The sequence below is a fragment of the Trifolium pratense genome, linkage group LG5, assembly GCF_020283565.1.
Source record: "Trifolium pratense cultivar HEN17-A07 linkage group LG5, ARS_RC_1.1, whole genome shotgun sequence".
Lineage (NCBI taxonomy): Eukaryota > Viridiplantae > Streptophyta > Magnoliopsida > Fabales > Fabaceae > Trifolium > Trifolium pratense.
The window spans coordinates 8,867,985-8,940,073 of record NC_060063.1 but is presented as its reverse complement, the minus strand read 5'-3'; the positions used below and the strand labels follow the sequence as shown (position 1 = coordinate 8,940,073).

General features: G+C 35.9%; 4 protein-coding genes, 1 long non-coding RNA gene and 1 pseudogene across 12 annotated transcripts; 4 read left to right on the top strand and 2 right to left on the bottom strand.

Moving 5' to 3' along the window:
• Positions 1-17,002: 17,002 nt before the first annotated feature.
• Positions 17,003-18,907, top strand: LOC123884812 (annotated as a pseudogene).
• Positions 18,908-20,972: 2,065 nt separating this feature from the next.
• On the bottom strand, positions 20,973-23,967 carry LOC123884390. Of its 8 annotated transcripts, XR_006800753.1 has the most exons (7): positions 23,699-23,950; positions 23,518-23,605; positions 22,743-22,788; positions 22,512-22,615; positions 22,046-22,325; positions 21,877-21,938; positions 20,973-21,698 (listed from the first exon to the last, which is right to left on the bottom strand). It is a non-coding gene; the product is annotated as an uncharacterized LOC123884390 (long non-coding RNA). The 8 variants fall into 8 exon arrangements; XR_006800749.1 differs by having other exon boundaries at positions 21,877-22,325; XR_006800748.1 differs by lacking the exon at positions 21,877-21,938 and having other exon boundaries at positions 22,241-22,325.
• Positions 23,968-24,535: 568 nt separating this feature from the next.
• LOC123884388 (cationic amino acid transporter 5-like) lies at positions 24,536-26,592 on the top strand. The gene has a single exon (XM_045933474.1). It carries the CDS (start codon positions 24,711-24,713, stop codon positions 26,484-26,486), a length of 1,776 nt encoding a protein of 591 aa, XP_045789430.1. The 5' UTR covers positions 24,536-24,710; the 3' UTR covers positions 26,487-26,592.
• A 1,608-nt stretch (positions 26,593-28,200) lies between these two features.
• LOC123887522 (pentatricopeptide repeat-containing protein At4g20090) lies at positions 28,201-31,213 on the top strand. Its single transcript, XM_045936848.1, has one exon. It carries the CDS (start codon positions 28,340-28,342, stop codon positions 30,281-30,283), a length of 1,944 nt encoding a protein of 647 aa, XP_045792804.1. The 5' UTR covers positions 28,201-28,339; the 3' UTR covers positions 30,284-31,213.
• Positions 31,214-41,009: 9,796 nt separating this feature from the next.
• Positions 41,010-45,076, top strand: LOC123885995 (probable flavin-containing monooxygenase 1). The gene is made up of 5 exons (XM_045935337.1): positions 41,010-41,574; positions 41,647-41,677; positions 42,021-42,196; positions 42,894-43,258; positions 44,447-45,076. Exons 1-5 carry the CDS (start codon positions 41,134-41,136, stop codon positions 44,802-44,804), a joined length of 1,371 nt encoding a protein of 456 aa, XP_045791293.1. The 5' UTR covers positions 41,010-41,133; the 3' UTR covers positions 44,805-45,076.
• A 300-nt stretch (positions 45,077-45,376) lies between these two features.
• On the bottom strand, positions 45,377-57,836 carry LOC123885147 (mitochondrial amidoxime-reducing component 1-like). The gene is made up of 8 exons (XM_045934414.1): positions 57,636-57,836; positions 57,240-57,389; positions 54,995-55,171; positions 54,671-54,762; positions 54,525-54,589; positions 54,329-54,431; positions 45,801-45,911; positions 45,377-45,722 (listed from the first exon to the last, which is right to left on the bottom strand). The coding sequence occupies exons 1-8, from the start codon at positions 57,775-57,777 to the stop codon at positions 45,591-45,593; spliced, it is 972 nt and encodes a 323-aa protein (XP_045790370.1). The 5' UTR covers positions 57,778-57,836; the 3' UTR covers positions 45,377-45,590.
• Between the last annotated feature and the right edge of the window lie 14,253 nt (positions 57,837-72,089).

Here is a 72,089-nt window from a genome sequence, read left to right as displayed (position 1 = left end):
ATAAATGATTATGGATATTTTCGTCGTGAACGGTGGGATGATAGTGAGTCGACGAGTGACTTAAGGTAATATTTTGGATAAGAATATTTCGACGGGAAATGATATCGGGAAGGTCATGTTAAGGAAGTCAGAAATTGGATAAGAGATTATTTGGAAAATAAAACAGTTATGTTGAATGTTCGACGCAATGATTTGGGGAATTGCAAGGAAAAGAATTTGACGGTTGGATAGTATATTTTTGGCATGTGTTAAGAAATTTGAGAAGTTAGACAGCAGATGAGCGTAGGAGTTGTGCTACCGAATGAATGGTTGGAGTGAGATTCGACGCAGTTAAGAACTTATGGAATTTGAAAAGTTGTGAAGTGTGCAACGGAAGGGTCTTTCGGAGTATTTTGGGTTAAGTGGTTTTGTTTTGGAGTGGTGCTGCGAGTACCGTAAGATGTTAAGAGAAAGTTTTAAGTAGTTTGATGAGAATGGTTTATGCCATCATCACGATTGTTGACTATCTATCGACAAATCAAGGGATTAGCTGTCCTTGATCTATTGTTGATGAGTAGATGAGATTGTGTCGATTGGGATTGACTGATTTTGTCAAACTTGGTTTGGTTTGGAGTTTGTATGTTTTGTTGGTACGAATCCGGAAGAAGTGTGAATTTGAATCGGAGTTTGTGTAAGAGACCGTATCGGTTAAGGTATTATGACTAGAAAACCCGTTGGTTTGAATGCAAGTTGGGAATTAGAAAGTCGGATGAGGGAGTTTATCCGGAGTTGTGTTTTGGTCGGGTAATTTTCGAGGGCGAAAATCTTTTAAGGGGGGTAGAGTTGTAACGACCCAAAATTTAGTATTCGTTATTTAATTATTTTATTACGCGAGGGCGTGATTTATAATTAAATTATTAAGCGGTGAATAATCATTTAGCGAGAACGTAAGTTAATGAGCGAGAAGTTATGTTGTTTGGGCCTTTGGGCGTGGAATAGGCATTGGGCCTAAGCCAAGTGGGCTTTGATCCATGAGAATAGAGAGAGAGCTATAAGTAGCCAAGTCAACCATGAATAGTCTCATAAGTTGCAATTCTTGAGAAGTTGAAGAGCTTAGCTAGGGCAAGGAGCTCATGGGGGAGAAAGAGAAGAGCAAGCTTGTGGATTCGTCGAGCTAAGGTACGAGAGTTAGATTACATATTCGTGAGTGATTCGGAAGAGGGGAGGATGTCGATTCCTCCATTCCCAAACTCTTTCCACTCTATTTTCTTGTGGGTTTTGTGGGTGATTTTCTTAATGGAAAATGGATTCTTTTGATCCTAACATGTGTAGTGAACTCATGGTAGATGAGGTAAACAACTTTGGGGAGTTGAAAATGGGAATATGTAGATGTTTGATCAATGATTTGCATGTTTATGCAACTTTGCTTATTTTGCAAGAAATTGGCATGATTTTGATTATTTGAGGTATTTGGATGTTTGGAAGGGATGATTAATGTTCCTTGATACCATATATGTTTGGAATGGCTGTTTATATGAATTTATAACATGTTTGGATGAATTTTTGAGTGGATTTCATGTTAAACCGCCTTAGAAACTCAAGAACAGATATTTTCTGGTGTGATTCGCTACCTGTTCGCTACAGCGAACATATTCGCTACGGATTCGCTATCTGTTCGCTATGTACCTGTAACCCTCTGATGTAGTTCGCTACCTGTTCGCTACAGCGAACGTGTTCGCTACGTGTTCGCTACGTGTTCGCTACGTGTTCGCTACCTGTTCGCTACAGCGAACAGCTCTGTGACAGCAACTTTTTGATAATTGTTTTAAGTGCAATTAGGCACTTGTAACATGGTTTAAGGGTATCCTTACATGTTTGTTGATACATGTTGATGTTGTTAATGCTTATTGTTAATCGTTATATGATTCGCACGCGTATGCAATGACTTGTAGTTCAAGTGACTATGTTTATGTTTTAACATTAATTTGCAATGATAAGAGAATGATGTATGTTTTATGACATAAGTGTAAATGAAACCTTGTGTGTATAGAAATGGTTATGCAGATAATTATCATGTGAATAATTATGATTTGAGTGATAGGATATTGTGTTATCCTAATGTGTTAGATGTTGGAATTGTGTTTCCGCATCAGTGAATGAATAGCTTCGAGCTAGATAGCGTCATGTATTTGATGTGTTTAAAAGTAATCATGCATTCATGAATAAATTGTGATATTGGAATCATGTGTATTCCAATAGAGTAAATGGACTATGTTTTCCAAAAGTGGCCGAAGATGGGATTATGTCATCCGAGATCTGGAGCCCATATCCAAACATGATATAAAACTGTGTGACTCCTCTTTATGGGAGAGATGGTTGATGATAACCGAGATCCGACATGATTTTAAACTGTATTGATGATGATCCTGCATGATCTAAAACTGACACCATCCGGCAACGATGTAAAACTGAATGAGATGGTCTAAGTTGGCCAGTATCCAGCATGATGTAAAACTGTTCTTGGTCCACCGTTGGTGAGACGCTTATCCAGCATGATGTAAAACTGTTCTTGGTCCACCGTTGGTGAGACGCTTATCCAGCATGATGTAAAACTGTTCTTGGTCCACCGTTGGTGAGACACCTTGGTACCACATGCATTAGTCGTGTCTAGGGATGACATGACATTGGATAATTGGCATTAGATGCATTAGGGTAAATGCACATGTATTTGATAATTGTTATGTGACAATATCTGATTGGATTGTAATGTGTTTTCCGTATGTGTTAAGCTTTGGAATTTACTAATTGTTTAATACTGTGATTGTTGCCATGACTTGGTATGTGAGTAGAGTCCGTCATGACTATAAAATGAACAAGTGTAGAGTCCGTCATGACTATAAAATGAACACTTTAGTAGTGTCCGAGAAGACGTGAAACTATATGATTGGTGTGTTTGTAAATGAATGATTGATTGGTAGTCGTATTTGACGATGTATGTGCGTGAGTTAGAAATGTATGATAGCGTGTGAAGTGTGTAGTATACTACTCACACTTATATTTATGTTTATGTTTTCTAACTCTCTGCTTTGTGTTAATTGCTGGACCTTTGGGGGTCCAGGTTGACAGGTTATGTGTTAGCCTCGTCCGAGTGCAATGGTGAAGCTCTGCTCTGATTGAGACACGGGAAAAAGGGGTTTTTATATGTATATGCATGTAGTCCTCTTAGTATACTCTGTTGGTCTTAAGCTTTCATTTGAAAAGTATCCGTTTTGTATAACTAATAACGCATCGTTCGATGCGAGGTTTTGTTTTTAGTTCATTCGAATATTTTACTAGATAAATGTATTAGTATTATCTTTGAATGAAGTTTGTGATATTCAAACCAGCGCTTTATAAATCAGATTTTCAATTTTTCCGCGGCGTATTTTCGAAAAAGATTTTATAAAGGCAGAGTTAATTAAATAACGGGTTTGGGTGTTACAAAAACCATAGCGGGGGAACCAACCACAAGGGGAAAGGAACCCATGCTCGACGAGGAAATCTCTTCATCGTCTCTGTGTCATAGCCTAACACCCAGCTCACGATGGGAGGTTTAGGCTACGAAGGCGGGCACGACAACGTACTCGCAATCGTGTTAGCTTAGTTACAACTCTAAGCGCGCTTATACAGTTCCCCAAACTGTCTAAGTCAAAATTGAGAAAACACGCTCGATAGAAAACTAGCGAGATGAGATAATACCGAGCAGGTACACAAAAATCAGTACAACCATAAATTCTGCTAAGTTAAAAACGAGGAGAGAAGCTCCCCGACACGAATTTTTACAACAAAATTAGCTTGGAAAAATTTCTAAGTTAAAAACGGGGAGAAGCTCCCCGTCATGTTTTATCGAGCAGGCATTCATACATGAATAAAAATCAAGCATACAAACGTGCAAACAGGAAAAACTTAGCACACCAACGTGCTCGGACGAGCTCACCAACTTCCTTCGAACGAGCACATCAACGTGCTCGGACGAGCACATCAACGTGCTCACACCAACGTGCTCAGACGAGCACACCAAGGTGTCCGCATCCGAGGACATCCTCTTCGAATAAAACCTGTCCGAGCAAGCATACATACAAGCAAATTGACAAGCAGGAATAAAAATACGAGCACAGATAATAAACGGGCACATGCCTGGAATTGTCAGAGAAAATAAATTGGGACAAAAGCCCACTTGTTCAAATATTACATAACATGGCACATAGGTCACAAAATTATCTAAGGTAAAAATAAATCACATAAAGCCCAAACCGAGGACATCCAATAAATCACAGCTCTACTCATCCTCATGATCTTGGTCGAGCCCAGCTGGAATTATAATTCGCCAATCTTGGATCCTTCCATTCACATGCATACCCTCGGTAACAAGATCCAAACCAGGGTTAAGATGCATCAGCTGCTCTTTAGCATTTTCAAACGAATAAACTGCTCCACCAACACAATTAGAGGACTACTGAGCAATCAGTTAGACAAGCTCTGCCCGACTAGTCAAACCCTCAGCTGCTTTGTGCTCATCCTCGGCTGGAGCCATAGCAGCAGTCAGTTGCTCGACCTGATTGGTCTAGGAAACCACCTTTTCCTTTTCCAGTCGAAGCTCAGTTGTCTGCTCCCCAAAACGTTTTTTCTTCTCCTCGAAGTCAGCCCGGTTGTTTTCCTAATGGGTAATGCGGGCTCTGAGCTTACCAACCCGACCTTGAAGAGCACCCCTCTCCTCGACCAAGTTATCCCGCTCATCGCCAAACACAAGTGCACTCTCCATCATCCTTATCATTCCCGCCATGTCACGGGCATGCTGCTTCCTCGTCACGTCGGGATCCTGCTCAAGAATGATAGTCCTTTCAGCAACCGGCACTTGAGGCGGGTACATGTCAAAAAACCCTGGTGCAGAAAAACACCGAGGAACAGGGAAATGATCCAAAACACCCATGGTTGGCTCAACAAAGACTGGATCCTCCTCCCTCGTTCTCTTTTGAGGAGGCTCCCAGACAGAGGAGGATCCTCCTCCCCGAGTAGAAGAGCCTTGCCCGACAGGAGTCTAAGGCCGAGCTTGCGAAACATTCCCGGTCGCAACAGATTTCATCTTTTTCGTCCCCTTGCCCGACGCTTTTTCATTAGCAGTAGCCTTCAACATGCGGTCAACAATAGATTACAATTTACCTGCCAACAACAAAATGAAGAAAAGTCAAAAACAAAGCAAAGATTGAGGAAATATTACAAGCAAAATCAAATAAAAACTACAAGTAAAACACGAGCGCATTATACCCAAGCAGATCCTCACTTCCTCGGCATTCCTACATTCGAGGAGTTCCCTGGTGTTGATAAATCTCTTTGAAGTCATTGGGTTCCCATTCCCGTCTAGAATAATTTCACCCCCCTGTTCACCCACACAGCTGGGGTGAAACCATCAACATAGCTTTTCAAATTTTCAAAGTTAGCTCTGTCCTCGGCTGACAAATCAGCATCCCTAGTCAGGTACTCTCGAGGACCCTTATGAAAATGAACATATGTCCAGCATAAAGGGAATTTGGGTTGCATCCTAGTCAAAAACCTTCCAGCAGCATCCCTACGAACAACCCCGTTATCATCCAGGGCGGGTCTACGCTCTAGCAAATTATCCCGAGCAGCAGGAGACTCTGGTCGGACAATATAGTATCTTTCCTTGAAGTGCCGAACAGAATCAGCAAACATCTTAAAAAGCCTCACATCATCTTGTTGCTTCAGCGAAACCCAGTTTTGTCGAGGAACCGCTCGGTCTTCACCCCTCGTGGTCTTTCGCTGGATCTTAAAAATTCTAAAGAAAAGAGGGAGAGTGGGTCAAACAGCTCTATTTGCGCACAGATGCTCGAAGGCCAGAATAAACTCCCACGAATTTGGATGAAGCTGAGACGGGGCTACCCTTAAAGTCCTAAGTACTCCTATCATAAGGGGGGTGAACGGTAAGCTAAACATCAACTCCTTAAAGACAAACTCGTACATGGCAAAGCCATGCCCGTCAAAGGAGGAGCACACCTCTGATCCTCGTCGGGCAGGTAGGTTGACCAATTCGCCTGATCATTCCTCCTCCTTCGCTCGACCGCTGTGTGCAATTTTGGATCATCAGGAGTAAGCACCGAGGCTATTCCCCGGGGTTTCGGCCCGACCCAATCCAGCTCAGGATCTGTAATCGTGTCAAATAATCCATACTTCTCTGCCCCCTGACTTTCCACTACCTCCTCGTTGTCCGACATGTTAAACCTGAAAGGCAGTGAAAACAAAGTGAATTCGACAATCAATCAAATCCACCTTTTCACCGCAATTCAAGTGAAAGGGCGCAGAATAGGGCGAGAACGCTGTCCCCGATCAAAACGCTTATCAAATAGCAACACACGAACCAGGGACAAAGCTCCCCGTCACAATTTTTTATTTTTTTTTCATCAGAGGGTGGTTGAAAAAATTTCTAAGTTAAAAACGGGGAGACAGGCTCCCCGTCACAAATTTTGCAACAAAATTTGTCCTAAAAATTTTCTAAGTAAAAAACGAGGAGGGAAGCTCCCCGGCACGAATTTTTCACAACAAAATTCACTTGCAAATTTTCTAAGTTAAAAACGAGGAGATAGGCTCCCCGTCACAAATTTTTCAACAAAATTTGTCCTAAAAATTTTTCTAAGTTAAAAACGGGGAGAGAGGCTCCCCGTCACAAAGTTTAACCGGGGACGAGGCTCCCCGTCAAAAATCTTCAACAAAATTTGTCCTAAATGGGGACGAGGCTCCTCGTCACAAAATTTTAACAAGTTTGTTTGAAACGGGGAGGAGGCTCCCCGTCACAAATTTTGCACAACAAAATTCGCTTGGAAATTTTCTAAGTTAAAAACGGGGAACAAAATGACGAGCACGTGCTCGTAGACATAAATCGAGGGCTTGTTACGAGCAAAGGTTTGAACGAGCACCTCATCGTGAACAAAATCAACAGAGGTGCCGAGGACATACCTCCTCGACATTGGGCTTGGTCTAAAAGTCATTACTCCTATGTCTAGGAGAAACGACTTGGGGGGCTCCTGTTCTGGACTAGACTAAAACTAGTACACTTCATACCCCCTAAGTCCATGACAGCTTGCCCCACACATCCATGTCAGCAGAACACGGAGGAACCTCTCCACCAAGATAGGAGCAGATCCCTGCTTCACCCACTATCTAAGGGTAATATTTTGGCAGTCCATCTTATTAGGCCTGGCTTGATCCAACCCAATAAGAGGACCTTTGGCCCAGAGCTGGGGGCTATACTTATATAGCTAGGAAACACTATTCATTCACTCAATTACTTTCTCTCTCTTGCTCTCATTCCCTCTCTAACTTTGGCATCGGGGAACCTGCAGGTACAACCCCCCCCCCCTCCGTGGATCAGCTGCTCGACACGCCGTCAACCACCTGCTAGCTGGCCATCCACCTGTTCTGATCAACAGTTAAGATCACCCATTAAACTTAACATTACTGCAACATAAAAAAGGGTTGTTCCTGAGTCACAAAATCACCAAATGAAAGAAGATGCGAGTAGAGGAGACTGGCAATCTGGGTAAAGCAGTTGCAGCCTAAGGTGAGGTATGGTGTGGCATCATGCTAGTTGGAGAGGAAAAATAATGTCTGTCATGAGCCAAAACTGTGATCAGAACAACCAAACTCACAGTGGATGAATCACGAAGAACACAAACTAACACCACAACCGAAATAATTATGAGGGAGACAAACATAAGGAACCTGTTCAGAACAGATGCTGAGATTGGTTCACATATAGAAATGAGCACAGTCAAATTGCAGCCTACCAGTCTCTAAGAAGGTTAGAAAAACGGTGGACCCAAAACCAAACAGTGGAAAAACCAAACCAGCAGATGCTAATAGACACTGGCAGAAAAGGCAGCGCCTGATACCCATGCACTGACAACTGCAGAAATCAGTTTTGGTGCATGAGAGTGGCTCCCGTGGCGGTGCTTGGTTGAACTACAGATTAGTGTCATCTTAGGTGAATGGTGGCGCTTGTGGTGGCAGTCCCAAACTTTCAGTAACCCGACAGTAGGATAATGATAGAACATGTCACCAAATATCATGTTGAGTTATGGGTTTTAGATAAAGAAAGAAAGGAGAGAAAGAAGAAAGACTAAAATATGATTTTGATTAATGATTGATTATAACTTGATACAAAAAGACTAACCACCAACCCATATTTATAGGGATAAAAGCCTCCTAATCTTAATTGTATAGGGGGGATGGGGAAATTATGACAATAATTGAGTAATTTAAAAATCACTTTTAAGAGAAACTCTAAGATATGAAACTAATCCTATGAGATAAATTAAGATACCCTAACATAATATCAAAATATTATAAGATATTTCATATATTCTAACAACACCTATTGTTTTTGGAGATTTAAATATATATTACTTAATGGCTTTATGTTGATCTAGTTGGCCACTAGAGCTGAAATGCTCGGTGTATTGCAGTTTCATTATTTCATAATGATTGTCTACTAGTCTGACAGTTACATGTTGGTTTGCAGGTGTTGAAATTCTTTGCAGGAACTCTACTGGAGAAACAGATAGTAGTTGTCTGTTCTAATTTGGTATGTCTTCTTCAAATCAAGTTAGTAATGGTCCTGTGTTGATGATGAACCAAGCTATTCAATTTGTATATCAATGCAAATGTATCAGAGGCCATTTTTTGTACACATTTATATGCTTTTGTACTTCAGATTCGTTGTTATTCATATATTAATAGGCTGCTGTTAGGAACAGTAGCACTTGAATTTGTAGTGTTCAATTCATTTAAATTGATGATATTTCATCCTAGGATGTTAATAGCGGCGCTATAGCGCGCTATAGCGCTATAGCGTAGCGTTTTACCACCTCTCTGCTATGCTATAAGACTGCTTTCCGCTATTTAGAGAAGCGGAAATAGCGGCCGCTATTTGTAGGAAAATAGCGTTTTGTTAGCGGTGGCGTAGCGTTTTGTTAGCGGTGGCGTAGCGTTTTGGTAGCGCTATTTGGCCGCTTTAGCGTTTTGGAGGGAAAAAAATTGATGAAAATCTTTATTTTGGAAATAAATCATAAGTGAGGGGTATTTTGCACTTTTCTACACATCAAAAAGCTACCAACACATCACAACACGTGATTTACTTTTCTACTTGAGTTGTTTCTTCTTTCTTTTCTCACATCACGCTCTTCTCCTCTTCTCCTTCAACGGACTCCTTCACCAAATCACCTCTTCTCCTTCAACATCTCCTTCACCAAATCGACTCCTCTGTTTCCTTTCTCCAAATCAACTGCTCTTCTCCTCTTCTTACAAGGTTTGTTCCTTTCTCAAACCTTAATGTGGTGGAGCTTAGAAGTGAAGATGAGGCAGAAGCAGATGTGGTCTCAAGGGCTTCAAAAGATTAATGGCTTGTCATTATTTTGTCTACTTTTAGAACTTGCTTATGCTTTATTTTAATGGGATGTCATTTTGAGTACTTCTAGAATTTTAATGGGATGTCATTTTGAGTACTTCTAGAACTTCATGGAATGTTATTAGTCTTTATTTAGAACCTATTTTGATGGTAAATGACAATATTTAGTATAATTATTAAGTGAGAAAGTCCTTTTAATTTTGTGTATTTTCCTATTTATGTATGTTGTTGGAATTTATGTTTAATTTGTACATGACCGCTATACCACTATAGCGCTACCCGCTATACCGCAATAGCATTTTTGAGGTTCGGCGCTACGCGCCGCTATCCGAGATTAACAACATAGATTTCATCTATGTTCTTGATGGAAACCTTGTTCTTCTTTCATGATTAGGGAATTCTATCTGCATCAGTTTTATCAGTTATTTCACTAATCCTACCCTACCAATGGCAAAGCCTGCAAATGCTGGTATGATTTCTCTCTCTTCACATTTACTATGAATATTACTCACTTCATATTATTTGATGAGAATATACTTTCCAGGTTTTACCAAATGGCATGCTTGACTTTCTGGATGCTCCTGTCCCTTACATAGTGAGTATTCAGTTCATACTTAAAGAATGATATCTGCTTCAAGTCTGGCAATAATTATTTTTTATTATTTATTAAATCCATGTTTTGTTGCTGAATGTGTGCTCCTTGTACACGGACAATCTGTTACTTAAGATAATGATATTGAATATATTTCTTTGTTCTTGTAAAACCCATTTTGATGTAGGAGGATTTCTTCTGTATTTTATTATTTTAGTTAGATTTAGTTTTATTATATTTTAGGTTGATTCCTTATTTTTATATTTCACCTAGGTTAGTTATTTTTATATTTTAGGTAGATTTGTAATTTTTATTTAGCTAGGTTTGTTATTTTTATTTTTACAATCTTTTAGGAGATTTATTAATTTTATTTTTCACTCCTATTTAAGCTAAATTATTGTAGCCTTGAAGGCAGTTTTTTGATTCAATAAAATTATTCGAGTTTTATCTCAACTTTCGGTGGACTCCGAAACCCTATTTTGACAAGTTTGTGTTTGCGGCTTGTCTTTATCCATTAGGTTTAGCGTTTTGCTAACCTAGCGCTTCCGTACTGCGTCACATTTATTATTATATTTCTTAAATTTCATAAATTGGAACAGAAAATTAGAATTGTTAATATAATGTGTAGTTTTAAATTTGGTTTCAACTGTAATTATTTTGCTCTTCTGACATCTAACTGGTAAATAAATTAATTCCGTAGGTTGGTGTGAGGAACAAGACAAGTGAAGTTCAGTCAAAGTTAAGCAATGTTATTCTGGTTGATACCAACAAAAACCAGGTGAGTTGTTTTTCTGCAGTTTTCCGGTGCCAATAAAATCAAGTCATTCCTCCCCCCAACTATATAGTATTTATTTACTCACCAATATACACAACCTTTTCTTTCCTATTATCTTTAAAATTGGTGGATGCAAATTGACGGAGGCATAACTACATACGCTGTCATATTCATATGACTGGGTTAATCCAATTTGCTTGTGATACACATTCTGTGTTCCTTCCACATTACACACATTTCAAATGAAATGGTTAATCTGAAGAGATCTCCTTGTTTCTTATTGCAAAAAAGTAAAATAGTAAAAAGTTGTTTTTTTTGGAATTTTGAGTGGGTACTTAGATTTTCCGGTAAGGAATTGGGATTTATCTCATGAAATTATTTGCTTTCAATATTTTTATATTTTAATGCCATTTTTATGTCTATTTTCTGAATTACAGAGAGATAAATACATGGTTTCTTGTACTCTTGTTTTGCAATAGGTGAAATCACCATCACTACCTCAACCGCCAAGACAGAAAGAGCTAATGTCTTCTTTACGTCCTTATCATACAACTCTTGTCGGAGAAAGTTACTTGGGTAGGAAAAGGCCGGTGTACGAATGCACTGCAATGCAGGTATGCCCTTCTTAATCATCTACTCAGTTTACCTTACTATCTTATTTCCTCTTTACTGCTGTATCACTCTCCGGTTTGATATCTTGAATATCACACATGCTAGCTATTCTTCTTGGAGGTTATATAGGATAAGTGATATAACAGTGATTTTTGAAAGCCTAGTTATTTGTTCACCAAATAGGTCAACTTCATTAAAAAACCCAACTAGTTGATAATAAGTTTGTAGAATATTTTTATGTGAAATTATTAACAATTTTGTCAACATATTGCTTTGTATTCCCATGTTTTATTTCCCACACATAGAAGCTGCCAAGGAATTCTTATCAATATTAAGGTCTTATTTAGATTCCCTTTGCCAAAACATCCGTTCACATACAATAACCAATGTACAATCCAATGACGATAAATCAGTGAATCTTAATTTTTCATGCCTAAGAAGGTTAATTTGCGCACTAAGAAATTGCGTAGTTGCTTAAAGAATTCTTAAGACAAGTCTTGGGATGCTGTGTTTGGATGACCCAATAAGATGAATTTTTTTTTTACCAAATACGCGGCTCACAATATGAATTCTATATTCATATGGAATCAGGATGGTATACATTAAAATTTTGATGGTCTAAATGTAAGCTGAGACTTGATAATGATTTTCTTATTACGGTATATTGTGAAGAAGGTTGTGTGCCTTGGTACCTTTGATGTGAACTTGAGTATATGTCCCATGTCCCTAAATTGAGTATATGTCCCTAAATTGATGGTCTGAATGGAACTTGAATGTGAATGGTTATAACTTCAAATGTAAGTGGAGATAACTTGGTGCTATAGATGTGAAATAGTATATATGTCCATCCATGTCCCAAAATTGAATATATGTCCCCCGATGTCCTAAATTGTTTGTCTGAATGCGATTTCAATATGGATGCTTATTCATAAATGCAAGGTGAGATGACCGTTGATGCAATGACTAAATTGGGATGATGGTTTTGTGTCTTAGTGACCATAGATGTCAAAATTGAATTTATCTCCCTTGATGATCCTTGATATATGATATTTTTTGCATAATGATAAATTGGGAAGATGGTAGTATGCCTTCGGTGACCAAATATGCAAAATTGAGTATATGTCCCTTGATGGATGAATGCGAAATTTGATATTTGAGCCTAGATGACCCTAAATTGTTGGCCTAAATGCATTTTAATTATGAATTCTTATTCTTAACTTGAAATGCATGTTGAGATGACCCTTGATACAATGACTCTGATGCTTTTTTAATAATGATAAATTGGCACGATGGTAGTGTGCTTTGATTACCTTTTATTCAAAATTGATTATATGTCCCTTGATAACTTGAATTCAAAATTATATATTTGAGCTTGGATAACCAATTGTTGGCCTAAATCCAATTTTATTATTGATGTTTATTCATAATAATTTGAAATGCATTCTGAAATGACCCTTTATTCAATATACCATTGTAGTGTACTAGTGTGTGCCTTGGTAACGTAATAGTGTGTGCCTTGGTAATATTATGCATTTTGAGTACGTAGGGTTTCTGCATACTCTAATTTGTGTAAGAAAGCACTGGATTATGTTGTTCAAAAGGCATAATGTTAGGAGCCTTTTCTGCACATCTTATATTACAATGAAGTGACAAATGTTACTGTACCAACTCTTCTAAGAATTTGAGAAAGATGATTATGTCTATTACTTATAGAGTCTTATTTGTTGTTCAAATATAGTAGAAATCAGTTGGCTATTTGCTTGACGGAGGTCGTAACATATAAAAAATAGTAAGAAATATTGCTCATACTATTGTTAATACCACCGGATGTGTTCCTATTTAGTCGACAAAAAACTATTATAGATGGTCACTTTAATAGTTGCCGACTTGTTTTCTTTTGTTGGTGGTGAGCTGACTTGTTTTCTGAATGTGCATAACATCTTTCTATTCAGAGCTTGCCTAACCTATGTGGGTTCCGAAGTAGTAAACATAATTGTTTGATTGAGACATGGTTTAACTATTCCATATTTAGACATGGCTTCTCCTTGCTATCTCCTGTGTGCAGCTTGTTCCATCGTTGGATTAATATTTGGTGTTCATCGTGCTAAATCTACTATATAAGAAAAGAACATACATAATCAATTCAGGGTTATTTTGTGTCTTTATTATAAAAGTTAGTAGAAAAATGCTAAAAAGTTTCTTAGTAGGATTCGAACCATTAACCTTTTAATTACACTTCTTATTACATTAACCACAAAGCTATATGAATTAATTTGTTATATTTTTGGAACCAACATATAATCAATATGAGTTAAGATAAAAGAAGAAAGGGGAAGTGTTTATTTTTTTTCTTTTTTATAATAAGAGAGTAAAATTCATGTACAAATAAAAGGAGAGATTCAATGAAATTCTTTATTTCAACGTCATAAGTGCATTATACCAAATAAGACAACAAATGTATGTTTTTTTTTTTTACAATATAGAGGTATATGGTGTTGTTTCCATTTATTTATGATATTTTATTTGAGTCCAACCCTTTCTTTGGTGTAATTTTATCATTTATTATTTATGTTTTGTTATTTTAGATTCACTCAACTTGATTTATGGACTTCAATCTAATATTTAATTAAGTTAATTTTCAATTTGTAGTTCAACTCAATAAATTTAATTAATTTAATACAAGAATATGGTGGGAGAAAAACTGAAAAAGTCCCGTAAAAAAATGGTGAGACAAAAACAATAAAAATTGTCAGTTACCTCAAGAGGATTATTCTCTACAGTTGTGCGCGAATGATATATTTAGTTAAAAAAAACAATAAAAATTAAATACAAAGTTGAAAATAGTTGAAAAATAAATGACATTTTTTAGAAGTTTTTTTTTTAAAGATTTTTTGTTGTTGATATAAGGACTAATATTTTTTTTAACAAACCAAAATGAGATATATTAACATAGACAACCTCCCCAACACAAGACGTACCGAGGTAGACTACAAAAGTTTACAAAGAGTCAGAGAAACAAAACCATAAACAAATCACACAAGAAAGATATAACAAAAAAGATATGACTTTCGTTCTTATGAGATTTTTCTATGCGGAAGAAAATTATTGGATAAAAAAAAGGACTAAAATATTATGTTGCCTATTTTTTTTAATAATTTTACGGGTTATATTCATATTAATACGGGAACCTAATTTTTTTTGGATAAAAAAATTGTTTATTTTTTTTTTTATAATTTTACGAGTTATAGTCATATATTAATATGGGGACATAATCTTTCATGTGAATTCTACGGGACCTATGTATTTCCTTTTTTTTTAGACTAACAACAAACAATATTCATTTATTCAAGTAAGTAGAGTACGTGTGAATCTGCACTGAATCTATATCGGAGCAAATCTGCAAATCTGAACAAAACAAACATCGTACTACAACAGAATTAAACCGAACACCGTACCAAGACGCGAACTCAAGACAAAAAACTCTGCATAAGACGGGATTAAAACAACATCAGACAAGAACAACAAAAGAAAACTCAAATGAAACATAAGAATGTGTGAAAATCACTTATTTAAATAAAAAAATATAAAACAATCAAAAGGGGGTGATTTTAGATAAAAATTGATCCAAAATCACCCCTCTTTGGAAGATGAACAAGAATAAAAAGCAAAAAGTAGGGTTTACTATGTTGTTGTTGTGGGGCGGCTATGAAAAAGCAAAAAGTGGCATATGTTTTTTCTCTTATTAATAATTTCATGTTCTTTAATAATTTATGTAGGACCTATATATATTTATACTCATGAATTAATAAGATAAACTTTTTTTTTGTGATTTCTACGAGACTTATAATTTTAATCATATATTAATAAAGTTGTTTATTTTTTTATAATTTTGCGGGTTATACTAGATCAAATATTAATACAAGGACCTAATTATTTTGTTCATTTTTACGAGACATATATTTTTATTAATATATTAATAAGATTGCTCATTCTTGACATATATTTATACTCATGCATTAACAGAAGGATATAATCTTTTGTGTGATTTCTGCGGTGCCTGTGTTTTTTTTTTTTGAACAAACTAAAATGAATTTTATTATTAATAATGAGTCCTCATTGGCACAAGGTGTGCCAAACAAAACAACAACGGTTTATATCATACACATACGCAAGGCCTATGTTTTTACACTTATTAATAAAATTTCCAATTTTTAACTATTTTTTGTGAACTTATATTAATATACAATAACCTGATCTTTTGTGTGGTTTATGCGGGACCTATGTTTTTTACTCATATTAATACGTTTGTCCGTTCTTTTATAACATCTACGGAACCTATAAAATACTCATATATTAATATGAAAACTTTTTTTTTGTGATTTCTACGGGGCTTATTCTTTTATTTATATAGTAATTAAGTTGTCTATTTTGTTTTACAATTTTACGGGTTATACTCATATTTAATACGGTGACCTAATTATTTTGATAATTTTTGTGAGACCTATATTTTCACTAACATATTAACAAGATTACCTATTTTTTAATAATTTTAAAAGGATATATTTATACTCATATATTTAATACAGTACCTAATTTTTTGGTGGTTTTTACAAGGCCTATGTTTTTACTAATATATTAATAAGGTAGCCTATTTTTCCATAATTTCTACATTATCATTTATATTCAAATATTAATACGGAGACATAAGGTTTTTTTGTGATAGTTTTACCATTGTTCTTTTTCTATTTTTTTACCAAATATTATATCTTTCTATTTTTTTAATCTTTTAATCTACTTCTCAATAAATTACTATTTTTTATACAATTCAACATATATGATCTATACGATATAAGCTTTCAATCCAACGGTGGATTTTGTAAAATTTGAATTCGTTAAAGCGTTATTGAGCGGTGTAACATTACTCAAATGTTTTTTTTTTTTGAACAAACATTACTCAAATGTTACACCGGTGTAATTTGATCCCTCCCCTATATATATATATATATATATATATATATAAAAGTGAAGAGAGAGAATTTTATGAGAATAACTAAAAAAATATTTTAGCAAAAAGAAATTTTAGTTTTCTTCTATTATAATTTAGGACAAAGAAATTGAATATTTTCCCTTTATAATATTTTTTTTTTTGGATTTTACCACTAGTTTAATTTAGTTCGGAGGTCAGTTCTAACATAAAGTGGTTCTAGCCCCTCCTGATCGCAGTTGTGGGGATCGAGCCATAGTCATCCCTAACTTTCCCTTCATAATTTAGAAGGGAAGAAGTATAAGGATATAGACATAAATGCAAAAGTCATTTATTAAATAAATGATGTATTTAATCTATAATCAGGTCAGATACATTAATCAGTGTTGAATTTCACACCAAGTGACAAAATAGAATACTAAATGCACATAGAATTGTGTATCCTAAGAAGTATTGAATTGAACACTAACTGACAAAATGGTTTGACACTTGTTTGACTTTGTGGTCTTATCTATTTATATATTTCAAACCTATGACTTTATTTTTCTTCATTAACACATTCTAATCCATTCAACATCATCACTAAACACACAATTTTTATGCATGGCATCCACAAAAGACAATGAAAATCATGAACCACAAAGAAGCTATTGGAGATGGAGCAAACAAGATTTCTTACCAGAGGAATCATTTCAAAGCTGGAACAACTATGTTTCTGCTCTTTCACAAACATGGTTAAGGTTCAAGGATCGTGTTCAGACAAGATCAGATGATGCAACTGAGACACAAGAGCTTCAGAAACAAAGTGAGAATGAAATGAAAAAATGTCTCAATTGGTGAGATCTAATCTGGTTTGGCTTTGGTGCATTGATTGGTGCAGGAATCTATGTCTTAACAGGACAAGAAGCTCATAACCATGCAGGACCAGCAATTGTTTTATCTTATGTTGTTTCAGGAATTTCAGCAATGCTTGCTGTTTTCTGTTACACAGAATTCGCCGTTGAAGTTCCGGCTGCAGGCGGTTCATTTGCTTACCTAAGAATTGAGTTAGGTGATTTTGTTGCTTTCATGGCAGCAGGTAATATACTTCTTGAATCTGTACTTGGAAGTGCAGCAGTATCAAGATCATGGACTTCATACTTCACAAGTCTTTTGAATCTTCCGAAAGATTCGCTTCGAATCAAAGCACATAATCTAAAAGAAGGTTACAATTCACTAGACCCTATAGCAGTTAGTGTTCTGGTAATAGCCGGAATAATCGCGATGATCAGCACAAGGAAAACTTCATATCTGAATTGGATAGCATCAGCAGTTAATACAACTGTTGTTATATTTGTAATAATTGCAGGGTTTTGTCATGCGAATACATCGAATCTGACGCCTTTTTTCCCTTATGGAGCTAAAGGTGTATTTCAAGCTTCTGCAATTCTTTATTTTGCATATGGAGGTTTTGAAAGTGTTGCAACAATGGCTGAAGAAACTAAAAATCCACAAAGGGATATACCAATAGGTTTGGTTGGTTCAATGTCAATTGTGATAGTGATTTATTCTTTGATGGCACTTTCACTAAGCATGATGCAGAAATACACTGATATAGATACAGGTGCAGCTTATTCAATTGCATTTCAAAAAGTTGGAATGAATTGGGCCAAATACGTAGTAGCTTTCGGTGCATTGAAAGGTATGACAACAGTTCTTTTAGTAGGACGATTAGGAACTGCGCGTTATATCGTTCACATTGCGCGTTCGCACATGATCCCTCCTTGGTTTGCTCTTGTACATCCGAAAACAGGAACACCAATAAACGCTACACTCTTGATTACAATTTCAAGTGCTTTAATAGCCTTTTTCACTAGCTTGGATGTTCTGTCAAGTTTGTTATCAGTAAGTGTACTTTTCATTTTCGTGATGATATCGATCGCACTTTTGGTTAGAAGGTACTATGTTAGAGGTGTTACAACAAGAGAGAATCTATTAAAGCTTGTTATGTTTTTGTTTCTCATTGTTGGTTCTTCAATGGGAATTTCAGCTTATTGGGGATTAAGGCCTAATGGTTGGATTGGATATACAATAACTGTTCCTATTTGGTTCTTTTCAACTCTTGGGATGTCAATCTTTTTGACTCAACAAAGGAAACCAAGATTTTGGGGTGTTCCACTTGTTCCATGGTTACCATCTATGTCAATTGCAACAACTATTTTTCTCATGGGATCTTTGGAATCTGAAGCTTTTATAAGATTTGGAATATGTACTTTGGTAATGTTGTTTTACTATGTTTTCTTTGGTCTCCATGCAACTTATGATCTTGCTTATAAAAAAGAGGTGGAAACTGTCAAAGTGAATGCAGAAACTACTAAGATTGAAGGGCCTTAAGATGAAGATTGTAATGTTTATCATGCAAATTACTTGTTAATCCTTGTATTAATATTTACTAAATAATGATCTAATTACTTGTTGGAAACAAAAAAACTTCAATGTTTCATATTCCTAGACCTCTTTAATGTTTCATTTTCCCAAGAGTTTAGATTCATTGCATGGCAAGTAGAACAATTTCAATGTATCTTAGGAAGTAGTGCTAGTTTAATTGCTCCCTTGTAAATTGTATCTTTCATTTACTATCATAAGTAACAATTCACTTTTTAGATTCATCGATAAATTTATAAAAATGAAGTTTTTCGTATAATAAGGACCGGAGGGAGTACTATTGAAAATAAATTTATGGTTTGATGAAAATCGTTATTCGTTATTTTCAGCTTCATGAATTATTGCACATGTACATATTGCCTTTGCTTTTTCCTCTCATAGCCAGTGCATGTGTGCAATATGTGCATTTTAAAATTACTTTGTTTATATAATCCACTTTTCTGTTTTCTACATGCATGTACCCATGAGTTATGACATATCATATTTAGAATTGTGATAGCAGGACATTTTCTACCACATTAAATTCGTGTAGGTCCCATTAAATCGTGTGGAAGTTACTACTTTTGGTTGCTTTAACATGTGCAATATTGCACATGTTAGACAAACCCTTCTTTATTTAGTGTAATTCATTCTCAGAGTGGTATGGTTTACATGAATTTCATCCAATAACAGTGTTACGATGGAAAAACCGTGTTAGAAAGTTTGTTTCTGTCATATTTAATATCAAACTGGTTTTATCTCGTAGATCACATGTAAGTATTTATTTGAAAGGTTTTATTTTGTACTATGTAATATAGAATGTAGCATCTCCGTAAGTAGAAGCTTATAGTATTATGTGTCCTTATGATTGAGATAGTGAGTCAACTGATGTCTATTCGATAAGAAAAAATAAATAGTAGTGTTCAAAACTCAACTTATGATTCTTTTACTTTGTTTTGGTCGAATCAATATCGACCATGTCACTGTTTTAGCTGTAAGGACATAAAGGACTCTGAACTTCTACTTAAAGGTGACAACGTCAGTCTTTGCCAAAGTTTTGAGTGACTTGCAAGTAACGGTTTGCGGTTGACCACATGAGACACTTCTCCATCCTAGCAATGGTCCCAAAATTATCGCACGCCATTATTCTCTACTCTACTGAGTATTTTTCGACGCTGATACCACAACCTTGAGTAAGAAATTTGATTGGTACTTAAAGGAACCTATTTAAAAGTTTTAAATTTATTTAATGATATACATATTTGTTGTAATTTTGGTTAAAATTTGAAATTTCCTGTTGATAATTATATGCCACATTTCTATTATAATCTCTTACTGAGGTTGATGGTTCTTTTTCAGTTTCAATCAACTCCAAATTTCATTTTTACATAGAAGCCAAATATTTATTGAGGATGCATATTCAATTCTAATAGCCTGTTGAATTTAAGTTTTTGCATGATAAACATAATTAAACTCTTTAGCTAAACACAATCTAACCAAGACATACATTGGACCCAAGTGGTTAATGAGTTCCCCCTAGGATGAATCGTTCGGGAGAACCTAAGTTCGATTCCTGGTAGAAACAATTCTTGGTTATGCCGGGGCGCATTCCCCTGAAAACCAAAGAGTTAATACAAAAAAAATTAAACACAATCTTATCATATTCCAGCTTGATGTATGTAAACATAGGTATGGACAATAATTATGAAAATGATTTGATGTGGACCCCAAATAACTGATAAGGTCCACAGTAGGAAAAGATTGATTCCATCCAGACATAATACAAAGACACACCAGACAAGGATTCATGGCCTATAGTGGTGTTGACTTAAGTAAGTCTACAAGTAAATTACAAGTTGCACAGAAAGGAACTAAATGATAAATATGATCGGTGACTTTTAGGATGAAGAAGTGTCACATATGGTCCACGGTGGACTGATGTTTGAAAATCGTTCAAAACTCTAACAACAATTGTGTCACTCGTTGTCAAAGTTTCGAGTGATTTTTAAATATCAATCAACCGTTGACCATACAAGACACTTCAGTATTCTAGCAATCACCAATAATATTCCATAGAATTTTAAAATTTTAAGGGCGCATATGGACAACACTGACAGCAGCAAAAATCTCCATTCTAGTACACTGATTGGTCTACACTCTACAGACTAGTGCAAAAAACACTTATTAAATCGGTTCTGGAAGGCTTTTTAAATCGGTTCTGGGACCGATTTAAATTCCGTCGATTTAGTAAGTTTTTCGTTTTTAAATCGGGTTTCGAACCGATTTAAAAGATTTTATTAAATCGGGTTGCCCGATTTCAAAGAGTTTATTAAATCAGTTTGCCTGATTTAAAAAATGTTTAAAAAGTCATTGGAAGTTTTTAAATATATTTGATCCGATTTAAAATCCAAAATTAAATCGGTTCAACCGATTTAAAAAACGTTATTTTAAATCTGTTCATATCTCACCCGATTTAAATTCTATTAATTTTTTTCTTTTACTATTGTTTCTCGAGTAACATACACCAAAATTTATTTAATTCAAAAATCCAAAATCATCCATTAATAACATAAAGTTACAAAATTATACTTCTACACTAAAATTATCATACTATAATAATAGAGTACCATACACCTAATAGCATAAATTATACTTATATATACTAAAATCATTCCATAATAGTAGAGTTAATATCATATACCTAGAATAATCAATTATAAATCGTAAAGTTACAAATTTATACTTGTAACCTCGATTCCTTCTATTTGTATGCTTAACTTTGTCTCCTCCTTTAACATTTAACTTATAAGTTGGTTTCGGGAGACCATTCTTAAAATCGCTGGGTTGAATCAATCATCTCCATATTTCCACAGGGTTGTCCTCAGACCTTTTAATTCTGAAAAGGAAAAAAGAAGAAGATAAACTCAGCTCAACATAGAAGCCTAATAAAATTAACAACTTAGAGAAAATAAAGCCTAGAAATGACAACAACCAATATCACAAAAATCAATTAGCAGCAGTACTCAAGTATGATAATTGAATAAATCTCTTTAAAATACTATGATAATGATTACCAACACATAGTTAACTAGCAATCAGCCAAGATGGGAAATTGAAACTTAAACATCAGCCCTCTCTACAATGAAACAGAGATGGTGGCATTTAAGAGTTAGATATGATCGTTTTTTCACCTATAAAGATATAATTAATTTAAAAAATGAGTCTTTATTCCAATCTACATACTTTTCGGTTGATGATGGCATCATAAACCTTACTAGTATTCTTCTATCTAGCCTCTCTATACTGCACAATCTTTTCAAATGATGAAATAATATTCTGACAAACTCATCACCATCACCTCCGTGGTGAAACTTCTAAAGTCTTAATATACAGAAAGATTCAATCAAGAAAGATCTTAATATAAGATATAGATATTACCTTTAACTCTTAATTTTTTCAACTCCTTGCAAAAACTAAGTCATGCCAATTGCCAATTATTCCATAAAAACATAACAGGAAATGCCTACAAGATAAGAAAGAATCACAATAGAAAAGAACAAATTAATAGATCAGTGTCAAAGAATAGTATCAGTTTTACTTATGATATATACTAAGCATTAGACACATTTTCTAATTCTACCAAATGCTAACTAAAGACAAACAAAAGGGTATGCTCTAAGCTAAAGACAAACAAAACTTATATACTCACAATGGTGTCTGACTATTGATAGTGTCATTGAAGCAAACAAAACTTATGAAAATTCCTTTGATTAAAGCAACCAATCCTTAGTGCCATTGAGTTTGTAATATATCCTGAAAGTTATGATAATAATCAATGTATGTCTATTGATAGAACTTGAGAATAGTATATCATTTCAATCAGTTGGTCAATGAAGAGAACTAAAAATGAAGATTCCAAACAAGCTTCAACTAATGATACCTCTCTATTGGTTCTTCAAGTATAACCATATCAATAAATGTATAACCTACATAGAATACAAAATTCTGATCACAATATTGCTAAAAAGTACAATCGTCCATAAGAATTATCACTGCTTCTAAACTACCAAATTAAAAGAGAAAAAGCACAACCAAAAATTCTACAAGCAATCAGTACATGTGAATTGGTAAAAAGTCTTAAATCACAAGGGAACTAAGAAACCATCCAACAACTTATAGTTAGCAACAAGCACAACAACTTTTAAGAACTATCAAATAAAGAGTATGCAATCCAACAAAAATATATTATAAACTTACATAACCATCAAAAGTGGTAATTCAGATTTAGAATGCTTTCCTTCATGTTCCTAATCTCTATATCCAAAACATGTACATACACTGGAGAGTTTCCAACAATCAAAATGGTAAAGATAAAATTAGGGATTTCAGTTGTTTCAAAGACAAATTTCCACAAAAGTATGACTCTATTTGACAAAAAAATTAGCGGATATTGAACAGTAGATTAAAGTACCTTACCAAAAGCACCTTTATACCTTATTTCATCTATTTAACTAGAATAAATTATCACTGATGTTAAATAAGTTACTGATAACTAAATGTGTGGAGAAATCTACAAGCATCAAGAACGTGGGAAACAATTGTCTAATCGCAAATTCTGGACAGAACTACCAGATTCCAAATCGAAGCTTAGAAACCATAGTATCACACATCATAGAAAATTGAGATTGAGATAAACATAGTTCAGATCTACTTACTGAAGAAATAGGGATACATATTGATTAAGACTTGAACGTGATGATGGCGGCAACAACGAAGAGAACTGTTGAAAAACCCTTGAAAACTCTGAAAGCAAAATGAAGCAAAACAAAAGGAAAATTAGAATCATAATCTATTGAAGAATGAGAAGACTGGAATCGAAAGGAAAACCGATTTAACCTTGAAAACTCTGAACAACGAGGCGGAAGAACAAAGTCACCGGTGGTAGTAGAAAGGATTTCGTCGCAGAGGAAGGAAGGTTCGCCGAGAGGCATCGGAGAGAGGGGATTCGTGGAGAGGCGTTTAGGGCTTCGTTGCAAAGAGGGAGAAGTTCGCGGCGGAGAGGCGTTTAGGGTTCGGTTTTGTCCGTGTTGAGGGAGAAGGTCGCGTTTGTGAGAACCATCTTTCGTTTTCTATTTTATTAATTTTTATATTTTTATTTTAATTATGAAATGTTTTTAAGTCAGGTAGCCTGACTTAATATCACTTTAATTTTTAAAATTCCCAGCGTGTCCCTTGATCTTAACATTTTAAATCAGGTGGATGGCAGCTGATTTAAAATCCCTGATTTAAAATGTGTTTTTTCCACTAGATCCTTATTTTTTTGAAACAGACACGAGGACTAATTTCCATTTCAATTATTTTCCAAAGAGAAACGTGTGTGCTTTGACTACTCATCCTTTGTCTCCAACTTAGCTTTAGCATGCAGGCACATTCACATTTACTACTTCACTTTCCTATACCAGATACTATATTCAAGATCTTATTATCTGATTTATATTTATTTTTTCGGTAGATAGATGTAAAGGTTATTGGAAACTCAAACATACAAAGTGGAGGGACCGAAGTTCGAACCCTGGTGATGGTGTCTGACCTAGTTAATTTCGTCAATTTTGCCAGTTGAGCTATTACTTGCAGACATTATCTGATTTATATTAGAGTGTGACTTCTGTGGTTCAGAATATCCTGCATATCTGTATATATAAAAATATAAGATCAATTTAATAATGTTAGAATTGATCCTTTTCATATAAAGAAGTACATGTCCATCCATCAAATGGACATATAAGACAACTGAAAAAGTTTCAAATTCCACACTAACTGACAAAATAGTTTATGTCACTGATTTGAGATCTTTATTTATTTCAAAGCAATCTTCTGATTTTCTTCAGTAAACAAACAATTTTTTTGAATGACTTCCACAAAAGCCATGGATGAGCAAGAACAACCAAAAAGTTATTGGAGATGGAGCAAACAAGATTTCTTGCCAGAGGAATCATTTCAAAGCTGGAACAACTATGTTTTTGCTCTTTCACAAACATGGTTAAGGTTCAAGGATCGTGTTCAGACAAGATCAGATGATGCAACTGAGACACTAGAGCTCAAGAAAAAAAGTGAGAATGAAATGAAAAAATGCCTTAACTGGTGGGACCTAATGTGGTTTGGCTTTGGTTCAGTGATTGGTGCAGGAATTTTTGTCCTAACTGGACAAGAAGCCCATAATCATGCAGGAGCAGCGATAGTCTTATCCTATGTAGCATCAGGAATTTCAGCAATGCTTTCTGTTTTCTGCTATACAGAATTCGCTGTTGAAGTTCCGGCTGCAGGTGGTTCATTTGCTTACCTAAGAATTGAATTAGGTGACTTTGTTGCTTTCATAGCAGCCGGTAACATACTTCTCGAATGCGTACTTGGAAGTGCAGCAGTATCAAGAGCATGGACATCTTACTTCACTAGCCTTTTGAATCGTCCAAAAGATTCGCTTCGAATCAAAGCACATCATCTCAAAGATGGATACAATTTGCTAGACCCTATAGCAGTTGGTGTTCTAGTAATCTCCGGAATAATTGTCATGATCAGCACAAGAAAAACATCGCTTCTCAATTGGATAGCATCGGCAATCAACACTGCTGTAATCATATTCGTAATCATTGCAGGGTTTTGTCATGCAAATACATCGAACCTTACGCCTTTTTTTCCTCATGGAGCTAAAGGTGTATTTCAAGCATCTGCAATTCTTTATTTTGCATATGGAGGTTTCGACAATATTGCAACCATGGCCGAAGAAACTAAGAATCCACCGAAAGACATACCAATAGCCCTGATTGGTTCAATGTCGATGATCACATTGATTTATTGTTTGATGGCACTTTCACTAAGCATGATGCAGAAATACACTGATATTGATACTGGTGCTCCCTTTTCGGTTGCATTTCAAAAAGTCGGAATGAATTGGGCAAAATATGTCGTAGCTTTCGGTGCATTGAAAGGTATGACAACAGTGCTTTTAGTAGGAGGATTAGGACAGGCGCGTTATATAGCTCACATCGCACGTTCGCACATGATCCCTCCTTGGTTTTCTCTCGTACATCCGAAAACCCGAACACCGATTAACGCAACACTTTTGATAACTATTTCAAGTTCTTGTATAGCCTTTTTCACCGGCTTGGATGTGTTATCAAGTTTAATATCAGTAAGCACACTTTTCGTTTTCATGATGATGCCGATTGCACTATTGGTGAGAAGGTACTATGTTAGTGGAGTTACAACAAAAGAGAATCATTTAAAGTTTGTTATATTTTTGATTCTCATTGTTGCTTCTTCAATGGGAATTTCAGCTTATTGGGGATTAAAGCCTAATGGTTGGTTTGGATATATTATCACTATTCCTGTTTGGTTTTTCGCAACTCTCGGCATGTCACTTTTTTTGACTCAACAAAGGAAACCAAGATTTTGGGGTGTTCCACTTGTTCCATGGTTGCCATCTTTGTCAATTGCAACAAATATTTTTCTTATGGGATCTTTGGAATCTAAAGCTTTTCTAAGATTTGGAATATGCACTTTGGTAATGTTGGTTTACTATGTTTTCTTTGGTCTTCATTCAACTTATGATATGGCTCATCAACAAGAGAAGATGCAAACTATCAAAGATAATCACACAGATACTGCTAAGATTGAAGAGCCTTAAGATAATTGTGAATTTTATCTTCCATTACTCAGTTTCATATGTTATATGAAGTTCTATAAGTAATTAGTCCTTGTATAAATAAATGTCATTGTTTTTTTATCTAAGATGTCTCCAAGTCTTCTTAAATTTTCCATGCGCGCATTACAAATACGCTTAAAAATACTCACATTTTTAATACTTTATTCTATCAATGTATGAGACAAGCACTGCAAGTACAAGAAGTGCTGGAAAGTGCATACAAAATACAAAGCTAGTGTAGTGTTCTCAATAAGATACAAAAAGAGCCTCCACTCGAACGAAATTGAAACGACCTGCAAAATTATGCAGGGAACAAAAACACTCTTGCGAAACGACTACTAATGACTCCTAACTAACTCACTCCAAACAAGGCAATACTAAAACAATGAAATGAATACAATACCAAGACCACCCAATCTGCCAGCATCAATCCACAAACCTGCAAATGACAAGATTTAAGACAGAAAATGAATCTGCAAAGAAGCATATTGAAGACATCAATCTTACGACAACCACATCTAGTATGCAGAGCGCGTACATCAGCCTCCGCCTTTTAAGACCAAAGAAAAAAGATCACCGAGAGCAGTTCAGTCTTTCTTCGATAACCACCGAATCAATTGCCAACTAATGCAACTAGTCTATCTAGAGATTCCTTGACTATGTTTCTATTGAACGCTACTTTGTCTTTAGAGAGGTTCTACTATAATAGTTTGCTTAAGTTACTCTTGGTTGTGGCCTGCCTGGTGCATAATTGCTCAATTCTCAACTTATTTAAATGGTTTAACCACATTCTTCAGAAACAAACCACGAAAAATAATACTTTCACGTTCATGTCATTCTTTCAATTTGGTCAACCTACAATTGCTCTTCCTCCTCCTAGTAAACCATTTATTTTATTTATTTATTTATTTACTTATTCGGTTTTGACCATGGCCCAATGGACCGCTTAATCTGATTCGGGATGAGTTCTGACATCAGGTGGTTTCAGTCTCCTCCAGATCACAGTTGCGGATATCGAACCGTGTTCCTCCCTACCAAGTCTATCGCCAATCACTACTACACCGACTAACAATTAGTCAAACATTTAAATAATCTTCACTTGTGCCTCATGTAATTTTTAAAATATTAGGCTTAAATGCAATTTTACCCTCCTATTTTGAATAAATCGGAATTTTACCCCCTATTTTAAAATCCGAAATTTTGCCCCCCTATTTTATAATTTTTTGGATTTTTTTTACATGACGAAAATACCAGTAGTAGGACCATACGATAATTAATTTAGACAGACCATCATTAAAACAGTAGTTAATCTCTCTCTATAACTCCAAATTTAGTGAGTTTTGATTCTGCGGAAAACTATCTCGATTACGGTCATTTGGGTAACAGTTTGGTGAATTATTGATCAAAATTGAGTCATGTGCGAAACTTTGAAGTCGAGGCTAAAAAGAAAATTTTGTCCAGAATTTTGGGGGCTAAATCCAAAAAATTATAAAATAAGGGGATAAAATTCCAATTTATTCAAAATAGGGGTAAAATTGAATTTAAGCCAAAATATTAAATGCATAAAATTTTCATAGGCAGCGTCAAGCATTTTGCCGTAAATAAATTGTCCCATCTCTACAATTTTAAGGGTAAATTGGTGATTTTGAATAACGAATTCTGTATAAAAAAATAAAAAATAACGAACTCTAGTCTCTAGTTTTAGCCTTTTAGGTCGAATTCAATTTTAGAGTGAGAGAGTTAACACCACAAGACACAAACGTTATTCCCACAAATTTCAAACATAAAACCATTTCCTCAACCAAACAAAAACCAATCTTTGTTCCATTCATGCCATGCCAAAATGTTCAAAATTTCCCACAAATCTTCTCAAACACTCACTTCCCCTAAAACCCTTCTCTCAAACCCAAACCCAAACCCTTCTCTCTTTCTCTTCCTCAAACCATCCTTATCCTCCTCCAGTTTCACCCCAAATCTTCAAATCAACAACAACCACTTCCCACAAATGGGGTTCTTACAAATTAGGCGATTTATCTTTCTATTCCCTCATCGAAAACTTCGCTTCTTCTTTCGATTTCGATTCCTTGGAACATCTTCTTAATCGAATGAAGCGCGAAAATCGAGTCTTTATTGAGAAAAACTTCATTGTTATTTTCAAAGCTTATGGGAAAGCACATTTACCTGAAAAAGCTTTGGACTTGTTTCATAGAATGGATGTTGAGTTTCACTGTAAGCAAACTGTTAAATCTTTCAATTCTGTTCTTAATGTTGTTATTCAAGAAGGTAATTTTAATCTTGCTTTGGATTTTTATTCTAATGTTGTTGATTCCAAGAATTTTAATCATGTTCATCCTAATGGACTTAGTTTTAATTTGTTGATTAAGGCTTTGTGTAGACTTGGTTTGGTTGATCAAGCTGTTGAGGTTTTTAGAGGGATTAGTCTTAGGAATTGTGTTCCTGATAATTATACATATTCGACGTTGATGCATGGTTTGTGTAATGTGGGTAGGATTGATGAGGCGGTTTCGTTGTTAGATGAGATGCAGGTTGAAGGTATATTCCCGAACCCTGTTTCGTTTAATGTTTTGATAAGTGCGTTGTGTAAGAAAGGTGATTTGGCGCGTGCATCCAAGCTAGTCGATAATATGTTTCTGAAGGGTTGTGTTCCGAATGAAGTAACGTATAATTCGCTAGTTCATGGTTTGTGTCTTAAGGGTAAGTTGGATAAGGCGATGAGTTTATTGAATCGAATGGTGTCGAATAAATGTGTTCCTAATGATGTTACTTTTGGGACACTCATTGATGGATTTGTTAAGAATGGTAGGGCTTTGGATGGGGTGCGCGTGTTGGTTTCGTTGGAAGAGAAGGGTCATCGTGGGAATGAGTTTATTTACTCGTCTCTTATTAGTGGATTGTTCAAGGAGGGGAAATACGAGCAGGGGATGCAGTTATGGAAGGAAATGGTTGAAAAAGGATGTGAACCGAATACTATAGTGTATTCTGCTCTTATCGACGGTCTTTGTCGAGAAGGTAAGACAGATGAAGCAAAGGAATACCTATTAGAGATGAAGAAGAAAGGCCACCTTCCAAATACTTTCACTTATAGCTCCTTGATGTGGGGTTATTTTGAAGCAGGTGATAGTCATAAAGCTATTCTTATTTGGAAAGAGATGACGGATAATAATTGTAATCATCACGAGGTTTGTTACAGTATACTTATTAATGGATTGTGCAAGAATGGGAAGCTTACGGAGGCGTTAATGGTGTGGAAGCAAATGTTGAGTAGAGGAATCAAATTAGATGTTGTGGCTTATAGTTCAATGATTCATGGCTTTTGTAATGCTCAGTTAGTAGACCAAGGGATGAAACTTTTCCATCAGATGCTTTGTCACGAGCCGAAGTTACAACCCGATGTGGTTACATACAACATACTTCTAAACGCTTTTTGCACGATGAATAGTGTATCCCGCGCTATTGATATTCTAAATACTATGTTAGATCAAGGTTGTGATCCTGATTTTATTACTTGCGATATTTTCTTAAAAACTTTACGAGACAATATGGATCCACCTCAAGATGGGAGGGAGTTTCTTGACGAGCTTGTAGTCCGATTAATTAAGCGACAGAGAACTGTTGGTGCTTCCAATATTATAGAAGTGATGCTTAAGAAATTTTTGCTGCCTAAACCTTCTACTTGGGCCTTAGCTGTTCAACAGATCTGTAAACCTCTGAAAGTTCGAAAAACCATCGGTGAATGTTGGAGCAGGTTGTGTTGCTGATATCCTGTAAAATATGTTATTCAACTACAACTTCTCGAAGCTAAGGAACTCCGGATACAGGGATTTATTGGTCCAGATCCTCAAACGTAAGACCTCAAACTTTCAAAGGTTGTATACAATGATATGCGTTGGATACTCCTAAAACTAAAAGGATTAAGTGTTCAATATCCAAATCAACTTTGATTTATAAGAGTTGATTTTAACAGCGCTCAGTCATCGTAATTGGTTGGATATGCACACTATCAGAAATTGGCCAGTAAACAATTTCATACAATTTGCAAGTATTCTGCAGATTGCATTTTGCCTGGAAAATGAAAGTCAATGATGACGATCGAGTGTGCAGGATCGCTAAGTCAATGATGACGATCCAGTGTGCAGGATCGCTACCGGGTGCAAAGTGCAAACATACGGAAGTGCAAAGGAAAAAAAATACCAATGTCAGTCATCTTCTGATTATATGTCTCACAGATCCAGAAAAACATGAAAAGTCCCTAGTTGACTCTAATTATCACAGCTTAATATACAGATTTGGTGGGAAAATTGTGTGGCTGATTGATGAAACAGATAGCCAAGTGGCAGCAGTTGTTGTTTATCGAGTTATTTCATATTTTCATGTACAAATGAAGTTTCATAAACTTCCTCCATTCAATTGGTATAGTGAAAAATACAATCTTTATTTGATACTTGATTTCTAAACACTTGATTATTTTGTTGCTTGTAATGCATACTATAACAATGTACTCACTATAAAATCATGGTAGGGATAAGAATATGATGGTTTATTGGTTATTATTTTGCTGTTATTGTTAGTTTCTTATTCTTCTCTTATCCAACTAATGCTGTTAAGTTTTTAGTGTTGAACCATGCTTGGTATCTTGTGTGTGTGTATAGAACATTGGATAGATGGGTTATTGGAATGAAGTGAACTGACAAAACTAACTAATCTTCAGATAGTCTCTTGTTAACTGTCTCTCACTTCAACCCCTAGCAATAGACATTTATTTTTGTGCTCATATCTTATGTAACACGGAGACTTCAATTTGAAGGTATGTTTGGTGTTTGACATGCGATAGTGTCTGACTTTGACATGAACCTGATGCATTTGGCTACACTCAATCACTTATATTTTTTAAAATTATTATTGGTGTTACATGTCGGTGACATGTTTGGTATTCGTCTCTATGTCAATATTTTCATGGCTTATATCTTGGAATTATTTTTCTTATAACTTTTTCCTTTTTTGCATAGTGCGTTGAATACTATTTAAATATTGCCTACTTTTGTTTAACTTGATTGGATCATGATTGTGGTAATATTGATGTTAACATCTTGTTGCACTCCAATTAATGCTTTCCACATTCTATATCTTGGAATTCATATCCCAATTTTTATCCCTTCTGTACGAGTATCAATGATTTGTGGAGAATACAAAAAATGACCTAAGAGTTGAAAAAAAAGCTGCTTTGGTTGAGATGGCTGTCAAGTAAAGCTTTTGTTGAAGGTGGGAATTTATAAAGGAATTCTTTATAGGGACAGGCCGGCCTAAGGGTCAAGCGACTCAACTATAAAATCTGCGACGCTTTTGAAACAATAATCAGAAAATTATTCCCTTAACTTTTTAAGCTGCTGATACTCATAATTTATAAAGTTTGTGTCATTGTAGCCTTTTATGCAACCGCGCTTCCGCTGAAGAAGATACCTTTTTGATAACATAAACAGGATTTCCCAATTTAAGCACTTTTCCAATCTATCCCCTTTAGCAGAAGAGTCTCTCCAGTTCCAAACTATAATCTTACCAAAGTAAACCTGCAACACAAGTATTTTACATGTCACTTGAGATTAATGAACAAAAGGGACATTTTCATTTTAAGTTTGATGAATGAATGTTGCACCTTGTTTTTGTTTTTATCATTTGGTCTTATGACTTGGCCAGACCTAACTTTTATCAAATTTTCAGTTGGTTCAGTTCCACCTATTGCTGTTTCTTGATTGATTGTTAGCACCTTACCATAATAAGTATCTTTTAATGTTAGAACAACAACCCCAATTCAAAAGAATAAAGATACGCAAACCACAAACAATAAAGCACATACACTCCTTAGATTATGTGTGTCAGTGTCTGTGCTTCTTGAATTTGTGTGAATTATGGTTTTCGCCGTTGTAATTTTCCAAGTTAGTACCCTATGAACACATGGCAGTAGTCCAGTTAGCAGATTCTGGCCATGTCCGCGTTTTTGTGCGACATGACCACATTAAAGACTAAAACAATAATAATTTTAAATTAAAGGGGCAAATTAAAAGGAATTTTTTTTAGGGACTAAACCACAAATTTGCCAACAATACAAGAAGCAAAAGTATATTTTGCCCTAAAAGAAAAACTCATTTTTACCTATCAATAAGCAAGTACTCATAAATAAACAAGTACAATCCTAAATTTCAATCCAATCTATACACTCTAAATAACCAATGGAAGTCTAACTTTAATAAGAATAATAAAAATCTTCATATTCTTCGAGTAACCTTAATTTCTTTTTCTTTTTCCACTACACTAAATTAAACATCTGCATTCTCTTAGTAAATTCAACTATTGCATTCAACATGTAACTTCACAATCAACTAGCACTATAGAATCTATTTGTGTTGATTTTGGTTGAAAATATACATGTTGAAAACTTCCAAAAGGGTAAATAGGATTTTACCCCCTGCAAAATAGCCGAGTTTTGCATTACCCCCTGCAATATTTTTTTTTTTGTGATTATCCCCCCTGTAATATGAAGATTCCCTCAATTACCCCCCTAAGTTGCCAACTAGATGTGGAATTTTTATTTTCGATGATGTGGCATGCATATGTGGATTTTATTTTAATTTATTTTTAATGTTATAATGATTTCAAATCATTTTTATTTATAAAAAAAAATCTGCAACAACAAAAAAACAAAGATTAGGAAGAACAAATAACAACATCTTCATCTTTAACTCTTATCCCTCTCACACCCTTTACCCCATCTTTTCTTAATTCTTTATGTTTCTTCTTCAATAACAAATTAACAACCCAAACTATGTACGAACAGTAGCCTTGTGCTCCATTACTCAAAATTCAAACTCAAATCCAAATGAAATTTTTGCTCTCAAAATCATAGATCTGGAAAATCACAACATGCCCAAAACCTCTTCTTTCTTCTTCTGCCTACTCTTAAAGAATAGCGATTCCGTTGAACTTTGCGATGCTTAGTTAGTCATATGCGGCGACTTCATCGACGGTTTTGGCTACCCGGTGCATAGCGGCGGAACAAAGTTGTATGAGTTCGCTTCTTGATTTCATTTTTGCAGACGGTGGAGGGGCGGAGGTGGATCGATAATTGGAAAAGTTGCTTTCTTAGAGATCGATAATTGATTTAGAAGCATCCGTGTTTGATTGAGTTGCAAAAACTGCTCTCTCTCTCTCTCTCCCTCTCTATTTTGATCTGTTTGGATGTGTTTTAAGGAATAAGTTTTTCTGTGTTCAAGTTTTAATTTTTGAGTTTAAGTTTTAAGGTGATATTGTTGTGAGAGAGTTTTTCTGGTAACTGCATTTCAATGGATTTTTCTAGATTTATGTGATGAACTCATGACAATTGTGATGAAGATGGTGAAGAAGGAGATGGAAGAAGATGTATTTTCGATGAACTCATTTCAATGCTGTTGCAGATTTTTTAAATTTTTTTTTTAAAAAATAAAAATGATTTGGAATCATTATAACAATAAAAAAAATTAAAATAAAATCCACATATGCGTGCCACATCATCGAAAATAAAGATTCCACATCTAGTTGGCAACTTAGGGGGGTAATTGAGGGAATCTTCATATTACAGGGGGGTAATCACAAAAAAAAATATTGCAGGGGGTAATGCAAAACTCGGCTATTTTGCAGGGGTAAAACCCTATTTACCCAATTTATAAAGATTGTCTTGAAATTTGTTTTTTCTACAAGATTCTGCATGTTTTTAAACTTCACAATCAACTAGCACTATAGAATTAATGAAAGGAATATATGTAACGCAATGGATTGGGATGAAAATTTAGACTAACCAAAGAAGATAGACGATAAGTTAAACAATTGAATCGAAAGGGTGAATAAATAATTCTAATAGTCCAGAAAATGGAATATGAGAAGATAGAAAATGTTTAACAAATATCCTTACTAAGGGTACATGTTAAAAAAAATAAATGTATAAATTATTTTGTAAAACTTATACATTTTAATTTTTTAAATATTTATTTTTTTTATGTTATAAAATACCAAAAATTTATGTTAAAATATCTTAATATGTCCCATAAATTTTTTGAGGTCCCTTTTTTTCTAAAGTCTTGTGCAGCCAACATATGTGACACATGCATATGGCCAGCCAACTACTTGTCAATGTTGTGTTAGTTTTTCAAACATCATAACAAGGTGTAAATCATGATGGGTCCAATAAGATTTTTTTTTATGGACCGGGTCCGATAAGATTTTTTTTAAGCATAAAATTAAGAGTGTTTTTGGACGGAGTAATTAGAAATTTAGAGGATTTAGAATACTAAGCAATTCAAATGATTCAATTTGAATTACTTTCATTTTCAAATTTGTTTATTTGGACACAGTAATAGAAAATTTTATTGTAGCTATTTTGGGCCACTTCATAAACTTGAAAAGTTTTAGGACAAATTTTAAAAATAGGGACCTGACGATGGTTCTGCAAGTGTACAGAATCGTTACCAAGTAATAAAGTAGTAAGTTATCGTCTCTACAGGGATTGTGCCAAAGCTACCAGTTTCGGTTAGGAATTATGATAGTTTTGCTTTCGCTTTGTTTGTTTGTAAAAGGTTTTGAGACAGAGTTAGGGAGTATAAGACTAAAGATAAAAGAAAGATTTCAAGATGATAAAAGTAGGTTAAGTGCTTTCGAATTCCTCCCCTATTTATGCTTGGTAACTGGCGCTATATCTGCTCACTATTGACGTATTATATGGAGATTAATTTCTATTAAAGTAAGCCTAGTATAACTATACTTACTTCTATTGTAATCTGTCTAAGGTGAATCAATCAAACTAGGTTTAGCCTTCGTTATTTCTTGTCATTACCTTAACGAGTTCAGCCTTTAATGGGCATCATTACCTTTAGAGGTTCCTAATTTAACAAGTTCTCTAGCGTAACTGATTTCCTAATATCAATACAGAATTTAGCTATGTGTAATTCTTAATCTCTAACCTCACCGCAGAATTTAATGATCTCATGTATGTGGGTTATAGTATCCCTTTGTTTTTGAAGCCTTAGATGTGTCACGGTATCCACTTCGGCCCTAGTTACTAACAAAATATGCGTACGTTCATATAAGCTAGTGTATAAAACGATAAATACAAATACTGACAGATAATAAATGAATAGCAATTTGTATATAGACATGGAAATAGCCAGATTACATGTTCTCAAGCATTCCTAAGGGAGTTCATCTACTTGCCCTAACCTAAAGGGACTTAGCTACTATTAAGCATATTGAACAATAAAGAAAACATGCATAAAAATAACCTCGATTCCTTGCGGAGGAAGTTTCGTCTCCCTATGGTGGGGGAAAGTCTCCCTCTCCTGAGAGCTCCTTGGCCCTCCTTGCTCCTCCTCCTTTGCTCCTTAGAGAGCTTATAGTTCTTTAAACTTCTGAATGAATAATTGTGAAGGAGGAGAGCTCTTTTTATATTTTTTCAACTGGGTTTGGGCTTTTTCCTGCAAACCATAATTTCCATCGTAGCCACGATGGCGTTCAAATTCGCCTCATCGTGGCCACGATGGATGTTATCATGGCACGATGAAAGATTTTCTCAGATTCTCTGCGTGCTTTTGCTGTCATCATCGTGCCACGATGACAAGTCATCGTGGGTACGATGGTTTGTGCGTTTTCGGCCATGTTTATTTGTCATCGTGGCCACGATGTAACCAATCGTAGCCACGATCACGTCCATAATTTGATTTTTGCTCCAACACGAAAGTTGTAGCTCTTTGTCTTATCTTTCCAACGCATAGTCACAGGCCTCAATTAGACACTCGTATCTCTAGTTATGGCATTTTTGGTACGATGTGCATATTTCTTCATCGTTCTACGATGGCCATCCATCGTGGGTACGATGGATTCTTCAATTCCTTTCTTTTTTGCCCTTTTTTATGCATTTTCCACTTTTCTTTATTCTTAGATAAGTAGCTTCATAACTTTAGGTATTTGCTTGTATTTAGCCTTCAATTGTTACTAAAACTACTCTAAAATAATACTAAATACATCATATAATTGACTGTCATCACAACCCCACACTTAAACTGTTGCTCGTCCTCGAGTAACGTGCCTGCCAAACAAAATCGTCAGTGAAACAACAAATAACTCAGATGACAGACAATTCACAACCTTTATATTTTGTCGGCAATGGTACCACCGATCTTCACTGCAGCGATCATGCTCAATCAACACTCGGTACAAGAGACGTCATTATTAGAAAGTACAACAGATGTCCACAAGAGTCCATAGTTCAACTTTTTCTCTTTCATATTTTTCGCTCAATATTGAAAGGGTATTTCTCAATCAACGTGAGACCTACCATTTTACCATAGGCTTGCAAGGATTCTAGGCAACCAATCAAAGTTAAAACAAATACGCATTTTTAGAGGTGTTTATGGGTTGTAACGTGGCTTAGGTAAATGTAGGATATTTTTGGGAAAGTAGGCTTAAAAATATTGGAGTTAAGTATGACTACTTGTCCTTATTTAGGTGCAACCTATTACCTGAGGTACCTTTTTGATGAAGTACAAGAGAAAATTTTCTTTTTGAGGACCTGATGTGTCTTTATGTGGTCCTTATTCTATCACTATTTTCTTTTTTCTTTTTATAAATTTTTTGAAGAGACTATTTTTTTATGGAATTTTTTATGTATTCCGTCTCTTTTTCATTTGTGATAGTTCTCTTGTATACCACCCCACACTTAGATGTTGCTTTTTCCAGGAGCAACCCCACACTTATAATGTTGTCAAGACAAGAGAACTAGATCTCTACCTAACTCCAAAGAGGGTAAAAACTTTGTTTTTCAGGTCTTAGGCTTATAATCTGGTTTGTCACTGAAAGAAAAATGATATTTAATTTTTACGGCTCAAAGAGGTTAGCAAAGGATAATAATATATATGGGTGGCTTGAAAAAGGCTCTCGGTTAAATGAATAAAATGCCTCAATGTGTATAAGTTAAACCAATCGGTCAACAGAGAATAATTGCAAGTTCTAGAAAATAAACAAGTACACGGATATTCTCATAAGTGTATAGAAAGAAATTGATAATACCGTGGAAATATTTGGCTCAAATTCTCACTTGGCTTCGGTATCTGGAAAGTCGAACGTTTATCTCATGGACACTATCTTCCTTACTCGTCTTGCTGTCTCTCGAACTTTTGCGCTTTCTCGAGCAATCACCTGAGTGTTCTTTGTATTAAGGTGTGAATTGTTATCACAAAATTCATTTTTGTCGTCGCACTGGAAATTTGCCTATAGCTTTTAACATGCACTCAATAATAAACAAGCAAATGGTGAGCTAAACATTAGGGGGCCGTCAGCAAATGACATTCATTACATGAAGAGTTCATAAATGAAAAAAATAAAGATAGGAAGGGAACAACGAGAATGCTCCATTATTAATACCCGCCTTGGGTTCAGCTCCCTATTCTGTAGGACCATGATGTTATCTATTAAGTCTTGACCTTCTGGTGCCTGCTCTGATGCTTAGTCATAATCTATCATCACAGCTTCATTGATGTTATAAGCTGTCATCCTTAACTCGTACTCAGAATTTCATCTGTGTTGCGGGATGTGATGAGGATGATGATGCAGATGTTTTGTTACCCCAAACTTTGATCTTTGTTGCAACCTTGTAATTTCTAACCCACCGTGTCACCCACTTCGCAACGTGAATGATCAGGGTTGATAGTTAACTTTGTCATCTTGTTACTTTAGTCTGGTGGTACTTTTGCTGCCACCTTATAATGCCTACCCCACACTTAAAATGTCGCTTAATTCTGGGGTAGTCATTCATTCCTTGGATCAATGGTCAGCTTGTGACATCTCACCCTCCTACTTGGATTGTTTGTTTTACCATGGTGTAGTTGGAGGTGAGGACACATCCTTATGGTCCGTCTTGACTGAATGAAAATCTGAAGGCTATTTTTGTATTTTTTTTGGTGCATTGATGATATTATTTGAGGTTTAATGGATTTATAGAAGTTTTTGGGAATGGAAGGGTTGGATAATGGAATTTTTAGTTTTGATGGAAAAGTTGGGTTTTATGGATTTTGGTGATCGGATGAGTAGAAGGTTAAGAAGTGGAGATGATGAATGTGAATGTTTAGATTGGTGGGTGTGAATGGAGGATAACAGATGTAATGGATTCTTCTATTAGCCAAGATGTATGGATGATGGTTGAAGGGTGATGGAAAGTGATGGTAGTGGATATTTTGCAACCCGTATTTATTTTTTCTAGCTTCCAGTTCTTCATCGTGTCATGAGTAGCATCACGGCACGATGGCTTGTTCCAATGCCATAGTTTTTAAAAAGTTTTAGTTTCATCGTGCCCAGTAGGAAAGTTGTTGCACGATGCTCTTTGGAACAGCCATACAAAAATTCTTTTTGGCTCTAAAAAATTTTGTAATCCTTCCCTTTTGAAAACATATTTTTGGTATTTTTGGATTTTTTTTTCTGAAAAACTTTTAAATTGCGAGAAACTAAATGAAAGCGGTAAAATATACCTTGGGTTGCCTCCCAAGCAGCGCTTCTTTAAAGTCATTAGCTAGACTTTCGAAGACTGTTAGGGCGTCTTATATGAGATGTGGAATATATCATCCGTCTTCTTCCTCTTCTTTGTTAAGAATCCCATGAACTTGAGGAAGAGAAGATGTTGCTTCCATATCCTCTCCAGCTTGATGTTAGCGAACAAAGCACAAATAATGTCTATGACTTTATCAATTTCTACTTTTTCCTCGGCTTTGTCGCTAGGATACTCTTTTTGTTGGAAATTTTGCTCTTGAATCTTCCTTGGTTGGGGTTCAGCTCCCCAATAGAAATTTTCATCCCGTACGTTTGACGTTTCTTTTATAGCTTCTTTGTCACGTCGGTCCATTTCTATTTCAACCAATTGCCTTCCCGCATCTTATGCTTTCTCAACTAGATTACCGCATTGAGCTTCAATTTTATCAAAGGAAGCTTGATTGGTCTTCATGAAATCGTCCAAAATATTTTGGAGTTGAGAATCATAATTTGGAAAGAGCTTGTCTTGATCCTCCTCTTCATCTTCTTTTTCATTATGTGCTTCTTCCATGTTGCCAGTCATAACCAACCTGTCTGTAAGAGATGGAGTAATTAAATTAATGTTAGAATCTAAATCAGAGAGCGCATCTTCAATGTTCACCTCCCCAATAGAACAAGGTATTGGGAGACTTTTTGTGCCGTCCTGCTTTGGTTGAGGTTCCCTTCTGAGTATTGCGCTAACTTCTTCGTACATGGATATGCATTCATCTTCCAAAAAAAATATTTTTTTTTTACTCAACCTGACTTGTTACATCTGACGATATATATAGCCAGATATATATTTATTTTAGTCAATGGAGTTTATCACTTTGTTTACTCATATTGTCGTCACAGATACACTGATGGTTAACTAGAAAAAATAAAATAGCTCCTTGAATGTGTCATTGTTTGCTTGGAGATTGCTAAAGGACAAATTGTCATCTAAGGATAACTTGTTGCACCGTGGAAAGAATCAGTTTGACTATGTGTTGTGTACTTGTGTTTATTGTGGAGTCGTTGAAACCTCCGATCATTTGTTTTTCATTTGTAAATTGACATCTCTTTGATGCAAAATTATGCATTGGTTGGGTATATCTTGCCCTGTTTCAAACTCAACTAAATGAGGTTGCTATGCAATTTTGTAATGCTTATTTGTTTGGAAAAGAAGTTTATCAAGGTATTCAAGGAGTTTGGTTGACTTGTTGGTCTTATTTAGAAGGAAATAAATAATAGGGTTTTCTCTAATCAAGGGATCTTTGCCGATGTGTTACTTGATAAGGTTAAAACTCTTGCTTGATGGTGGTTAAAGACTCGACAGAAGAATTATAATTATGCTTTAAATATATGATGGTTAATGACTTGCTTTCTTTTTCTAAAATCTTAGAACATTTTTTCTTGTTATTTAATATATTCATTTAGCTTCTTAAATCATTTGGCTTCTTAAAAAAACAAAAACAAAAAGGACGAACTTATGTTAACATCAGTAACGTAAAAGTCTATACTTGAAACTTTTAACAAATTAAAACTTAAAATAAATATATATTTTTAAGAGGCAAAAACCTAAAATAAACGAGGATGAAATATGAAATTAAGCACTAATTATTTTTTGTCCCATGGTAGTTGGTACCTACTTTAATATATTTGAATTTTTGTATTATTTTTTCATAGTACAACTTTAATATAATAAGGGTCATGCTAGGGGCACTAGTTAAACATACTAATAAAGGAAATAAATGATAAATTTAATGATGAGAGAGAATAACTTTTCACATCATTAAAACATTGAATGCACAATTTACGAGATAAAACTTCTATATTTGTATCCTTAACTAGTGCCCCACTGTTTAGCATTTTCCATATAATAATATTGAATATAAATTAAACGTGCAAGAAACAAAACTTATAAGATATCATACTACTACACTCAGTCCACACAATTTTCCCTTTGGTACCTACAACAAAATTTTGAGTTCATAAAATTTATTAGTACGAGACAACACAAGGGTTAATTAATCACATTCATATATATGAAATGGAAAAAAAAGTTGCAATTGTTGGAACAGGAATAAGTGGCTTACTTGCATGCAAATATGTTCTAGAGATTGGTTTACATCCAATTGTATATGAAGCTGATGATGAAATTGGTGGAGTATGGAAGCAAACTATTCAATCTACCAAACTCCAAACAAACAAAGAATTCTATCAATTTTCAGATTTTCCGTGGGATTCTTCAATAAAAGAAGATTGTCCAAGTAATCAACAAGTGTTACATTATGTTAAGTCCTATGCTCAACATTTTTCTATCATTCCTTACATTAAATTCAATTCTAAAGTCATTGATATAGATTATGTTGGAAGTCAATCTAATGAAGATATTAAGTCATGGGAATTATGGGGTGGTAATGGTAGTCCTTTTTCCACCAAGGGTACATGGAATCTTGCTGTCCAAGATACTAAGAATTTCACCACAGAGGTATATGAATTAAAATTTGGTTTAACTTTAATTTTCTCACATTTTTTTTACATTTGTTGTTATTTTGGACAGATCGTTCGGGAGAACCCGAGATCAACTCCTGGTGTCATCTCATTTAAATGCTCTTAGATAAATTCAGACAAATTATGCTTTCTGCATATGGAGTATAAAATGATTTAATTCATTTTCTCTACAACAGTATATTTAAGATGACAAGATGACTCAGTTTAATTTATACTGTTGTAGAGAAAATGAATCATGTTAAATTTGTTCAAAATTTTGTAACGATATGGTCCTGCTTCTTTTAAAGTGGACAATTCATTTTAGAATGTAAAATAAGTAATTTTAAAAAATCCAAATCCAGTTAAGAAAGACTATATTATTAGTTTTTAAAAATAACTAGTTTTGATTATTTTTGTTTATTAATCCATTTATCACCTCTATAGGAGTCACTCATCCTTGCACAATTATCCCAAGAACCATACACTGGTTTATCCCAGATTTTAAAATTGGGAGCATTAATCTTGGATTCTTATATTACAACCGTTTTGCGGAGCTTTCACTTCACAAGCCTGGAGAACCATTCCTACTTAGCCTTTTGGCCACTTTACTTTCACCACCGGTAAGATCCATTCGAATATCACAACTTAATTACAGTTTTAGTCCTCTTATATTTAAATACTCGTGAAATTAATCCTTATTTTAAAATCATTTAGTTTTGGACTCTTGATTATTCAGATTTTTATACCTAAAAATAATAATTTAATATATTTTAAGTGATATAGCATATAATCGATTTGGTTAGATTTATTTTCATAGATTAATTATTTATATTTTATTAATTAAACTAAAAAAATGAATAATTTTTTAAATTGAAAAAGAAGTTTTAATGAGGTTTTTGTAATTCCACCACTTTTATTATCTATTTTTATTATTAAGATAATTTTTTTTACTTTGTAAAAAAAAAATAATGTTTTTACTTTGATTGATATTTATTCAAACATTTTTGTTTTATATTAAAAGTGATAACTGTTCACCTTCAAACCATTTTTTAGATCATGTTAATACAAAATATTTAATGCTTAAAAAATTGAGTTTACAAGTTTTAATAAAATGATCACATTTATCTTCTTAACGTGTGCTTTTAAGACACGTGTTAACATTCTTCATAAATTTTGCATTTATCAATCCTCACTTTATACAAGTCGATTTCGTAGGGTTGAGTTAGACCAAACTCTTAGAAAATTCATATAGTGTGTGTGCGGTTTAAAATTGAATTGTGTGTGCTTTAATCTAATAATAGTATTTTCAATTTTTAGAGAATGGGAATTTCAAAACTTGTTGAAACATATTTAAGATGGAAGTTGCCACTGAAGAAGTATGGGTTGATACCTAATCATAGTTTTCTTCAAGATACCACTGCATATCGAACTGGGGTGCTTCCAGATTTTTTCTTTGACAAAGTGAAAAATGGATCCATTGTTATAAAGAAATCACAAAGCTTTAGCTTCTACAAAGATGGTTTAATCATTAATGGTGAAAGTAAACCCCATGAAACAGATCTAGTTATTCTTGCTACAGGATATAAAGGTGACCAAAAACTTAGAAGCATATTCAAATCTTCAATATTTCAAAATTATATAAATGGGTCCCTAAACTCAGCAAATTCAATTCCCCTCTACAGGTAAGTTTGTAAGTGTAATCTATTTTTATTTTTATTTGGTACAAGTATAATTTTTTTTTAATCTATTGTTTTTACTCCCTCGAGTTATTTTAAATAGAGACACTTCACTTTTCTAGATTTAATTGAATAATTAATGTATCTAATATATAATAGCACATTAATTATTCAATTAATATATAGAAAAGTGGAGTCTGTCTTAACAAAAGAATTAGAGGGAGTATTGTAGAGTCATTATTTACATTTATATTGTGTGTGCCATATATCTATACTTTTAAATTTGATAAAAGAAATAGTTTGGGGATCTCCAACTCACCAACATTTTTGTTCCATTAATTCCCTAGCAACATATTAGGGAATGTGTGAGCTGAATCAAGATCCTCTCTATTTTTTACTCGAGAAAATAGAGAGAATTCTAATTTCTGTGTACCGGTTTGAATGTTCTTTGCACAAAACTTAATGACAAGCTAGGATTAAAAATACGAAAATGTTAGGAATCAAAAAGAAAAATAATTGTTTATGGAAATTTGTTAGTATTTTAACTGTGAGTACGTAATACTTCTACATTAGATGAAAAAAATGAATGGTTGAGCAATATATATATAAATCTATATACCTAACGACTTAGGATGGTTAGGATGTGACGAGGCTATGATTGTTCAAGGTTCAATAGTTACACCGTTAATAATATCATATTCTACCAATGTTTTTTATGAGGTTAAATATATTTTTCGTTCCTATAAAATTATCGAATTTTGGTTTTTGTTCCTATAAAAAAAATTACATATTTTCATCTCTACAAAATTTTCAGTTTTATTTTTAATCCCTAATGAAAAAAAATTTGATATGTTTTTTGGTATTTTAACATAATATGGACTTATAGGTTTAACATAATAGATAGGCATAGTATAAACACTTTTTTTTTTTTTATAATATATAGAAACATCTTTAATATAAAAGGTTCATAAAAGTTACATTAAATTGAACATAATTTAGTTAATAGGAACTAATAACAAAACAAAAAATAATTGGAATGAAATGTGATTTTTTTTTAATAGCAACGGAAACTAAAATTCGTTAATTTTATAAAAATGAAAAACATATTTAAACCTTTTTATATGATGTGCAATTTTTTCCAAATATCTATTGTACTACTTACTACTCATGCAAAAATGTGATTTTTTTTTTCAGGCAAATAATTCACCCTCGAATTCCACAACTTGCAATAATAGGATACGATGAGAGCTTATCAACTGTTCTTACTAATGAATTGAGATGTCAATGGTTAGCACATCTTTTGAATGAAAACATTGAACTACCAAGTGTAAGAGAAATGGAGAAGGATATAAAAATGTGGGAAGACAACATGAAACAAAATACTAAAAATTTTAATAAGAGATCATGCATTGTTACTTGTGGTATATGGTATAATGATCAATTGTGCAGAGACATGAAATGTAACCATCTAAGAAAGAAGAATACTTTTGCTGAGCTATTTGAACCATATGGGCCTACTGATTATAATGGTCTTCTCCATAAGTGTTTGTGAGTCCGAGGAAACTCGGAAGAAATATCAGGCCAATACTTCAAGACAATAAGAGATAGAAGCCACATCTTCATCCAAAGTTTTATTATTTCATAGTCGATGTGATACTTAACTACTGACTCTTAAAACCTAATAAGAAGTGAATTCATCTATGGTTGATTGGTTATTTTGTTTCCTTCTTTATATAATGTTATTTGTTTTCTTTTGATACCTATAATAAGATCTTATTGTATTTTTCATTTGTGAAGTACAAAATAAGTGGTGTAGTAAGAAAATTATGTTTCAATGTTCTTTACAATAAATAAATTTTTTTAGTTTGTTAGAGTTAGCTAGCAACTTCCTTTTATATGATATATATATGCTATAATTTTCTTTATTGAATTGGCACATGTTAGAGATTTGATAAATCTATGTCGGAGAATTTGTGGGACTTACAATGTGAGTTCTCTCATTTTAACCAAATTTTTTCCATTCACAGAATTCAGACCAATCACCACCTGCATAAGGGGGGCAAGACTCTTAATTATTACTTAAACCAATTCATTCTTGGTCTTCACATATGAACAAAAAGAAAATTAAAAATTGTTGTAAATATAATTTTATCTTGTGTAATCATTTATATAGTCTTATTCAACCCTTTAATTAAGCATAAAGTGGTCTATTTAAACACTTTAGTAATCATACACAAAGTACACTTCTAAAAGAATATTCAGAAAATTATTCCCAAATGAAAGGGCATTTAAAGCAACTTATACTCATAATTGATAAAGTTTGTGTCATTGTATCCTTTTAAGCTGCTGCTTCTGCTGAAGAAGAAACCTTTTTGTTAACATAAACAGGATCTCCCAATTTAAGCACTTTTCCATCTCCTTTAGCAGAAGAGTCCCTCCAATTCCAAACTATATTCTGACCAAAGTAAACCTGCAACACAACATGTCACTTGAGATCAATGAACAAAATGGACATTTTCATTTTAAGTTTGATGAATGAATATCTGACCTTGTTTTTGTTTTTATCATTTGGTCTTATGACTTGGCCAGACCTAAATTTCATCATAGTTTCAGTTGGTTCAGATCCTCCTATTGCTGTTTCTTGATTGATTGTCGGCACCTGACCATAATAAGAATCTTTAATGTTAGAACAGAAACCCCAATTCAAAAGAATAAAGATACGTAAACCACAAATAATGAAGCACGGACACTCCTCGGATTAGGTGTCCTGGTGTACACCGATGCGACACCGACACTTATGATTACATTGAATTGTGTCATTTTCTCAAATTATTATTGGTGTCGAAGTGTCGGTGTGTGTATCGTGTCCGTACTTCATAGACCACAAACAATGAACACAACACAATATGGTAACGAAGTTCAGCCTATTTGATACGATCATGAGTTCCCTAAACATGTGGAAGGAAACTTATAAAAAAAATGCACAAAAAAATATTTGGATGAAGATGCTTGAGCCCAACTTGAAGCTCATTTCACATGATAAGAAACATCTTTGGGCTGATTTATGGTCTAATAATATTGGACTAAACAGAAAACAATTAAGTCTAATTTTCTTTATTTTTATTGTAATTTTCGTTTTTGGTATTAGAAGGGTTTTTAGATGACCTTTAGTTGCTCCCTAGGCTCATTATATTGGCTAGTGGGAATTTATAAGCATGTTAGTGGGAATTTTCTAAGTCCTATGATGAATGTATGGTAGTGGACAATAAATCCTACTATGTAAGGATAGGCTATAAATAAGGCTCTCATGTACTTTTCAAAGACAACTTTGAATATAATCTAATTTGAGAGTTTCTCTTTGAGAACTTTTTCTTTGTTCTTGTGATAAGAACATTGTTCTTGAGATAAGAACTTTATAGTGTTGGTTCTACCGGCAGGTCGCGGTTAGGGTCGCACTTTCTTTGATAACTTTGGTTCCACCGGCAGGTCGCGGTTAGGGTCAAGTTCTCTTTTCCTTGATAACTTTGGTTCTACCGGCAGGTCGCGGTTAGGGTCAAGTTCCTCTTTTACCTGTTTTCAAGACGATCCTAAGTGGTCGCTTATCAGTTGGTATCAGAGCTTCGGCTCTTGAAATCAGGTTTGATCTATCGTTTTTTTTTTATCTTGTTAAAAAAAAATAGTTGAAAAAAAAAATGGAGAAAGAAATGCATGTCTCCATGAAACATCTGGAAAAGTTATTATTTCAAGAATTTCAAAAGCTTCATGAAAAGTTTGATCGCATAGAGAGAAATTATAGAAAAAATTATAAAAAAAGAGACGGAGAAAAGGAGATAGAAGAATGAAAAGTGAGGGACAAACGAAAAAACATATTGCAAATTTTGATGTATTTTGGGGTAACTTCCAAAATAAAGAGATTGGTAGAGAGAAAAGAAAACAAGAGAGCAAGGAGAAACTTGAAAGTGAAGTGAAGGGAGAAGAAGAGATTATTGAAAAAGAAATTGAGAACATTTTTGTGGCTATCGAAAATGTCACCATTCCTAAGAGTGAGAAAGAAAAAGAAGAGATTATTGAAAAAGAAATTGATAGCATTTTTGTGGCTACCGAAAATGTCATCATTCCTCTTAATAATGTTTATTTTACTTCTTGTACTCTAAAGTCTTTATCTCAAGGAGAAGTTATTGAAGAAAATAGAAATTCCAATTTTTAGAGAAGTAAAGAAAAGGAAGTAGAGAACATAGAAAATTGTGATAGAGAATATAATGATGTTATAGAAGTGGAGGAAGAAAATATTGAGAGAAAAGAAGAAAAGAAAAATGAATGTAAAGTGAAGGAAATTTATGAGAGGAAAATAAACGAGAAGGTTGAAAAGGATGACAACTTTGAGAAGATTGAAGGAAAAAAATTCAACTTGCAAAAAGAAAGGGAATATCCAAAAGAGAGAATTTTTGTTACTAATCTTTTAGTTATTTATGCAGGTTTGGATTCGAGGACAAATCCTCTTGAAGAGGGAGAGAATGATACAATCATGAGTTCCCTAAACATGTGGAAGTAAACTTATAAAAAAAATGCACAAAAAAATATTTGGATGAAGATGCTTGAGCCCAACTTGAAGCTCATTTCACATGATAAGAAGCATCTTTGGGCTGATTTATGGTCTAATAATATTTGACAAAACAGAAAACAATTAAGTCCAATTTTCTTTATTTTTATTGTAATTTTCGTTGTTGGTATTAGAAGGGTTTTTAGATGACCTTTAGTTGCTCCTTAGGCTCTTTAAATGCTTTCTAGTGGTGCACTAAGTCATTATATTGGCTAGTGGGAATTTATAAGCATGTTAGTGGGAATTTTCTAAGTCCTATGATGAATGTATGGTAGTGGACAATAAATCCTACTATGTAAGGATAGGTGTTGAATATTGCCTTGAAATAATGTAAAAATCAGAAAATCATGTTTTGGTAGTCTCTGCCTGCTCACGCCCAGGCGTGGGAGCTGACGCCCAGGCGTGAAAAACTGGGTTCAACTCTGCCTGCTCACGCCCAGGCGTGGGAGGCTGCGCCCAGGCGTAGTGTCTGCGGGCCTATATATATGTTATGCGTTTTCTGACTTTTTTAAGGGGATTTTAGGGTTTCAAAGGCTAACAAAAAGGCTAGGGTTGAGAGATTTCATCTTGGGAAGACTATAGGGTTAGGGAAACATTCTATCACCTTGGGAAACACTTTCATATTGAATTTCTTGGTCACGGGAAGAAATTCGGGCTTAGGGTAGATTTAGGAAAAACTCTAAATCTTGTAACTCTTGTGGTGAATTTCATTGTAATCAAGGAAGAACTTTGATAGTGGATCGGAGAGCTGCTCTCTCCCCCATAGTAGGTCACATTGACTGAACTGGGTAAACAATTCTCTTGTGTTCCTTTTTTTCTTTATCGCTTTATCTTTTGATTTGTGATTTTTATTGCCGATCTCATTATTTGATTGCTTAATCGTTATTTGCTCCACACATCAATTATTTTATTGGTGTGATTCAATCCGAATTCACAACAATTGGCGCCCACCGTGGGGCAAAGGATCAAACGATTTAAGTATCATGGGTTCTAAGTGGGACATTGAGAAGTTCACCGGGAGTAACGACTTTGGGTTGTGGAAGGTGAAGGTGAGGGCAATATTAACACAACAGAAGTGTTCAGAAGCATTGTTAGGAATTGCGAACATGCCTAATACTTTCTCAGCAGCAGAGAAGAATGAGATGAATGATAAGGCATTGAGTGCCATTATCTTGTGCCTCGCGGATAATGTGTTGAGAGAAGTAGCAAAGGAGAGGACTGCTGCAGGGATGTGGTCGAAGCTTGATGCATTGTATATGACCAAGTCCTTGGCACATAAGCAGTGTCTGAAAGAACGGTTGTTCTTCTATCGTATGTCGGAGAACAAGTCCGTGGTTGAGCAGCTTTCAGAGTTCAATAAGATTATTGACGATTTGGCGAACATTGATGTGAATTTGGAGGACGAGGACAAAGCTTTTCACCTATTGTGTGCTTTACCTAAGTCATTTGAAAATCTCAAGGATGCATTGCTTTATGGCAAAGAAGGTACTATCACCTTGGATGAAGTCCAATCGGCTTTGAGAACCAAGGAGATGACTAAGATGAGAGACTTGAGGATTGATGACAGCGGAGAAGGGCTGAATGTGGCGAGAGGAAGAAGCGAGAACAAAAGTAAGGGGAAGGGAAAGAAGCATAGGTCCAAGTCTAGGTCAAAGGGTGATGGTGGTGGCAAGTTAAAGTGCTATCATTGTCATGAACCAGGCCACTTCAAGAAGGACTGCCCTGAGAGAAGGGGTGGTGGTATTTCGTCAGCTCAAATTGCCGTTAGTGAAGAGGAAGGTTATGAGAGTGCAGGAGCATTGACAGTTACAAGTTGGGAACCTGAGAAGAGCTGGGTCATGGACTCGGGGTGCTCATATCACATTTGTCCAAGAAAGGAGTACTTTGAAACTTTGGAGCTTAAAGAAGGTGGAGTCGTCCGTCTAGGTAACAATAAAGCGTGCAAGGTTCAAGGTATGGGTACTATTCGTCTTAAAATGTATGACGATCGTGATTTCCTTTTGAAGAATGTGAGGTATATTCCTGAACTTAAAAGAAATTTAATTTCCATAAGCATGTTTGATAATCTAGGGTATTGTACTAGGATTGAACGTGGGGTAATGAGAATTTCTAATGGTGCATTAGTAATTGCTAAGGGGTCTAAAATGAATGGTCTTTACATTTTAGAAGGTTCAACTGTTATTTCTAATGCATTAGTAACTAGTGTTGAAAATGCAGACATAACTAAACTATGACATTTGAGGTTAGGTCATGTTAGTGAAAGGGGTTTAGTTGAACTAGCTAAACAAGGTTTACTAGAGAAAGAAAAATTGAACAAACTAGACTTTTGTGATAATTGTACTCTAGGAAAACAACATAAGGTTAAGTTTGGGGTGGGAGTGCATAAGTCTACTAGGCCATTCGAGTATGTTCACTCGGATCTTTGGGGTGCAGCATCTGTGTCTACTCATGGGGGAGGTTTATATTTTCTTTCAATAATTGATGATTACTCTAGGAGGGTATGGGTTTACATAATAAAGAATAAAAGTGACACTTTTGAAAAATTCAAAGAATGACATACCTTAATAGAAAATCAAACATGAAGTAAACTAAAACTTTTAAGGACTGACAATGGCCTGGAGTTTGTTTCAGAGCAGTTTAATGAGTTTTGCAGGAAACTAGGTATAAAGAGGCATAAGACCGTTGCATACACACCGCAGCAGAATGGACTGGCTGAAAGGATGAACAGGACCTTGCTGGAGCGCGTGAGATGTATGCTGTTGGGAGCTGGATTACCCAAGAGTTTCTGGGGAGAGGCAGTTAACACTGCTGCATATTTGATCAACAGATGTCCATCAACAGGAATTGATCTAAAGACACCTATGGAGGTTTGGAGTGGCAAGCCGGCAGACTACTCTAACTTGAAAATCTTTGGAGCTTTAGCATTTGCACATATCAAGCAAGATAAGCTTGATGCTAGAGCTGTGAAGTGTGTTTTCATTGGTTACCCTGAAGGTGTGAAAGGTTACAAGCTGTGGAAGATGGAGCCTGAAGGATCAAAGTTTATCATAAGCAGGGATGTCACTTTTGATGAGACCCGAATGGGGATGAAGTGCAAAGACCTTGAGAAAAGACCAGAAATGGGGGTGGAGAGAATTCAGTTTGAGGTGGAGCCTTCCACAGATGAGAGGGAATAGGAGGATGAGACTCAAGTACCTGATGAAAGTGGAAGTGATGAAACAACTGTTCCTGACTATCAGCTAGCAAGAGATATGGAGAGGAGAGTTATTCGTCCACCTAATAGACTCGGTTATGCTGACCTTATTTGTTATGCTTTGAATGCAGCTGAAGAAGTGCAAGACTCGGAACCAAAGAACTTCAGGGAAGCATCAGAAAGCATAGATAGTCAAGACTGGCTGAAGGCAATGAATGAGGAAATGCTTTCATTGGAGAAGAACCAGACTTGGAAGCTTGTGCCATTACCTAAAAATAAAAGGGTAGTTGGTAGCAAGTGGGTGTTCAAAAGAAAAGAAGGTATACCAGGGGTCGAAGCACCAAGGTATAAGGCAAGACTTGTAGCAAAGGGTTTTACTCAGGTTGAGGGGATTGATTACAACGAAATCTTCTCACCTGTGGTGAAACATTGTTCTATAAGGGTACTTATGGCGATTGTTAACATGTATGATCTTGAGTTAGAACAAATGGATGTAAAGACCGCATTCTTACATGGAGAGTTAGAAGAAACTATCTACATGCAACAACCTGAAGGTTTTGTGAAAGACAATTCAAAAGTGTGTTTGTTAAAGAAATCTTTGTATGGGTTGAAGCAGAGTCCAAGGCAGTGGTATCGTCGGTTTGATGATTTCTTATTGAAGACTGGATTTGTGAGAAGCAACTATGACAGTTGTGTGTACATGATGAAGAGGAATGAGAAAGTCATTCTCTACCTTCTTCTTTATGTAGATGATATTCTTATGGCAAGTTCTGACAAGCAAAAGATTCAACGGCTCAAGGAGAAACTAAATGGTGAATTTGAGATGAAGGATCTTGGCAATGCGAAGAGGATACTTGGTATGGATATCTTGAGAGACTGGAGTAAAGGTGAGTTGTTCTTATCTCAGCATGATTATTTGAAGAAAGTGGTGGAGCGGTTTAGAATGACAAATTCTAAGGTAGTGAATACGCCACTTGGTCACCATTCAAAGTTGTCGATAAAACAGTGTCCTCAATCCGAGGATGAGAGAAAGAAGATGGAGAGTACTCCCTATGCAAGTGGGGTTGGAAGCATCATGTATGACATGGTTTGTAGTAGGCCTAATTTATCATATGCAATTAGCGTGGTAAGTCGGTTTATGGCAAATCCGGGCCAAGTTCATTGGCAAGCTTTGAAGTGGGTTCTGAGATATTTGAATGGTTCTTTGAAGGGTGGTCTGAAGTACACAAGAACTGATCCAGGAAGAGATGCTTTGGAGGGATATGTGGATGCGGACTATGCAGGTAACATAGACACTAGAAAATCCTTATCGGGTTTTGTGTTTACATTGTTCGGTACGGCGGTAACGTGGAAGGCCAATCAACAATCTGTTGTAGCCTTGTCAACAACTCAAGCAGAATACATAGCCCTCGTTGAAGGGGTCAAGGAAGCCATATGGTTGAAGGGTATGATTGGAGAAATGGGGATTAGTCAAGGATGTGTGAAGATACATTGTCACAGTCAAAGTGCCATTCATTTGGCAAATCACCAGGTGTATCATGAAAGGACAAAGCACATTGACATTCGGTTGCATTTTGTAAGAGACATGATTGAGACAAAAGAGATCATGGTGGAGAAAATTGCATCGGAGGAGAATCCAGCTGACATGTTCACCAAATCGTTACCTAGAGCTAAGTTCAAGCATTGCTTGGACTTGAATAACTTCGTTGAAGAGTAGACGGAGGTTGGAGAGAGCAGCACGGTGGTTGATGAGAAGTCGGCATCACCATTGATTTAAAGGCAAGGTGGAGAATTGTTGAATATTGCCTTGAAATAATGCAAAAATCAGAAAATCATGTTTTGGTAGTCTCTGCCTGCTCACGCCCAGGCGTGGGAGCTGGCGCCCAGGCGTGAAAAACTGGGTTGAACTCTGCCTGCTCACGCCCAGGCGTGGGAGGCTGCGCCCAGGCGTAGTGTCTGCGGGCCTATATATATGTTATGCGTTTTCTGACTTTTTTAAGGGGATTTTAGGGTTTCAAAGGCTAACAAAAAGGCTAGGGTTGAGAGATTACATCTTGGGAAGACTCTAGGGTTAGGGAAACATTCTATCACCTTGGGAAACACTTTCATATTCAATTTCTTGGTCACGGGAAGAAATTCGGGCTTAGGGTAGATTTAGGAAAAACTCTAAATCTTGTAACTCTTGTGGTGAATTTCATTGTAATCAAGGAAGAACTTTGATAGTGGATCGGAGAGCTGCTCTCTCCCCCAGTGTAGGTCACATTGACTGAACTGGGTAAACAATTCTCTTGTGTTCCTTTTTTTTTATCGCTTTATCTTTTGATTTGTGATTTTTATTGCCGATCTCATTATTTGATTGCTTAATCGTTATTTGCTCTACACATCAATTATTTTATTGGTGTGATTCAATCCGAATTCACAACAATAGGCTATAAATAAGGCTCTCATGTACTTTTCAAAGACAACTTTGAATATAATCTAATTTGAGAGTTTCTCTTTGAGAACTTTTTCTTTGTTCTTGTGATAAGAACTTTATAGTGTTGGTTCTACCGGCAGGTCGCGGTTAGGGTCGCACTTTCTTTGATAACTTTGGTTCTACCGGCAGGTCGCGGTTAGGGTCAAGTTCCTCTTTTCCTTGATAACTTTGATTCTACCGGCAGGTCGCGGTTAGGGTCAAGTTCCTCTTTTACCTGTTTTCAAGACGATCCTAAGCAGTCGCTTATCACTATTTTGCCTATATCTGACTATGGAGCAACTGTAATTCCTTTCTATTCATCAAACTTAGGGTTTACAGTAAACTTATATAAAAACTATGAAGCACAGACACTCTTCGGCTCATCGGATTAGGCGTGTTCCAGTGTTGGACACGGGTCACTGCTTTGATACCGACACGACACTTATGATTACATTAAATTATGTCATATATTAAATTATGTCATTTTCTCAAATCATTGTCGATGTCGACGTATCACTGTCCATGTCGTGTTCGGTGTCCGTGTCTATGCTTCATAGTATATAAATAATATGGTCTATCTTTTTTCCAGTACAACTCGCTTTGATCGAGAGTGATCTGCATAACTAGATTTAGAAATAACACGAAAAAGTAGATTGGCAACTGTCATTTAAAAGGCTCGAAACATTATCCAGCCTCTGCCTACATACTACAATAATTAATCTATGTACATTGTTGTGGTACATATTAGAAACTAGCATTGTTAGCTTAAGTTATGGTATACATGTTCTGATGATATGCAAGAAGTTATAAAGTAGAAGAACTCTTCACCTTACAACGGGCGCACAACTTGACACCCTTAAATGAAAACCTGCTTATCTTGATATCTCTCCATAGGTCTTCAGAATATGGTTCACAACCTTCAACAAGTATACTGCACCACATGGCACCAAAATCTCAATTATGTGATCTAAACTAGTAACCTATATATGAAATAATAGACAAGAAGGCATGAACAATTCGATACTTGGGTCTGAAACGATTCATAGGTATAGGTTCTTCTAGAAGCTTGTTTAGTGCATCCAGCGATTCCTGAAAGTAATAAATGAAATAAAATGTAAAGACTCGTACAATTAAATTTATACTTGATTTCCCAACTGCTACTTAACTGACCTGAGATACGAGTAAGAACGGATAACCATCACTGAAGAAGGTTTGGTGCTGTTCCTCAACATAATCAGGATCTACTTTTCTAACTTCCGTAGCTGCATTTCGAAACATTACTCTGAGAGTTATGGTGGTTATTTATATCATGCACATTGTGACCAGCGGTTCATGGAACCATTATTCATTAGATGAATAAGTCAAATCGAATTTGGTTCACATAATATTACACACATTTACTTTGTAAGCAATCATAACATATAAATGAAACAATATTGAAGCGGACGTTATGTATTGTCATTTTCTTATTCTTTAAGGTTTAAAGGAAGTTACCAGTATTGAAGCGGACCAGTTTAGTCGGATTTCCTAAATAATCCGAGAACCACTGTGATGCTTCGGCTCCCTCGTCCCAAGCAGAACCAGTCCATTCCCACACGGTAATATCATCTGCTACTTCATACTGTTTGTTCAAACAAACTTTGAGAGGTTCCATTCCAGGTGCTTTCAACACTGTAACATGAAGAAAGAGACGCTATTCATTAACTAAGCAAAGTTCGGGAAAAAAGATGAAAATCATGATCATGAAGAATATGAAAATCAAAAGTCATTCAGTGTTTCAACTGCTGCAATTTTTTAATTCTCTCAAAATTATGAACAGAAGGAAAGCAAAGCATCTGTCAAATTAAGATTGAAATTTGAACAAAATGTGCGAAATAAAACGCGGAAACTAAAATTAAAAATGCTGTTCAAACTACATAAGATACTTTTAAGGTCAAGCTTGTTTGAATTGAATGTGCATTTAGCAAACTGCTTAATTAAATATTTATTCAATAATAACAACTTATCAAGTCAATTGTGCACAGGAGTTTACGGCAAAAGCATTTCCACATAAGTTGTTTTTCATTATTTTATCTTATAAGCTTATAGGAATAAACTCAGAAGAAGTTATAGGTAGGTTACTAGGTTGTAAGCTATTTCATAAACTCAATCAAACAGTTGCTTATAGAAAAAGCAATGTTTTTGGGGTTGCTCATGAGAAGTGTGTGAGTCACTCACTTTGTTTTCTACCAATTTTGATTTTTGATAAAGACGGAACCGGATCCTCTCCAGCCACTGGATGATCCTGCGCAAATTCCAGCCATTGATTTAAATTTACTGTAGCAGTCAACAACATGGACTAATAGATGGACGGCTCATATCAATGCAGGACAAGAAGCAGGAGAGAAATGGCAGGAGAGAATCTAGATCCGATAAAGACAACGAGGTGGAAGTTTTTTCATTACGTAAAGTTTAAGTAAGCATCTGATGATGTATATGTCAATGCCTCAAATCATCAATTACTTATTTTCAAATCTTGTTTTGGATGATGTTAAAAAGAGTTTACATTTTCCATTTAGGGTAAGCAGAAAAACCAGCTCACCAGATAGCTCCACTACCCTGAAAAGGATATACACCTTATCATCTCTACCCAATTGTGATTTCTGTCTTTTCTCACTAATATATATCTTTGGTCCCCACAAGATCATTTTTCTTGTGTTAGTATCTTTCATCAGTTGCTGTTTATTTGAAGCTAACTATTGGGGAGTACAGGACCAGTTAGACCTTAAGCATTGACTATACGGGTCAGTTCTCTTATATATCCAAGATTTAGTCCGTTTATGGTCGATATAAGACTTGAACCCAACATGTGTGCCACAACCAATGTGATGTTAATTGGGAGACTCCGCTAAAGGTTGTCACTCGGGTTTTCTGGTGGATATTAGTCATTGATAAAGGTGATGGATACTTCACACCAATAATATGGTTAAAAAATAATAACTCTATCTCCTTACTCCACTAAAGTTTCTTTGTCATGTTTCATGTCATTGCACATGTAACATCATTAATCTCATGAATTATTTCATGATGAGGATTGAGGAATACTTCTTCTCAAAGTATTAAAGATCTGGATTGCATTTAAAGGTTTACTTTATCAAAAATTGAACTTTTATATATATCAACTAGAAATCAAACTCATGTGTTTGACTCAAACTCGAATTGGTTACACAACTACAAAAATGTCAAAAACCGATCTCTTTCAAAATCTGGAGTACATTTAAAGGTCCACACTATATTAAAGTTCGAACTAGAAATCAAACCTATGTCCACATTCTAGGGAGTCACTCTGCTTAAGTAGTACCCCGGAACACTAATTAATATGATCCTTAAGTAAAAGGATATGAGAAATGCTAGCAGCACACTCTTTAACACACATTTTCCAACACACCCTCTTTTACCAGTATCAATCGAAATTTATGTAGGTTCCACCAAACATGAGTAGACATAAATTTGATGGGACTCGTGAATTTTAATCGATAAAAGCAAATGCATTAAAAGTGTGTTGCTAGCATTATTAAGCTTATGTTTGATACAACAATGGATACGTTAGAATCACAGGGACTCACCGTAATTCTGAGATACTTATTATGATACCAAACATACTCTCAAATTATGAGAAACACAAGTGTCAAAAATAATTAAAATAAATAAGTAAAAAGTATGATATGTTGTGAGAGAGTATAAGAAAAATGTAATATACCCATAAAGGAATCAGTGGTAGGTTCCCAATGTTCAAGAAAAGCTTCAGGTGGAAGTTCAATTTCAACCAAAGCAAGTTTTGGTTCAACTCTTTGAGTACATGCTCTTCCTTTTGAATTCACAACCACCCACTGTCTATCCCATCTAAGTCCTATCATCAAATAAAAAGCATATTGAATCAAAAGTTTCAAATAAATTTAAATTCAAATTGTCCGCACAAGCTTAGCTCAGTTAACAGGGATATCACGTCATATATTATGCAAGAGCCAGCGTTTAATCCCGGACACTCCGCTTATTTACCTTTCAGGTGGAATTTCTATCAATTAGCTACCGGCAAAAAAAAATAATTTAAATTCAAATTAAAAATAAAAAGTATAAGAAAAAATATGGTACCAACCAGAAGGAGTGAGTGGAGAATGAGAAAGAGAAATTCCACGACATGACTTAATTGGGTATATGAAAATGCCTGAAATTTTAGCTTCTGGTGTTGTCGATGATTCTGGTGTTGTTATTGTTGAAGTTGAAGCTGCAACACCCATTATTTTTTCTTTCTTGCTCTGTTTTTTCTCTTTGTTGTTTTGATGATGATAGTTGCAAATTGAAATATATAAATAGCAGAGTGAGTGGAACAGAAAAGGAAACTTTAAATTTTACACGTGATGTTACACTTACAACAACGTGTGTTATTTGGTTCGGTGAAAAATATATTTCAAATACCAAAACCGATTTGTCTTTGTATTGATTTTTTACACGGTCAATAATAGTGATTGCTATACACCGTCAGTGATTCAGTCTGACCAAGTTCTATTCACCGAATCTATTTTTTTAATTAATAACCCTAAATGACATATTTTTGATTTTGTTTACTATTCATATGATCTCCTTTGATTGTATTGTTTTACTACTTCTTCCGTCCCAATTTGATTGACACAGTTGACTGTTGTGCACTATTCACACATGTTGCTTTGAACTTATTTTTCTAGTAATAAATAAAAATAAATATTAGCATATAAGATGTTGTTTGATTCGTCTCGATGAGTATTTTCAAAATATCAAATTTTTATAATTTTTACTATTATACAATTAAAAATATTAACCGTCAAAGCTATGCATCGGGATGCGTGAAATAGTCAACTATGTCAATCAAATTGGGACGGATGTATATGCAAATATTTGCATGTGAAATGTTGTTTGATTTGTCTCAATTAATATTTTCAAAATATATAATTTCTATAATTTTTAATAATAGATAATTTAAAATATTAATGATTAAAGTTGTGTATTGACAAACATAAAAGTGGTCAACTAAGTCATTTATTTTGGAACACATGGAGAGGGATTACATATAAATGATATAACTGGTCGTAAAATTTGTTTCGAATAATACTTTTAAGATAACGTTTTGTTAACACATTCTCTTAGAATACATGTTACAAAACTGGGCGCTTCTTCAAATGATGTTTTTTTTTTTTTGAACAAGCCAAAATGAGATATATATATATATATATATATATATATATATATATATATAAATAAAAAAATAAAAAAGTCTATCAGGACAAGACGTGCCAAAAAGACTAAACAAGGTTACAAATAAAGTTCAAAAATACAGGAACCAAAAGAAACTAAACAAGGCCTAAGCAAAGCAAAGGACAAGACCACCAACTATGGCTGTTCAAAGCTAAAGTGCTACTCGTCACTTTCAACCACCTATAAGAAAACGTCTTGATCTTGTCCAACATATGATGCACCGAGTTTGCTGAGCCCTTGAACAATCGATGGTTTCTTTCAGTCCACACAACCCAAACACAAGCAAGCCATATGAGCTGCATAAAAGAACGTCGTGCTCGAGAACCACCTGCTGAATCCGTAAACTAAATAAAGTGGTATGAAAGAGTCTGAGCAGTCACCACAAAAGAGCCAATCCAGGAGCTGACAAGAGACCAAAGGGAGCCATAGAAGCTACAAGAGAGGAACAAGTGCTGAGCCGACTCAACCTCTCCACAACCATAAGTACAAAGATGAGCCTCCGTAGATAAAATCCCTCGTGTAACCAGGTTTGCTTTGGTAGGTAACCTGTCCCGTAATAGACGTCAGGCACAAATAGAAACCTTCCAAGGAACCTGACGATGCCATATAAGACCTGACGCAGCATCCAAAGTAACGGCATCCTGAGTCGTCAAAAGCTGATAAGCACTACGAACCGTGTAACCATCATCCAGGTCAGCCCGCCACTGCCACCTATCTGAAACATGATCCTGCAAAGAGATGGTAAGTAGAAAAGCCTGACACTCCCCCAGCATCTCCTCCTCCCACGCCCTCAACTGACGCCGCCACTCCCACGCCTCCCCTCCTGCCCCCCACCCACGCATAAACATCTCAGCCACTGAAGCCGATTTGTTTTCTGCCAGGTCAAACAGCCTCCCGTACCGCTCTCGCAACGAAGTACCATCCACCCAGGGGTCCGTCCAAAAGAAAGTATCTGAACCATCCCCCACCTGTCTCGAAACACACTCTCTAAACCACCCTCTCCCTGCCTCACCTCCACCATCCCGAATGCGCGCTAACTCCCTCCACCAAGTCGACCCACGCGCCCCACCCTCGCACAACCTACCTCTCTCCACCCCGTATCGTCCTGCCAACACTCGGAACCACAAACCCTCTCTATCCACTAACAACCTCCAACACCACTTGCCCAACAGGGCCAGATTGAACTCCCTCAACTGCCTAACCCCCAAACCCCCATACTCCTTACGCAAACAAATTGTATTCCAATTAATCCAAGACACTTTCCTAAGATCCTCACTTCCCCCCCAAAAAAATTTAATCAAAATAGATTCAATAGAAGAGATAGTACCTGAGGGAGCTTTAAAGAAAGAAAGAGCATAGACAGGGAGAGAAGTCAACACGGATTTAAGCAAAACTAAGCGACCACCAATAGAGAGAAATCGGCTCCTCCAACCCGATAAACGATTCTTTAGTCGATCCAAAACCGGTTCCCAGAAACATAAACGCCTTGGATCACCCCCAATAGGAAGACCCAAGTAAAGGAAAGGGATCTTCCCTACTCTACAGCACAGAGCTGACGCCGCCTCACCTAACCAAGAGTCAGGGATGTTAACCCCAACCAGCATGCTTTTGTGAAAATTCACTCGCAAACCAGACAAAGACTCAAACAACACAAGGACAGCCCGCAGAGCCCGGACGTTCGCCCAACTCTTAGTCCCCATCAACAACGTATCATCAACAAAATGAAGATGTGACACCGACACTTGTGCAGGCTCACCCACACTGTACCCCATAAACATATTGCGCTCTACCATGGCTTCCATCAACACATGTAAGCCCTCTGCCGCCAGTAGAAAAAGGAAAGGAGATAACGGATCACCGTGCCTTAAACCCCTTTCGAGAGGAAACTCATCCGTCGGACTACCATTAACCAAAACCGAAGCAGTTGCCGTACACACACATTCTTTAATCCACTTCCTCCAAAGGGTTGGAAAACCCATTCTCCCCATTACATCATCCAAATAACCCCAATCAACCGAATCATAGGCCTTCTCAAAATCGACTTTAAAGAGAAGCAGCTCCTTCATAGACTTACGAGCCTCATCCACCACCTCATTTGCAACAAGGATGCCATCAAGAATCTGTCGGTCCTTAACGAAAGCCGTTTGGGATGCAGATATCACATTGCCCATCACCACACGCAGACGGTTCGCTAACACCTTAGCCAAAATCTTATAAAGGCTGCCGACAAGCGAGATAGGCCGAAAATCATTCAACCTTTGGGGACTGTCAACTTTGGGGATTAAAGCTATAAAAGTGGCATTTAGACCCTTAGCCAATCTGCCGTTGCGATGAAACTCCGAGATAAAACGCATAATATCACCTTGCATCTCAGCCCAAAAATCCTTAATAAAACCAAAATTAATCCCGTCAGGGCCCGGGCTTTTGTAACTATCACAGTCCCAAACAGCTGCCTTCACCTCGTCCACAGAAAAAGTCTTGGTCAACCCTATCACCTCCAACACCTCCAGCCGTTTAAAAATAAGATTATCTACCCGAGGCCTTTCCACATAAACGGCCTTGAAGTGAGACGCAAAATGAGAAAAAACTGCATGCCTAATGGATGTCACACCCTCCACAGTAGTACCATCCACCTGCAACGACGATATAGCATTACCCCTCCGCCTGCTCGCCAGAACTGAATGGAAATATTTGGTATTAGCATCCCCTTCTTTGAGCCACCGCGACCGAGACTGCTGCCAACAAATACTAGCATTCAACCGAGAAAGTGAATGAATCTCCGACGAAACCCCATGAAGCTCCGCTAACTCAGAATCGGATAGAACCTCCTCGCCCCCCTTCACATCAAGCACTGCCAGCCGGTCCTTTATAGACTTAATCCGACTCGGCAGATTTTGAGTGTGAGAAGAATGCCAGTCTTTCAAGGCCGTCTTAATCCATTTAAGTTTCTCCTTAAGCACGAAACCTCCCCATCCATCAACCTGAAAGGAATTCCACTTTTCTCGCACAAACAGATGGTACCCGGGAACATCTTTCCAACATTTCAACATCCTTGAGGGACGGGGTCCCAGTTCTCCTCATCTGCTACCAAAACCAAGGGACAATGATCAGAGAGCCCTCTCATCCTAGCTGCTTGCGTACAATTAGGCCAAGTCAAACACCACTCCCCAGACAGCAAAAATCTATCCAAACGGCTCATGGAACGCCCGTCTCCCTTAAACCAGGTGTACTTTCGGCCACACAGCGGTAAATCAATCAAGGTATTATCATCAATAAAACGATTAAAAGGGGTATGGTCTGAGGGGCGGTACCCTTCGTTGGCTGACCGACGTTCATCCAGACTTCTAACGGCATTGAAATCCCCACAGATACACACCCTAGACCTCCCCAACGCCTGAATTTTAACAGACAAAGAGTCCCACAAAACCTGTTTAGCCCTGGAATCACAGGGTGCATAAACATTAGCTAAATAAAACTCCTCACCAGACCTAACAAAAAGACCATGGCACCACAAAACATTCTCGAAGCTCTCAGACGACCACACTTTCACCTCAGCTGTGTCCCATAAAGTTAAGAGCCCTCCCGAAGCACCCACTGAAGGACGATAGGAAAACCCGTGAGGAGAGTTACCCCATAAAGTCGAGCAGATAGAATCATCACAAGATTGCAGCTTAGTTTCCTGGAGACACAACAAAAAGGGGTGCTGATGCCCCACCAGCTTACGAACCTCCTGCCTCTTCGCTAACCCCCCAACCCCCTAACATTCCAAGAGACAAACTTCATCGAACACGCCCTACTCCCTGCGTCTGTCCCGACGACATCTGCTTTGGTTTACCCTTCCGAGCAAGCAAATTAAACATATTCTTAGTATCACCTTTGAGCTGAACTCCTATTGCTTCCCCAACCGTTCTGACATCATCTACAGCCACATGTTCATTACCCTGCATGACAACCCAATGCTTCCAGTCATTAGAAGTCGTCGAAGACGAACCATCCCTGACTACCCCTACACCGTCTCTACGGCGTTGCTCAACCTTTTTCACTGCTTTTAGAGCCTCAGCGCGATCCTTACTGTGCATCCTGGCTACTTTTTTAAGGCTCGAAACCGTGTGCCGAAAAACTCCCCCTCCTTTTCTCCGCTTAGGGTCCTCCTGGCCACTCTTCTTAAAACCTTCACCATGGCCTTCTTCTTTGCGGGGGCACTTCCTAGCCGAGAATATCACCCCGGCCTCCCTTTGATTTTGGTCGTTCAACCACTCCCAACTCCATGGCCCCGATAACATAGAACGTGTCGCACCTGGTGGGCAAGATTTTGCACGGTTACCAATAGATAGAGTCGGGAATGACCCATCACTCCCTTTGTTACCGTCATAGCGCCCACTTCCTTTAACTGGCGAGCAAATAGATATACTGCCCTGACTTCCCTTCGAAAATGGAGAAATCACAGATTCGCAACCTGTACCTCTAACAACATGCTCTTCCCCCCTAGTAGAAAAGTTTACTCCAACCTCTCCAACATTCTTGCTCCCGCCCTCCCCGTCTCCTCGCATGTGAGATAATTCAAAATTCTCCTGTGACCCTATGTCATCTGCTGCCTCCATTCCTTTTGCAAAATTCTCAACCATAGTGTCAAGATGACGCCTAACTTCCGGGTCACCCTGACCCTCGTCATGATCGGAGTGAGACATCACAGACTCGTCGTCTTCCCCAAATAGGCAGTTATCCTCCCCTAGAGTGTAACCACATTCCTCCACTATTTTCACCTCATTCTGAATACCGTCCACCAAAACAGTCGCGACTGAGTTGACAATTTCCAAATTCGGTGTTGCTATCAAAACACGAGCAAAGTCAATGCGTTCTTTTTCCATCGAGACATTATCTACTCGTAAGACCCTGCCGCAATCAAGAACGCATAACTTGAAGAAATTCTCATTCCAGGCTTGCAACGGGATACCATACAAACGCACCCAGGCGCCTCTTCTGTAATCCTGAGCATGGCTTTCCCAGGACGTCCAGCTCGAGAAAATAATCTGAAAGAACTCTTTAGCCGAGTCGATGATTGCCTTCACATCGATTCCTGACGAGCTCCGGACGAAAACCTTATCAGCCCCCATTGGTATGATAATGACATCGTTAAAACCTGCATCGATTATTCTACTCTGCACCACTAGAACCGCCTCACCATTAATAATAGTCGCCACTAAACCATTTTGCGCCCAGGCCACATCATCAGGCTCCGTTTTGTAGCTTGGCAAATATTTCTTCTGAACGGTTACTTCCGGTAAAACAGGACTACTCGGAGTATGTCCCCCTTTCTGCACCTGGTCATTAACGCACATTACATTCTCGTTACGTGCACCTAACGGGACCACAACCTCTCCTACCCGGACAGCCCCTGCTTCCCCAAAACCTCCTATACCGGGGTCAACGTCCCTAGCAGCTCTTTTCTGAACCGACGTTCCCATAGATTCAATACTTCCTCCATTGACTTTTAAATTCTTTGTTCGCGTTTCTCCCGCTCTACCCTCTCGCAAAGCTGGCCTATCATTACCCTTCGACAAACTAGGCCACTTTGTCTCCATTCTTTGCCCCGCCGGATAATTATAGCGGTCAAAACTGGCTACTCTAGCGCGAACACAGAATTGGCCAAAATTAACGTTATTCAAAGCACGTAACAGTTTATTAACGTCCTTCACGTTGGAGAATTTGACAAATCCAAAGGGTTGGCCCCGTCTATTTCTCTTTTTGGGAACGAAAACATCTTCCAGCATACCACATACTTCGAAGCCTTTTCTAAGATAGAAATTAGATAATTGGTACGGGAAATTTGTAAAATAAAACGAAACGTACCGTTTAAGCTCCGTTCCCAAATTATCATTACCTCTTCTCCTAAGCCTAAGATGCTCATGCTCACTGTTACAGCCTAAAACTTCATCCTCGTGGGCTTTCTCACCATCACTGCTGAACAATGTTTCATGCTTCCTCCCAACGTTTCTCTCATGATCTGCTGCCCGCCTAAGCCAATACCCATCCCTCGGACGATTGATTTGAACCTCCTGCTGGCGCCGATCATCCGCGTGCTGCCGCCGTCCTGTATTATTATCCGCCGTCTGGTTCCGGTAACGATTAGGAGAAACAGAGCATGATCGCCGCCGTTGTTTCATCCGTGAATCCCTGCGAGCTCGGTAGCAATCACGGCTGTGGCTGTAACGAGGATTCCTGCATTGATCGTGATCGAAGCGTGATGAGTCAGGGAACGGTGATCGATCGTCCCTAAGAGAACGAAAATCAGTTGCAGAGAACGATCGTCTCTGATATCGCGATGCAAGCTGCATCCTGTCTAACCTTCTCCCTTCCTGTCGTTGCTCTTTCTTCCTTCGATAACACACCTCAGTCCAATCCCCTCCATCTGCTTGATCTCCCCCCCCATTTGTGCCTCGCTTCCGGCGAAGGCGGTGACCGAAACGGCTGCCCTAGGTTTGCCCTAGGTTCAGCGCCTCTCTCTCTCTACCTCTCTCTCTCATGTAAATTTTTTTCAAATGATGTTTTATTGATACATTCCTCTCTTATGGATGGCCTTTTGTGCTTTCTTAATGCTGATGCTACCGGGACTCTCTTCATGAGAGAATAGTTTTTAGTTTTTTTTTTCTTTCTGTTCCTTTTTCTTCCTTTTCATCTAGCTTTGTAACAAAAAAAATAAATACATGTTAAAAAATTTAAAAATGAAAATTTTATATTAAGAACAATAAAATAGAGCACACTCTTTAATCCGTGTTTAGATAGATTTTAACTAAAATCTCGGTTAAAAGACATTTATAAAAAATTTTCAATGAATAAGTTTTCATAATATTGTATATGTACTCTCTAATATTGTATATGTATGCATATTTTGTTTTTGGTCTAGTAATTATACTTCTTCTTCTTTTTTTTTTTGTCTTAATTATACTTCTTTTTAAAAGAAATTTGTATAAATTAAAATTAATTATTTTTCTATAAATAATATATGTATACATTTTATTTTTATTTTTGACCAAATATGCATACATTTACTTTTTTTGACTGAGAATATGTATACATTTTTTTTATAATCAATTATTATATTAATAAGGATTATAAGAAGTACTCAAATGCTTATAATACAACGCAAATTCCTTAAATACTAAGAATACATACTAAGGGATTTGCACTCCAAATGGAATACAAATAATTGCAAAGTCTACCCAACGACCTATGAACCAAAACCAAGAGATGAGTTTAATTTAATCTACCAACACAGTAGAATCAGCTATTACACCCCTAAAAATGATGTTATTTCTTAACTTTCAAGAACATCACGTTGTCACTAGCCAAATCAAATGTTTTACTTTTGATCCCCTTTTGAATTTCACAATGTCTCCAAAAAAAATTGAAGTGCCGCCACCCCTCAACATAATGATTATATGAACAACCCATCCAACAAAAAATTCTTCTCCAAACTTGTTGCATAAAATGACATTTGAAAAAAAAAAGTTGATAATCCTCTACCTCATTGAAACAAAAAACACAAGGTAAATCATGTAAATTAGTTAAGGGTCATAACATGGCACATGTTAGGGAAGGGGCACATGTTAAGCATACTTCAAATAGTAATTTTATCTTGAAAAAATAATGTTTCTACTCTTGTAGGTAGTTTCTCAAGAAGTAATCTCCGGCCAAAAACACTTACTTTTGAAGGAATATCATTTTTTCAAAGTGACTGCAAAGCTGTTAAAAATAAAGGAACATCACGCCACCAAATTGAGTCTTTAGAACTTGAATTCACACCGTTCTACCTCAACAAGTTACAAAAATTGTTCCCATACCGGTACCTCAAAAGGTCATACCACATCGCCTCAATGTCCACAACACATCTCCACTTTCACTTACTAAACAATGTTTGATTAAACAAATCTAAATATTTCAGCCCTAAACCTCCCTTATCCTTTGGCAAACAAACATGCTCCCATTTAATCCAACACAATTTTTTCTCATCCAAACCTCCACCCCACAAAAAATTGCGTTGAATTTTTATAAGTTGATTGATGACTCCTTTAGGTGCATTAAAGAAAGAGAAAAAATAGAGCGGTAAACTAGAAAGCACGAAATTTAACGATGTTACTCTACCTCCAATTGATAAATGTCGACCGTTACAACTACTTAGCCGTTTTGTCATTGACTCTACCACAGGCTTCCACATGTTTATCTTTCTTGGATTAGCTACCAACGGTAACTCCAAAAATTTGAACGGAATAGCTTCAGACCTGCATAATAGAAAATTTGATGGCCTCCGAAAAATGCTCATTAACATTAATTACGTAAGGCTTACTCTTCACGAAATTGATCTTCATTCCAAGTACAAGTTCAAAACCCCGTAAAATAGATTTGATAGTCCACACATTATCCCACGATCCTTTACCTACTAACACTGTGTCGTCTGCGAATTGGAGAATTTGAAACTGAAGATTGTCATGAACCTTAAAACCATGGAATTTTCCAATATTGACTGCTTTCTTATTTTTAATGTACACATTTAATTTTTAGAGACTCAAACAATGTTTTATGGACTGGACCGGACCGGCCGGTCCGACCGGTTCACCCGTGAATCAGATGAGGCTCATCGGTCTCTATAACACCCTAACCCCTTAACGTGTATTTATTGAATATAAATAAATAAAATACTTAAGACAATTAAGGCGTTACATGTTATTAAAACAAACATACAAGGAAAAAGGACATTCAACGTGCTTATACATACTTGCGACAGCGGGAAATGAAATTCAAACATGCAATCATTCCTTTTTAACACATATTGATCATTAAAAGCTAAATTATAATTATCCAAGGCATCAAGATATATATAGCCTTATCATCAACATGAATATCATAATATACAAGTTAGCAAGGTCAAAGATTAATACAGTCATCCAACAAGTTCAAGCGAATATCCCGACTCGATGTTACAACTATCAGAGCAACACTAATACAACCCATCAAAAGGCTAACTATAGGAGTAGTCTAAGCTAAACTCATCACCAAAGAGTGTGCTACACTAAGCACGAGCAACTCCTCTAACTCCGAGCCGGATCCTCAACCTGAGTATCTGAACCTCCAACGGTTCAGCACATAACACAAAGCATGAGAGTTAGATAACATAATCAAATATACAGTGTAAGTAAACAATACTCAAACACTACATCACATTTCATGCATATTCATAAACCATAAATATACATCATTCAATTATAAGTTTCAATACCACTATAATCAAATATCAATACATCAAATAACAATTAGCACACTTAGCACAATTTGTGTCAAATACCAATTATCATATAATGTACACATATCCTAATGCAAACTAATGTTTCATCTTCATGCTATGTTACCTAGACACATCTAATGCATGTGGTACCATCTTCTTTATTAGAGTTCTCACCTCTAATATCCTTCTTTATCGGATAAATATAATCCGATATACTTCTTTATTGGAATATTCAATATCCTATATAATTCATGAATGCATATATGTATATCATTAATTCACTCACATTTAGTTAGCATATAACTCTTCATTTAAAATGTGGAACATTATCCAACATTTCTTCATCATTAAGATAAATCATTTCATCTTAATATTCTTTATTTATCATACTTCATTTATCATACTCATTCAATATGTAATCCACACACAATGCCAATAATACAATTAAATCATATTAAGCATTTATTATCTCCAAAAACTAACTCTGAAATCGGAATCTACGCGAAAAATCGAGTAAGATAGGTCCCGGGGGCAAAAACTGTCAAAAGTCAACGCGGATTGACAGAACATATACTAAGCATATACTACGTATACATGTTCAAAAACACGTATAAGAAACTTATTAACATCAATAATCACTTATTTCATGGATTTCGACACATTTATAAACAAACTTCATAAACAACAAGTTCTTAACAAAAACATCTACAAATTCCCATTTTAAACCCCAACAATTTGTTCATACAACATGGTAAGAGTATAATGAACATGTTATGAAGATTAGATTTCATTTTCTTTAAGAAAAGTTCACCCAAACCAAAATGAAAATGGAGTAGAGAAAGTTCGGGTACGGAGAAATTGACATTCTCCCCTTTCTCGTATCACTCACGACTATGAATCTTCTCTCATACCTGGACTCGATGATTTGCTCTTGAATCTACACTTTCTCCCTTCTCTCTATCTTTCTCCAAAACAAAGAAAAAATGAACTTCTCTCTCTATGCAAGGCCATATGGGTGCCCCCCACTTAGAGACAAGGCCCATTGGGCCTCAAGCCCAATTGCCTTGCCCAACTCGCGTTAACTCTCACTACTCGCTTAATAACTAAAGTATTCGATAAATAACTAAAGTTACTAACTTTTTAAAATGCCACGTCTATAAATATTTTAAACACACAAAACGAATAAATTAAAATTGGGTTGTTACAGTCTCTGTCGTTTTAACTTTCACCTACTTCTTTTTTAACTTTGTCTCTGTCGTTTTCATCTTCTTCTTTTTCATCCCTCATTTCCCTCAAATTTCTCTGTCAAAATGGACGGCCATCAACCTTCGGGGAGATTTAGAGTGGATTTCAACCAAAACTACACGCCAATACATTTTTTTACACGTATGATTATCCCCACAATCGGCCAGACGAACTTGAAAACCACATACAAGGGGTTCCTGTTCAGAATATGGGCAATGTTCAAAGGAGCGTAAATGAGCACGTGGAGATTGGGCTGAAAAGGATCCAATAAGGGATCCTTACAGCCGATAATTTGGACAGAAGATTAGTGTTACATCTTCCATACACAAGGACTTGCGGATAGTTTAGCTCGAAAAATCGACCATCATAGGGTCAAAGAAGCGAATGTGCAAAATTCGCGTGTCACTTATGTTTGGACCCAAGCTCCCCTACCACCAGGAGCAAGAGGCTCCAGAGGAGCAAGAGGAGGGGTTAACGTGACAGGAGGGGTTAACACTGTCATCAATTGTGGAGACATTTCGACAACTTTCCGTCAAACTAACCTTACACCACCTGTCGCACATCAAAATGAAGATGATGAAGAGGAAAAAGAAACCCAACAATTGGAAATGGATATTGAGTAGCAGTATCACCTTAGGAGTTGCACAAGGAAGCAGAGGTCGGGGTCGTCGATGTTGGGTTAAAGGTAAATGTCCCACAATGGTAACTCACTTAATAGCTAACAGAGAGGATTATTCTTAGACCTAATATAGTATTCTCTTCTTTTAATTATTTTATAAATAATAATAATAAAAAAATTAATTCTGTTATAAACTAATGTAAATAAGAACAATAATATAGATGAAGAAGAGAGAAAGAATAGTGTATGTTATTCACCACTAGGATTAGGGTTACGATATAGTGATACATAGTATCTATATATAGGTAAACATAATGGGCCAATTACATGGGCCAGGACATCCACTAATAATATTCATAACACTCCCCCTTGGATGTCCATCGAGGATATGCCTCATTAAAACCTTTACTAGAAAAAAACCCGGTGGAAAAAATTCTAGTGAAGGAAAAAGAGTACAACATCCTTTGTGTTTGAACTGCCTCGTTAAAAACCTTACCAGGAAAACCCAATGGGACAAAACCATGGTTAAGGGAAAAAGAGTGCAGAACATATTTATATCTCCCCCTCATAAAGACAATTATATATGAGACGAAGAAAATCAAATAATCTTATGTAGTAGTAGTTGCTCAAAAGTTTTACTTGAAGTTGACTTTGTAGAAAGTCATGTCTTATCTTCTTTATCATATACTCTCCTCCAAATATGTAGTTTGTGCGACATTATCTTCATGTTGAATCGTTGCAAGAACCCTTTAGAAGAAAACTCACAAATTCTTGTATCTGATGAATCATATACTTCAACCAAATCACATTCTTGATTTATCTTCTATAGTGCTCAACTTTCCTCATCATTTTGTTTCATGAGATTGTTATTGTTGTTTGTTTCATAGATCTCCATGAGTAATTGTACTTCTTCATGTGAACATATAGTTTGTTTGTGATCTATACCTTTACGATGATTAAACAAATTACCTGCATATCTAAAATAGCAAAGTATATACTTGATGATATATTGATAACAAATAATAGGTTAACAATGTATTTGTCCCCATTAGAACCAAAATGTGGTGCTTCACGACCAATTAGTTCTTCACCATTTACTCGAACTCTAAAATATTCTTCAAAATACTTATTTTGTAAGAAATGACAATATTTCAAGCTCTTAAGGAGTCTCTTGATGATATTTTTTATCATCAACATAGATAGATAAAAAATTCATTGCCAAATATTTTCTTAAAATGAACAAATTGTCATTTTCATATTTCTCACTTGGAAATATGCAACAAGAATATTATACAACATGCATATATATTGCTCGAGTATTTAAGGAGACTTATTCATGTTTATTAAGTTACCTTTCCAATAGTTTGATATATGTGTCTCACGAAAATTAAATCCTTTTGGGATTTTCATATATTATCAAGTGAGATGATTTTCATGTAATCATCATTATTAAGTGAGTCATTCAAATACATATACTAAACTTAATCAATTATAAAGAAGTTCTGAATTCACTTCAGGTGAATATGCCTCTTGAAAATTAATGATAGACGTTTATCATTATTCTTTAATAATGAGTCAAACTTTAAATATTTGTATATTTTCTTTTCTCAAATAGTTTGAAATGTATGTCTCGTGGAAATTAAATCCTTCAAGGAGTTTTATATAATTCACACTAACAAGTGAGCCATACAAATATATCGTGACACATTTTCAAATAAATTGAATTTTCCATGTGTTAATAAACTTAATCAAGTAAGAGAAGGATTTTGATTTCACTTCAGGTGAATATTTCACTTCAGGATTTTGATTAAACTTTTACCAATATGCTTGAATAAAAAAATCAAGCTTTTAATGTTTGTATGTCAACATTTTCTATTCACACGAAAATTAATTCGTATCTATCATGTTTTACATCTTCAGGTGTATGGACTGCTGGTCCAAAAATATTCACTTTGCAAAGTGACTTTAATTACGTAGCAATTGCATTTTCATTTAGACAATCATTGTCTATAATTCTCAATAGAATTTATTTCATGATCCTCATTAACTCCTTTCACAAATAGCGCTATATTATATATAAAATATCGTCAACGTTGACTTCCTTTCGGTTCCATCATATTCCATTCGTGACATAATTTTCATTCATGACATAATTCGTCGAGATCTCTTTATTATCA

Excerpts from the sequence above, each read along its gene's own strand:
- LOC123884388 (XM_045933474.1), top strand. The coding sequence starts at position 24,711 with ATGACTTCCACAAAAGCCATGGATGAGCAAGAACAACCAAAAAGTTAT.
- LOC123887522 (XM_045936848.1), top strand. The coding sequence starts at position 28,340 with ATGCCAAAATGTTCAAAATTTCCCACAAATCTTCTCAAACACTCACTT.
- LOC123885995 (XM_045935337.1), top strand. The coding sequence starts at position 41,134 with ATGGAAAAAAAAGTTGCAATTGTTGGAACAGGAATAAGTGGCTTACTT. Across the intron at positions 42,197-42,893 it reads CCACTTTACTTTCACCACCG|AGAATGGGAATTTCAAAACT; the intron begins GTAAGATCCATT and ends TTCAATTTTTAG. Across the intron at positions 43,259-44,446 it reads AATTCAATTCCCCTCTACAG|GCAAATAATTCACCCTCGAA; the intron begins GTAAGTTTGTAA and ends TTTTTTTTTCAG.
- LOC123885147 (XM_045934414.1), bottom strand. The coding sequence starts at position 57,777 with ATGGGTGTTGCAGCTTCAACTTCAACAATAACAACACCAGAATCATCG. Across the intron at positions 57,390-57,635 it reads TTCTCCACTCACTCCTTCTG|GACTTAGATGGGATAGACAG; the intron begins GTTGGTACCATA and ends ATTTGATGATAG. Across the intron at positions 54,763-54,994 it reads ACTGGTCCGCTTCAATACTG|CTACGGAAGTTAGAAAAGTA; the intron begins GTAACTTCCTTT and ends TTCGAAATGCAG.